At 36.5% G+C, this 72,089-nt stretch overlaps 1 protein-coding gene and 1 pseudogene across 3 annotated transcripts; one reads left to right on the top strand and one right to left on the bottom strand.

Annotated features, from left to right (window-relative positions):
• Positions 1–18,817: 18,817 nt before the first annotated feature.
• On the bottom strand, positions 18,818–28,807 carry SYT4 (synaptotagmin 4). Of its 2 annotated transcripts, none has more exons than XM_082699389.1 (4): positions 28,488–28,807; positions 24,736–25,550; positions 22,914–23,031; positions 18,818–21,565 (listed from the first exon to the last, which is right to left on the bottom strand). In XM_082699389.1, exons 1-4 carry the CDS (start codon positions 28,519–28,521, stop codon positions 21,258–21,260), a joined length of 1,275 nt encoding a protein of 424 aa, XP_082555515.1. In that variant the 5' UTR covers positions 28,522–28,807; the 3' UTR covers positions 18,818–21,257. The 2 variants fall into 2 exon arrangements, with proteins under 2 accessions (XP_082555515.1, XP_082555514.1); XM_082699388.1 differs by having other exon boundaries at positions 22,914–23,034; positions 28,488–28,805.
• Positions 28,808–70,178: 41,371 nt separating this feature from the next.
• LOC309848437 (large ribosomal subunit protein eL8 pseudogene) lies at positions 70,179–71,026 on the top strand (annotated as a pseudogene). The gene has a single exon. The product of its transcript is annotated as a large ribosomal subunit protein eL8 pseudogene (transcript).
• Positions 71,027–72,089: the final 1,063 nt, after the last annotated feature.

Here is a 72,089-nt window from a genome sequence, read left to right as displayed (position 1 = left end):
ATGAGGAATATATGTATATATGTTTTTAATTTAATTTAACTTTATTTTTTTCAGTGATCCATAATTCATTGTTTTTGCACTACACCCAATGCTCCATGCAATACATGCCCCCCTTAATACCCACCACTGGGCTCACCCAACTCCCCACCCCCGCCCCCTTCCAAAACCTTCAGTTTGTTTCTCAGTATCCACAGTCTCCCATGGTTTATCTCCCTTTCTGATTTCTCCCAACTCACTTCTCTCGATCTCCCAATGTCCTCCGTGTTATTCCTTATGCTCCACAAGTAAGGGAAATCATATGATAATTGACTTTCTCTGCTTGACTAATTTCACTCAGCATAATCTCCTCCTGTCCTGTCCATGTTGATACAAAAGCTGGGTATTCATCCTTTCTGATGGAGGCATAATACTCCATTGTATATATGGACCATATCTTCTTTATCCAATCATCTGTTGAAGGGCATCTTGGAATATATTTTTAGGGACACAAAGCCCAGCTCTCCACCTGCAGCTTTTTCTCACACTGTATAATTGCCATTGTTTTGACTATTGACTGTAACAATGGGAAGAGAAAAAACTACCCCATTGTCTGCATCTTAGTGATTCATCTGTCTTTCTTATAGACTATTGCTAATTTTTTTTTTTAATCTTAGTACTGCTTAGACTCTGTCAGCTCCCTGCTTACACTCTTAATATTTCCTGCAGAATGATGTCCACAGTTTTAGTCTTTGCAGGCAGGCCCTTCAGTGATCTAGCTGTAATCCACCTTTCTCTATCTCTCACTTCTCCCCAGATCTGTCCTGGATCTTAGCCTAATCTGATTTTGCTTTTACTAGAACACATTTGGTTTGAAGGCTTCACTTAGACTGTGTCTTTTATATCCAAGTCTTAAAAATTCCTCCAGTGACTTAACACTGACTTTGGTTTCATCTGCTCTGTTCTTTGGATAATCCAGATGGAAATAATGGCTCACTCTTCAATGTGCCTACAATTACTTATTGCATTGCTCCAAGATGTTAGCTTTGTATACTATATTCTAGCTAATTCTATATATCTTAGCTTCCCCTCTGGTTCAGGTGGGAAGCATATATCACAAATAGCCCAGGACCAAACATTTAGTTATTGCTCAGCAAATGGATGTGAATTGAACTGAATCAAATAGAATATATTATGCATGAGCAAATGTCATGGCCCGTGGGATCCATTTATCTGCAAAAGGAAATTTTGAGGATAATTGCTAATTTTACAGAAGAATTTTCCTTAACCCCAACAATGACTTGAAAATGCCCTTTAATATATTCTGCAATGAATTTCTCAAAAGACTGGAAAGGTAGAATATTATTACCCTATTTTACAGATAAGAAAACTGAAACTCAGAGAAGGTAAATGCTTTGTTGAAAGTCTTGCAATTAGGAAATTCCAAACCCAGGCTTAGAAATCAAAGTCTTCTCATTCAAGACTTTAGTTCCTAGTAAACCACTCTGACACATGCATATTAGATCATGATGAATAGGAGATACCTGTACAATGGGATGGCTACAATCTACCTCTTTACTTCTATAAACCAGTAAAATCGAACCCATGTATTCAACACATATTTATTAATTGCCACCCACGCATGTATGCACACAAATACACACGCATGGTCACTAGGATCTTCATAGTTCCTGGAGCTCCACAGTCCCTGTGGAGCCTCCCATGACTCTGTGGGATGGGAGAGAAATAGTGAAATAGAGAGAAATATCAGTCTTCTGGATGCTTCTCAAACATCAAAGAATTAGACTTCTTCAATTTCAAATTTACCTGCAAATGTTTGATGTCACATTAAACATAATCTCTGCTTACATGGAAATGAATCTAATGGCTTTAAATCATATAAATTCGGTGTCGGATTTGACTAAAAGAGAAGCACTCAATGAATGAGAGTTTAACACAAAGCCAGAGAATTTTCACTGAGGTCTCAGTAGAAATTAGATCCAATGTCTGTATGCTAGGCATTCCACCATTGTAGTGTCTTTTTTGACACTATGGATATTGATGAGCCCTCTAGGGTCAGGATCTCAACCTTGGAAAAATTGCTTATTCAAATGATCTGCAATCCTAAGCCTGCTGAGTGAGATATAACTCAGCCTCTCCATGAATATTGCCTGGGCTTCTCAGCCTGGTTGGAAAAGTGGGCCAATGTGCTCAGTTTGCAGAACCTACATGCCATTTAGGTCAGTTTCCAGATGGAAATAGGACCTAAGTTATGTTGAATGATGTAAATATATGAAGAATGGGAATGGTTATAGCATTGGTCTCTAAATAGATAAGGTAAAAGGAAATGAGGTCATGATTTAATTCACTGGGTCCATTTCTTGTGCTTACGTACTCGTGTGCTTATAATCAACAGTTGAGTGCCTGTGACTTTTAGCCCACATTTCATATTTCTCAGTATCAGCACTGCTACTGATAGCAATAAGCAAACAAATACAGGATGGACTAGATATGGCTCTATGGTGAGATATAGTGTACAAGGGCTTCTGGGAAGAGTTAGTTAAAAACAAAAAGAATGCATGTGAAGTTAACTTGACTTCAGTAGGTAAACACAAGGTAAGAGCTTAGGGCTGCTGATGAGACTAGAAAAAATAAATTTGACTCTGGAGAGTCTATGTGGATATCTTAGAAGGGCCAAGCAGGAGAAATGATAACATACAGTGTATGAGTAGGTATGCTGATGTTGAGTTAAGAGAAATATAATGCAATGCAAGGATGGTAAAAATGTCATCTATGTGTCCAAAATATGAAGAGGACAAAATTAGGAAAAGAAGAGTAAGACTGGGAGACTTGTTTGGGTATTGCTGATCCCAGGTGATTCACATGTGCAGGTGTATATAGAAGCATCACTGTGTCAGGGAAACATGACTCCAGCCAGGTGTTATCTCTTCTTGACCTTGGTGTCATGCATCCTTGCTATATGAGGGAAATGAAAGAGTAGCTGACAAGTGGGAATGTTCTGCAACGCAGCCAATATTCTCCCAGCCAGGCCTGATGATTGCAGTAGAGCAGAGAGAAGATTCAAATCTGGAGCTGAAATTTTAATTGCTTCCAACCATTGGTCATCTATAATTTGTCAAGCATTTTACATGCATTTCCTCATGAAGGCCTGCAAGGTAGATATTCATTGTACCATTTTCCAGCTTAAAATAACAGCAACAACAACAACAACAAACAAACAAAACTCTCAGAACAAGTTACTCAAAGTCACAGAGCCAATAATTTTCAAACCATGATCAGTTTATTGGCCTAGTCTATACCACTTGCAGCAATGCCAAGCTGCCTCTTAGTCAGTCAGCATCCTAGCTACAAGATCAGAGGCTATTTGCAGTCAGTGAGGACAGAGAGTAAGGAGGATAAAAGCTTTATAAGTTTATGACTTTATACATGCTTACATGTAATAAGGGGACTGCTAAAATGCAAGTTTAACCCCCTCAAAAGATAACAACATATGATAATAATAATAATAATAATAAATTTTAGAAAGTTGGGACGCTGATGACAGTGTCACATTAAGGATTAATAATAAGGAAATTTTGTTTTAAAATGCCAAGAAACAGCATCTTCTCAACAAACATAACCAGAAATATGTGAGTAAACATTTTAATAAATGCAACATAAATTTCCTCCCCCACTATGAGGAAATGATTGATTCATTCTCTTCTAGATTCCTTAGTATTTGAAGAGAATTATGCATATCTTTCTATTCTCTGGAATAAATTTCAATGAAATATGCATAATTGGAATAGCAAGCTATCTGATCTGAAAATAAATGGGCTTGGCAGAGGACTACCTGAGCTTTCTCGCCAGTTGTACTTTTAACATATGACTTCAGCACTGCCAGTTTTCCTTTCATCTCTCAAGTAAATTGTCCTAAATTCACAGTTTAAAAATAGTATTTGGGTCCTCCACTCATGTTGGAATGAGACACTCTTCAAACACTTCTATGGCGTGTTAAAATTAGGCTTGAAGGGAGCAAATTTAGTAGCATTAGAGGAAGGCCCTTCTAAAATGGCATTGGCCTTGAGAAAGGCTGAACGTAGGATGGTTCCAAAAGGACAAGCTAGATGAGCTGAGTTTTCAAGGAAAGGTTAGAATTGAAGTCTGGAAGAAGAACTGAGTGAGAAAATCACAAAAACTGATTGCAAGATTCTAGAGTTCTTTGTTTCAAACTAGTTGACCTTGGGGAAGTCATGTTCCTTCTTAGAGGAGCAGTTTTGAAAACTGGGGAGTAATCGTAGTAACACACAACTCCCAAATCTCAGTGGCTTTAATCACAGCAGAAAGGCCCTGAACTCAACTCTGTATCCTAGGAGCCAGGAAGAGCAGTAGCTCCATCTGAAATATCACTGAATATCAACCAGGGCAGAGGGGAAAAGAATCTTGCAGAGCATTCCTTCCTCTTCAAAATTCCGTGTTACATGACAACATAATTTTTGTATACATTTAATTGGCCCAAATAAATCATATGAACTCACCCATCTTCAGGTGTGTGCGATGAGTATAATCTTTTCATGTTGGCAAAAGAGTGGGAGATTGGAAGCTGGGAAGAGTTATCGGTTATCTTTTACCATGCCCTGGGAACCCTACTCCCGAGACTGCAGATGGAGAGTGAGGAGGCAATGGTCTACATGGGTCCCTCCCAGCCAAAAGGAGCTGTGGCACCAGCTATCATCACTGCCAGAAAGTAGAGTTCTCTCCTGGAAGCCTTCTGGAAATAGGTTGCTTTTCACTTAATCCTTCAGGACCCAAGCATGGCAGCACAAACAACCTGAACAACTGAGTGTGTTGGCTTACCTGATCAACTCATAACTACCTATTTCTCCCACACCAAAAACAGAGCCTGGTCATAATAAGAAATGGACAAAGTCTATTTTCATAAGGCGGGGTGGGGAGAGTTCCAGCCCTGGGAGGTAAGGTGTCGGGGGCTTCCAGATGGTAGAGGGCAGTGAAGAAATAGCCTGGAACTCTGGAGTCTGGGGAAAGAGGGATGAGGCAGGACAGTTACTGAAATTAATTCTTCTTATTATTGTTGGTGTTTGTAATCATGATGGTAATTATAATTTTATATCTAGAAGTTCTATACATTTACAGTGTTATCACCCTTGATCTGGTTAGAAACTATGAGAGACAGAAGTGACTTTCTTTGAAACTCTTAGAGAGGTTAAACCAGGCCCATTTGATTAACAGTCCCAAGAAACAATATACTTCATAGAGAAAGACAACCACGAACTGAGATGTCCACTTGGCAGGCAGAAGATGGAAGGAGGGGGATTCTCTGATTTCACAGCAGCCACTGATCAAGAAATACTGTCCTTGCAACACTCCAAATTGATAGACAATCCTGGGAGAAATAGATGACATGAAATTCAACGTTCAGTTTCAACTTTTGTGTCCATTTGCCTAGATACATATTTAAATAGAAAGATAATTTTTCAGCCATTTACTGAGATTATATTTTGTTGGGAAGAAATAAAAAGTAAATACATCAAAACACCTGGTAGGTGAAACTCTACATCTGTTTTCTTCATTTTTTGGTTAAAGTCCAAACCCCAAAGCATAGGGAAACAATAACAAACAACTTTCAATGTACTCAGTATATACAGAATAATATTAAAATGTCTTAACAGATCATTCACAGCCTTCCAAAATCTAGTCAAAACATATATTTTAACTTTCCTTCCCAAACACTTAACCCCTGAGCACAATGGATTACTTGATAATTTTTTTTTTAAAGATTTTATTTATTTGACAGATAGAGATCACAAGTAGGCAGAGAAGCAGGCAGAGACAGAGGAGGAAGCAGGCTCCTTGCTGAACAGAGAGCCCGATGCGGGGGCTTGATCCCAGGACCCTGGGATCATGACCTGAGCCGAAGGTGGAGGCTTTAACCCACTGAGCCACCCAGGCGCCCCAATTACTTGATAATTTTTGACGAGCCATGTACCATGTCCTTTCTTTTTGTTTTACCCTTATTGATATCAAACTTTAAAGTTTTAGCTTAAAGCTATTTCTGAAATGCCAGTAGTTTTGTGTTATAATGACCCTGTCCATTCCCTACAGTCCTGCCTTCCTTTATATCATTATTACAACATAGAACACATTCTCCCTCTACTTTAAGTCTTGTACATGTGTCTACTTTCTTTTTGTGGAGGCCTTGAGGGCAAGAACCGTGTTTTATTGATCTTTTAATCCCATCACTTACAATTCTACAAGCATTGGTGGGGCCTAATACTTTCCTTGATTTGAAAGAAATTCCCATTGCGTGTCCTGTATACTACTTGCCTCCAAAGTACCCTGCCACTCCACAAGTATCATTTGCTACTTTGGAAACATTCCTGTGTCTTTTTAAGATCAGACTTTTTAGATCTAGGTAGCTGAGCAATTTCAGCTTAGTTTAGTTTAGTTTAGTTTCTCAGAGATAAGAATTTGATGACTCCCGATATTACCATGATAATTTTGCCAAATACTTAACTTGAGGCCTGCACTTTAGTTCTGAGAGAACAATAGAGGTCATCTGACACAGTATCCCGATTTATAGGCAACAGGAATCTACCTAGCGCAAAGCTGACCTCTGCTTACCCTGGGATTCAGGGATGATTCGGAAACATGTAGGGTTCTTAAAAGGGTCCTGCCAGTGTTCTTTTTAGATGATGCTGTAGAATCCAAAGAGAGAAAAAAATCAGGCATAAAAATAAAATCCAAGGTAGTATGTCAGAAATGGGGGGCTTTGCAGAAAGGTTGTTAGAACCAGAAGAACTCATTCAGCTTCATTTCCACCACAGCGCTTCAGGATCATTTCTGGGCAACTGTACATACAAATTATGGCCACAGCTAAGTGGCAGACTGAAAACCAGAAGGCCTCAGGAAAGGACTATCTGAATTTGGCTATAGGAGAGGGAGAATCTCTAGGATTCACCTAATTTGATACAAAATTAAGAGGCGAGGAATTTTCCACATGTTCATGGAAGACAGGATTCCACTGTGACCTCCAGGCTCTGGAAAGTACCACGCTGCTCGCACTGACAGTAATGGCAGTCTGGGCCGATGCAACAGCTTCAAACAAGAGGTATTTGCTGCGTGAGCACTGCCAGCGGAGCTGAGGCCAAGGCAGGAGGGGGCTTGCTGTGACTTTTAGGGGAGAATCCCTGGGGAGCCTGATGCTTCCAGAACATCACCATGGGAAGAGCCCCTGTCTAGTGAGTGGGAGCAAATGGCCGGTGTGGAGAACAGAGTATTTGTGTGCATCTGGGGGATGTTCCCCGGGAGCCCTCACAAGCAGCAAATCGTGTGGGGCTGGGACGGAGAGGTGGGAGATGAGCCAAGGAGGCTGGGGACCAGAATCATTTGAGGGAGGATCTCAATGGCTACTGCTTCTGGCTGGGAGTGTGATCGTCCTTGTCATCCCTAACCCGTATGGCCAGGAAAATAAGAGCATCTTAGAGACGAGAAAACTCAGGCCAAGCAAAATGAATTTTTGCACAACGGGTGAGTGAAAGCTGACATTTCATTTCTTAGTCTTTCTGCAGTGGATTCCAGAGCTCGTATTCCCCGTCCTTTTCACAGAGAATCAAACACCCTTATGCTGCTCTTCATCTGGCCGGGGGATCGGACTTCCCATTCTCAATAATGCATTTATTTCCAAACCTCTGACTCCACGTCCAACTAAACTATCCACCAAGCCAGGCTCTTCCTTTGTGCAAAGGGCAATGCATAAGCTCTTCAGGAAGTCTGAAACATGAGGGACTGGAAAAGGACCATGCCTTGCCCGTGTGCACACCCAGTTCTGTGAAGTGGTATTTAATGCCCTGATCTTCATGGCCCTAGGTTTCCCCGGGGACGCTGCTGTTTACCAGGTTCCTGGTCTAAGTCTTATTATCTATTGATTGAGGATGTTAGGTTAACTAGATCTCTAGCATACCTAAAAGTCCTTAATTTCTATCACACATATTCTGATTCAAGCTTGAGATTTTGTAAGGGAGCCTTACGTGTTTGTTGCCCCTAGTGGAAATTTCAGGGCTGCAGGATGCGGTGGGGTGGGGCATCTCCCACAGGAGAGGGGAGCTGTCTGCCTTCAGCTACCTTTAGGCTCACAGACCTGAACTCCCTCTGTTGAGCTGTAAGACTTATGTAACATAGCTCGCTATCTGTAACATTTTCATCTCTTGGAAGTTATTTCAAATGGCAGTCCCACAGAGGGGCAGTCTCCTGTTGCCGGGTGGAATTGCATTGCCTCCCACTTTGCTTCTGGAATGCCTGGGACAGATTGAGCCTTTTCACCTTCATTGCAATGCGGGAGTTGTCAGGAGAAAGCAGATGACAGTCATGTTCCAAAGGTCAGGCACAATTTCTGAGACTATTTTGTGCTTAAGATTCAGGAGAGAAGGTCCCGCATACAGTTGCCTTTCAACTTTTTTTTTTTTTCTTTTGGGCCTTCCTAAATTAAGAAATTGAATGAAAGTAAAAATTAAGAAGTCCAAATTTTGTTTTCAGCTATTTGCTTACATTCCTTTACCAGTTTTGCAATGGTGAATAATTAGGGACTTAGGCTCTGAAGATGACCAACTCTTGTTAAATTGCAAATAGCTAAATACATTTAAAAAAATATTTTATTTATTTATTTGACAGAGAGATAGAGACAGTGAGAGGGAACACAAGCAGGGGGAGTGGGGGAGGGAGAAGCAGGTTTCCCGCTGAGCAGGGAGTGGGAAGCTGGGCTCAAACCAGGACCCTGGGATCCTGACCTGAACCAAAGGCAGATGCTTAATGACTGAGCCACACAGGCGCCCCAACTAAATACATTTTTTAAATGCATCCTAGAAGGAGGTGGGGAATAAAGTCAGGTATTGAGGAAACAATGGGGGGACTGGCTCTTCTCACCCACTATTACACATCAGAAAATGCAAATCACTTCCTGAAGAATCCCAGGGTATCCTAACCTCTGGGTCTGTTTCTTTGCAGCCAGACTCCAGAACTGCTGCACAAAGGAAGGGGTTTGGAGTAAGAAGCACAACTCATACATATTGAGTGTAAATTCAAAAAGGTTGTTTTTAACATTGGTAGGGCCTGGTTTCTCTTACGAATACATCTATTTAACAAATGCTGACCGGAGGGCTCAGAAGGCATAAGAAGTGGCAACAAAGAAACTGGGTCATTACTCTAAGCTGGAGCCTCCATTGTGGACGTTGGAGACAGAAAATCAACACATAAATACTTTCTCAGGAGGAAATAAGAGCTACGGAGTAAACTAGGGAAGGTGGAGGTGGGGCAGGAGAGGGAGCTCACAGCAAGTCTAACTGATGAAGTTTATCTCTGGAAGAAATGAAGGAACAAGGTGTGTTGCAATTTCCAGGCAGGGGCTGTGTGTGCACAGGTTCTGGGAGAACAGCTGTTTGATGGGCCTGCCAACACACCAAGTAGCACGGTGGCGGTGGAGAGATGTTTTCAGTGGTCAGATGTGCTACAAGCTGCATGCGTGGGTATGAGAGAAGGAAAGGAATTCACAGGACTCTAGGATTGAGGGCTGAGTAACTGGAAGAGAGGAAGGGCTATGTCCTGAGAAGTAGAAGGCTATGGTAAGAGGTTTGCAGCCACAGGGAGTAGACTCACTGTGAGTTTTGTTAGGGATGTGTTAAATTTGAGACACCAAATTTAAACATCCAGGTAGAATTTCTATATAAAGCAGACAGAAGGAAATGCCAATTGAAAAAAAAAAAAACCAAAAAACTGTACTCTGATTTTTATACATGAGAAGGAAATTCTTTACAGCTCAAAAGAACATACTTTTAAAATACTCTCTGTAGCATGATATTGAAGAAGGGATATCACACTTAAAAATAGAAGGCTTAAGCTCAAATCCTCCTCTCTTCCACTTTGGACAATAAGCTATATAATGCCTCTGAGCCTCAGTGTCCTCATCTGTAAAACGGGCTCAAAAAATAACTATCCTCAATTATTCACATGACATTTTTATTGCATTCTGATGAGTTAAAAGCATATCAAGGTACTTTATAAATCAATGTTGCTTAAAAGTTGCTGGCAGGGGTACCTGGGTGACTCAGTTGATTAAGTGACTGCCTTCGGTTTGGGTCACGATTCCAGGACCCTGGGATTGAGCCTCATGCCAGGCTCCCTGCTCAGCAGTGGAGTCTGCTTCTCCCTCTCCCCCTCCCCCTGCTCATGCTCTCTCTTTCAAACAAATAAATAAAATCTTTAAAAAATAATAATAAAAGATGCTGATAGTATGAAGTGCCTGCTGAGGTTTCGCTTGGTTTTGGTCTGTTGTTTATTTGTATATTTGTCTTTTTTTAAAAAAGATTTTTATTTACTTATTTGGTAGAGAAAGAGACAGCAAGCCCAAGCAGGGGGAGCAGCAGAGGAAGAGGGAGAAGAAGACTCCCCACTGAGCAGGGAGCCCCATGTGGGGCTTGATCCCAGGATCCTGGGATTGTGATCTGACCTGAGGGCAGATGCTTAACAAACTGAGCCACCCAGGCACCCCAGAATATTTGCTTTTAAGGCTTATTACATAACCCCACCTGAAGTCTACTGAGACAGAAACTTCAAGGGGTGGGGTGGGGGGCGTGTTAATCTTTCCAAAAAGTCAAGGTGCTCAGCTTTCCATTTCTCCTAGGTTTAAAAGTCCTTGCTCGAAATCTAGAAAATACACGTAGTATTTTTTAAAATTTTTATTCCTTTATGTAAATAAGTCAGTATTAAATAGGATTTGATACACAAAACTTTGTTGTGTTAAAAATTTTCCTATCAGTATGTTTTTTGGATAACACAAATCTGCAACAACTCTATGGCCAAACCCACACAACAGTTTTGAAGAGCCTCATGTTTACCTTCAGAATCTACCACTCTTTCACACATTCTTTCCCTTTTCATTTGCCATCTTTCCCTCACAGATAGGAGCCCAGGACCTCTTGTTCAGGTAAACTGAGTGATTTACACTCGTTCATTTCAGCTCTTAAGATCTTACATATCTTTTTTTTTTTTTTTTAAGATTTTATTTATTTATTTGACAGACAGAAATCACAACAGGCAGAGGCAGGCAGAGAGAGGAGGAAGCAGGCTCCCTGCTGAGCCGAGATCCTGATGTGGGGCTCGATCCCAGGACTCTGGGATCATGATCTGAGCTGAAGGCAGAGGCCTTAACCCACTGAGCCACCCAGATGCCCCAAGATCTTACATATATTAAGGGTGCCTGGGTAGCTCAGTTGCTGGGCGTCTGCCTTCGGCTTGGGTCATGACCCCAGAGTCCTGGAATCCAGCCCCACATTCAGCTTTGGGGTCCCTGCTTGGCGGTGAGACTGTTTCTCCTTTTCCTACTCCCCCTGCTTGTGTCCCCTCTCTCGCTGTCTCTCTATCTGTCAAATGAATAAATAAAATCTTAAAAAAAAAAAAAAAAGTTCTTATGTATCTTCCGTAATGTCAAGTAAAATGTCAGCAGATTCCACTGTGAGGATCTGCAAGAATTAATACTGAATCCTAAGGAAGACACAGAAACAGAGCAAAACAAACAAAAAAAAAAACCCCAAAGTATTTCCAATAAATATCTGTTTAAAGGAAGGCACTATTTTTTAACTTTTTATGCCCTACTGTTTGAGAAGTAGTCTCTATTACCTGCAGAGAAAACAGATCTCGGTCAGTCTGAAGGAAGATGCTGAGGGAACATGGCAGCTGCAGAGGTCCTAAGTCAGTCTCTGAAGTCACCGGATTCTTTTATTTCTCATCTGTCATGTCTGCGTGAGGGCAATGAAGGAGCAGCTGGGAAGAAACCACTACAGAAAGAGGAAAAAAAAAAAAAAAAGGCCCACATGGACCAAATGTAAGCCTTGGTTTCAACATTGTTGCTTGAAATTTCTCTATTGGTCTTTCATTTTGTTTTTGTTTTTTCTGGACTGTCCTTCCTAAAAATGTGGGAGAACTGGAGTGACCGGAGTTGCTAAGGAACTAAATGATATTACAATAGAACTAAGTTATCTTGGGTCATACGTAATCATAGGACCTTAAAGTATTAGCATGAAATTGATTCCCTATGTTAATAATAGAGATTGGATTAAAACAATATTAAAACTGCCAGTCTTATTTCAGTGCAGCACTGTTTCACATTACCTCTTTATGACTTTTTAATTTAATATACACATTTCTATGATAATTAACATGATAAAATTATGAAAATAATTTTTCAAATTTTATAGCAAATTCATTATTACTTTTAGCAAAAATTCTGGTCTGTGGTTCATGAAATGACTAGTTTTTCTCTCAGTGGAAAGCAAACCAGCATGACATCTGCCGCTTCTTTTTTATTTTACTTAAAATATTATTATAAGTATTAATAATAGTGAAATGCTTGTTCCTAGTTTATTCCCACAAAATATATCTTCAGAAAAGTTACAGTGCTTATACTAATTCTCTCTGGACAAACAGGACTGTCCTTGTGATTGGCTTTTGGGAATAATTAAACAGACCCTGTTGTCCACATACTTTAAGAGGAGGGCAAATAGAATAAGAAAACTCTTAATATCGATGTGGTATTTAGAAATTCTACAGTGAATATAAAATAATTTTTCAGTATACATTTGGGGGAATAAATTTCTCTCTCTCTCTTTCTCCCCCTAAATTATGCCCCCTCTCCAAATTCATATACGGAAATTCTAGCCCCCCGTACCTCAGAATGCATCTGTATTTGGAGATCGGGCCTTTAAAGAGGTAATTAAGGTAAATGAGGTCATATGGGTGAGCTCTAATTCAATATGACTGGTCTACTTATAAGAAGAAGAGATAAAGACTTAGAGCATACACAAAGACCAGGTGAAGACACTGGAAGAAGACAACCATCTACAAGCCAAGAGAGGCTTTTGAAGAAACCAGCACTGTGAACACCTTAATCTTGGACCTCTAGCCTCTACAACTGTAAGAAAGTAAGTATCTGTTGTTTAAGCCACTCAACCTGTGCTATTTGTTACAGCAGCCTTAGCAAACTAATACACATCTATATTTTACATTCCTCATAGTGCAAATCTATACACTGTCACTGTATAATTAAGTTGGATTGTTTGGTTCCATTATAATTATTTAAATAAAATTATTACATAAAACTAATGATACTTAATGATATTCATCTTTACAAATACTCCAGAAACATTTGCCTTAGTTTAATTCCTTTTACAGTGTTGGAAACTAAAGAAAATAAAAAAATTTTGTTTTTGCTCCTAGAAACCAGTTTGATACAAAGTCCCCAGTGTTCTGCATGTATATAGTAATATGCATGGATGAAGGCAGAGCTGCATTAACATAGCAATAAAGTAAGTTGACCAATAAACATGACATTTCAATTACTCCAAAATAAAACATTTTTCTAGTTTTACTTAAAATAAAATATTTTTTCCCCAGAAGTGGTATTCTCTCCTTATTCCCTTGACCTCATCTTTTCTCCCCATCATTCGTGCCATGTCCCCATCATCATGGTTTGGAATTTGTCTGAATCATAATTCTTTTTTTCTCTGTTTTCTGTTTTCTGTGTGCTTTGGCTCTGTCCTACCTTAAACCTAAACTCTGAAATGCCCTCTCCCTCCAGTCCCATGACTTTTTCTATCCCCTCAACTGCCTCCATTTGGTAAAATACAAAAGTTAATCTGCAAAAAAATCACCAAACTTGCAAACAATAGAAAAATAATATATTTCTTACCATCTTTATGATTTCATTGTAAGGATTAAATATTTAAATGGATGTAACAATATGTTGTAAAATAGAACTGTAAGCTTCTAGAAGCAGATGAACTACTAACAGATATCAATACCTATTTTAAAAGACTTGCAGTTTAATTTACTAGATTTTATTTTTTTGCTTCTTTGGATCCAAAGAAACTCAATACACATTTTCTGAAACCTGTCTCCACACAGAATTAATCATTCTCACCACTAGCCTGGACATTGTGTTATGATGCAATCTGGACATTGTGTTATGATGGAATTGTTATCAGCCCTTTTTTAGAGAGGGAAAAATTGAGACACACGAGTGTTTAATAACAAACAGTCCTCACACAGATAATAAGAAATGAAGTCAAGATTCAGACCAAGGGAAATTAAATTTGGAACTCGTGCTTTTTTTTTTTTTAATCCATTAAGACAAAGAGATAATGAAAATATTTCATATGAAGGAGAATTTGACCTAATAAAGCAATTTAACCAATTTAAATTTTACTAACATAAAATCAAGAACTGTGGAATTTTACTTACTAGAGTCTGAATGGAAATGTTTCCTTTAAAGTAAGAAAAACACTTCCCAGTACATAGATAATTGAGCCCATCAGGTTTCTGTTAAGATCTGATTTGACCTCATATTACACCTCAGCATGGTTTTCCACAAAAGCACGACTGCTGCATTAGCATTGGTATTTATGATGACCTTGAGCTGTCACCTCTGTGTCAAACTTTCAAACACAAATGTTCAGAGAAATAAACAGAAGTTCTTAAAAGCTTTTAGTGGAAAACCCACACATATTCAGTTTCATTTTCTATCACTGTTAAAGAGAAAATGGCTTGTTAAACATAGCAAGGCAGACTTTATTCAAGATTATTGTAATAAGGGAGAGAGATTGAATGCCAGTCAGAATACAGCAAAGATAACTGGGGGTTTATAATTAATGAGCAGAGTGCAGGGTTAGTGGATGTAAGATTACTAAGAGGAACTTTATTAGGTATCAAGAGTAGAGGGATTCTTAGTAAATTGGCTTGACAGAATTCTTGCTAAAGGTAGGTCAAGGACTTAAATATCAAAGATGGGTGTGATAAACATGAACAGATATCAAGTGTTGGGGCTGGGATTTTCAAAAAACTAGCTTAGCAGGATTCTTTGCTAAAACCTGGGCTTGTGGAAGCCTGACTAAAGTTTAGTCAGGGATAGAGTCTTTGTTGTATGATCTGTGTTAAGGAAGGAGGGAAGGAAGGAAGGAAAAGGGGGGAAGGGAGGGAAGAAGGAAGGGAGAGAAGTTGGAAGGAAGAATGAATGAACAAACCTAGGGAATTCATGCAACCGTAATTCACAGTATTTTCAGTGTTTTTCATGTGTCTGACATCAACATGGGAATTGGGAAAGAGGCAAAACACAAGATTCTGTGCCAGCTTAAAGGCAGGTCAGTGTGATGTTTGTATACACAATCAGGACTTTGTATTCAGGAGGCCCTAGATTCCATCTCACCTTTGCCACTATGAGGTTCAAAATTAGATACGATTCTGATATTTATCTTTTTCATCAGTACCTGAAGGAATATTAACTACATCTTGTGTTGTGCTGCACATTGAGCGAGAGGATATAAATTAGCAAATGCATTATATTATTGTTTTAAATTTCAATCCAATAAATGTTTGCATTACCTCCTACTATGAACAGATAAGGGAGATACAAGAATGCATATCACAGAGAGATTCCCTGTCAGGAAAGAATACAAACTTTAGACAAGTAATTCCAAGTGCAAGGTAGTGTTTGTTAGCAATAGAGGTAATATAGAAGCTTTACTAGAGTCCTCACTCTGCAACTTGGGTCAGGGGGCCAATTTGGGGTTGAGAACTAGATGTATTTCCCATCCAAAGGTGTGTCTCTATGGGTTCTCCTCTGAATGAATGAGTTACCACTGTAGCAGAGCCTGAGACAATACTTTCAGTGTGCTCCTGCCTTCTCCACAAGTGCCATGTGGACATTCAAGGTGTGGCCTGGGCATCTACTTGCTTGCTCGGATTTCCCAACTGCTCTCTGCATGACCTTGCATGGGCCACCTAAGTAGGTCCTTCAGGAACTCCCTGATCTTAAAATCTTTCGCTTAGATGAGCTTTGGTATTGCACTGGGCTATTTTTCATGTGTGCTATACAACCTCAATGTTGGAATCATCCACAGGAAATATTCTTTCTTCTTGTTCTTCTTCTTTTTCCCCTCATCCAAAGTAAATTTTCAAGTGAAATCCATATCCTACTTGATTTTAAATGGTCTTTCCTTGAGCTCAGATGATGTCCTATCAGGGAATAGAGAATCACTTTAGTACTAGCTTAATACTAGAAATTGTGAGCATAAATCCAGTTCTAAGAAATAAACAATAAAACATAGTTCATCCCAAAACTAATTTGAAAAAGTTTGGGATGTCTATTTTATTCATATTCATTCTCATATATAATAAATTATATTAGAAGGACAAAAAAATCCTTTTATATCTTAGAGTGACTTTTTTCTACTATTATTCCTTAACAATAGTGGTTTTTATAATTTTTCCCATACAATAATCAATTAAATTTGATTCAAATCTGATACAGTGTCTTATACCTTAATTAAATAAATATTCATTGAGCTTACTATATGCAACCTAGCTACTTCAGACATGTAATGAGAAATGAAATATATGAAGGTCTTATGTTAAAATGGGAGAATAAATACATGTTCCCAAATAGCCATTTAAAATTAATGTTGTAAAGATTATTATACAACTATAAAGAGGAATAAGGACTTGCTGTATATGCAGCCAGGGAATTATCTCCATGATATATTGTATAGCATGCTTTTGTTCAACTAACAAATAGAGAAATATGAATAAATGTACATATTTGTTTATATTAAAAATTGGAAGGATTAAATTATAACTTTTAAAAGTCATTGTGTATGAGAAAGGAGATATGGGTGACTATAAAAATAGAAGATAGGCTTCTGTTAATGTCCTTTGTTTTGTAAATGGATCTTTAGAAAATTGTAAATATGTAAATATTAAATAAGGAGGGCATGTGCTGTGATGAGCATTGGGTGTTATATGCAACTAATGAATCGTTGAACACCACATCAAGAACTTACGATGTACTATATGCTGGCTAACTGAACATAATAAAAATAAATAAATAAAATATGTAAATACTTCATAGAACATTAAAACAAAATTGGAATTAGAAATCAATTTCTTAAAAAGATAAATAAAAGCAAACAAATAATTTGCTTTAAAGAATGAGTTGGTGGCATACTTGCATAGGGATGCGGTCACCTAACTATATATTCTTGGGGAGATATATGTTAAGAAAAATGAATTGCTCCCAAAGTGTGCTACATATTACTAAAGTTTAGAAATCATACTCTTGGTAGTAATGTTAGTATATTTACCCCTTTCTTATTTAAAAAAATAATTGTTTTGGGGGACCTGGGTGGCTCAGTGGGTTAAAGCCTCTGCCTTCGGCTTGGGTCATGATCCCAGAGTCCTTGGATCGAGCCCCGCATCGGGCTTTCTGCTCAGTAGGGAGCCTGCTTCCTCCTCTCTTTCTGCCTGCCTCTCTGCCTACTTGTGATCTCTGTCTGTCAAACAAATGGATAAAATCTTTTAAAAAAAAATGGTTTTAAGGGGCTTTTATCTTATGCTTTTCTTTCTTAACAGTTCGATTTAGGTATAATTTATATATAATAAACTGCACATTGTAGGATTTGATAAATTTTGATTCATGTATATAACCATGTAACCATAATCACAATCAAGAAAATGAACATGCCCATCACCCCTAAATTTTTCTCCTGTTCCTTTTTAATGTCTCTTAGTTACACCTCTCTGTGCTCCCTTTCAATCCCAAGTAAACACTGATCTGCTTATCACTATAGATTAGTTTGCATTTTTCAAACATCTTCTATAACTGAAATCTACATCATATATTCTACATTGGAGGGACAGGGGAAATTATCTGCCTTCCTTAATGCAGCATAATTATTAAGACTCTTTATGTTGCTGCACCTATCAGTAGTTCAGTTATTTTCATTGTTCAGTAGAATTCCACTGTGTAGACAGACCAAAATTCATTTATCCATTCACCTGTTGATACAAACTGATGTTATAAACAGTGGCTGATCCTCCAATGGTGAGTCCCATAATTCCCATTTACCTTAGCTGGTGTTTGATGGGAATGCTGAAGATGTCCTGAGAGTTTTTCCTCCCCCTTTCTAAGAAGAAATAAGACTTCCATTTCCACACCAGTTTTCTAACCGTATCTATCTGGTGTAAGGACATGGGGAATATTAAAAAGAAAATAAAAGGCAGTAATATAAAATAAGTAATGAAAGAGACTAAAATGAGAAGTAAGATAGCCAAAGAGAGAAAAAAAGGGAGAATAAAGAATGGTGCTAGAAAATAGTGAAAAAGCAAATAAAATACGAAAAAGTGAATATACTGTAGAAAGGAAAAGTCTGAGGGTACCTGGGTGGCTCAGCTGGTTAAGCATCCAACTTTGGCTCAGGTCATGATCTTAGGGTCCTGGGATCAAGCCCCACTCAGCAGGGAGTTGTGCGTGTCCCTGTCCCTCTGCCCTTCCCCCCAACTCATGTTCTCTCTATCTCCCAAATAAATAACTAAATAAAATATTTTAAGAAAAGAAGAACGGGTAAGTCACAGAATTTGGGCATTATCCCCTTTAAGGGTCTAGCTGATTCATTGACGAGGACTTCTCCAGGAGAGTGGTTTGGCAGGAAGGGAAGAGCAGAGTCAGCCAAGAAATCCTTTTATTCACTATCCATATGCTCTTGAGTCAACTGCCTAAGCTCCTCAAGTCCTCTTGCTTCTGTAACACAGGGATAATCATAATTTTCCCTGACGATTGTTATGAGGATTAAGCAAAATAAAATAAAATATATGGAAGACCTTGGTGCTGAATCCCTAGTGATCCCTATTCTGCACCGGGAGATGCATTCAAGAAACTTGAAGCTTAGGAAGAAATAATAGAATTCTTAATACAGAGTCTATTGGCAAAAAGTTGGAGTTGAAATGGGTTGGGCAAAAGCAGCAATTTATTCATGTCTTACAAACATGGTCTTACAAACATCATACAGAGCTGGCACAAAAGAACAGACACCGTCTCATACACCATGCTTCCTTCCAAATCACTTCTATTGAGTCACAACATCAGAACAAGTCAGTTACTGAGTTACATGGTTCTTCAAACACAGAGACCTCCCCATGAGGGTGGTTGGATTGGCTAATCGGACAAACAGGTAATTTACATGTTTCATACAGTGCAGGATTTGCAACAGAATTCAAGATATTCACACTGATATTGTAATACATTATAAAACAGTTTAATTTTCAGAAGATGATGGGATCGCAGATGTCCCTGCCTGTTTCAATTCCTTTCTAGTTTTCCTTCTTTCTTTTCTTAAAAGCAGTTACAAAGAGTTTTACTCAACTTTTCACACTCAAAAACACTTTAAATTTTAAAAACTAAAAACTATTTACAAATTCTTCATTGTAATTTTGAAAGTATTCATTGTTGGTTTTGCTGTTCCAATTAGAAAAAAGAAAAATCACCCTCCAACAACCATACTTTACTTGGTACCACCATTACCTTCTGGCTGCTGTGAAGGATACTTCGAGTTGACTCCTCACAACTTTTCAGAACTCCAAAATAGATTCTACTCCATGGTCCATGATAACAAATATACATACAATAAAAAGGCCATCTGACCTCCCCAAAGCACACACTGACTACGATTCATTTTGTGTTGCTTTTATGGAAATGCTGTGAGGTGACCTTCTGTTGGATTAAAGACAATGATTAGGGAATACTCTTCTTTTTTTTTTTTTTTTTTTAATCCCAAAGTCATCTTAAAGCACAAAAAAGAGGCAGACTTCGATCTTTGTACATACAGAATGTAAAACATTTTCTTTACATTAGGCATAGTCATAAAAAGCATGTATGTTGTTGTGAAAATGCATTGTCATAGAATTTACAAACACTGAGATATCAAACACATTCTCAAAAACAGCTAAGGTACTGACACAAAACCTGACTCAAAATGTAAGTTTTTCAGTAGACTTTATCTCTAACTTGCATATTTAATAATTCAACTGTGTCCAGTTTCACTCATAGGCTCTAAAAACACAAATATGGTGACATTGGTCCTTTCAAGTAATCCCAGGGTGCTGCTTTTCTCCAGCAGGTTTTCACAATTTCAGAGCCCTGGCACTGGCAAACCACAAAAGACACAAGTCTATAAACTGCTCCACAGACAACAGCTCAAGACAAATTAGCCTAGGAAAGATAGTGAAACATACTTTGTTGTGCTAATTTGACAGCCTAAATAGATTTTGTGTGAAAACGTGTAAATTATATTAGGCTTTGCTGTATAGCTATTTTTCAGGCATTACTTAGTTTCTTGGTTTAAGTGATGCTTTCTATCTGGCAGTGGTTAAAACTTCAAGTCTGTCTGTGTCTTTCCAAATAGTAGCTTAGTCCTTTCTGGGGGAGGACAAGCTGCTAGAAGACTTAGTCATGTCCTTTCTGCAGACGAGGGATGGCCTCGAATGCACACTTATGTACCGTACATATTTCTTTTCAGAAAGCTGCATTTCTAACTGGATTTCTAGCTGAAGTTTATTTCTTTACCCACTAACTAATTCCACAATTTCACAAAGGTAATCAGGGCTTTCTTCAACTACACTGATGTTTGTGAAGGGCAGTGAATAATTCAAGGCCGCAGTTCTTATGTGAGATCATATTTTCTAACAATCTGACTCACATATAACCTTAGGAGGGAGAAAAATAATATTTCAGCCACAGTGTTCTCAACTCAGCCCTTTAATAAAATGATTTCTCAGCTTGTTCACTGTCCTTTTGAAACAAAACCAAGATACTCCTGGTATAATAAGTTGTATCAAATAATTACAAAGAGAAATGACCATATACTTTTATATGCAAGACAACCATTTGCACATGACATAATGAATAAAAACAAACTAGAGAACATTTCTTTAATATCTTTGGATTTAAATAAAAACTGATTTCCCCATCTGAAGAAAAATGGATGAATTTTCATAAGAGAAAACATGCTCTTCATTTGCAAATCCTAAAAATCACATCGCTCTCCCGTGACATGTTCCCACAAGATCATCACCTTCTAAACCACATCTATAGCTTGGGATTGCACTGCAGGATTCATAAAATGCTCAGCTACTCTGGTAACCTGCAGAAGAGACTGAGTAGCTCATGAAAATTTATCCAACTTCTCTAATATTGGGGAAAATATCATGATACACATTTACAGTTACTTTCTGGTCTGCTAATTCAATCCATTTCAAACAACAACAACAACAACAAAAGAGCAGCTTGCTGTCACAAGCTAGTAATCACGAATCAGGAGAAAAAAGGAAAGAAAATTGCTCCTTTCTTAGTAAAAATCATTAAGTTCCAACTTATCATGGCTAGGACACTACCCATCACAGAGCATATGCCACTTAGCAATTTGTCTCCTGGGATAGTCACAGATCTCTTTCCAGTGCTCTCCACCGGTGCCTTCTGCAGCTGCACCCAGGACCAACCGCCCTATCACCTCATTTCTGGACCCCCTTTCAGAATCCAAAACCAGAAATTCAACACTTATCTCTTCAAGACCCTCACAAGGAATATCAAAGACAAACAGTTCATTGAACACCGCATTGGGGGTGCATTTCTTCACATGAGTCTTCTTTTTTGAGATTCTCTTTTTGGCATGGTACAGGTTCACTTTCACGTAGGGATCTGCAATGGTAAATGACAGACATTATCCTGGCAGAACCTGGCTGGAGAGTTGATCTCAACGTAATGGTGCCCTTAGAGATTGATGCATGCCAATAAAATGAGATTGGAATGAAAAGGTGTCAGAACAAAGGGAAAATATGGATCAAGCTTGACCTATTGCCAACAAAATGAAAACAAGAATATGCAATGTGAAGAGAAAACCGTTATAAACCATAGGATGGGAAAGGGAGTTTAATGGCAAGAAGAAGAGATCATTAAAACAACAACAACAACAACAACAAAAACTTCTAATGGCTCATTCTGATTATGTATAACTCAGTCCAGAAAATAAGATAGAAGAAAAAAGCATTAGACAAGACCTAACCTGATTGAATTGTATGACTTTGGTAGAGTCTCTCTACCTCTCTACTTTTCTGTTGTACGGGCATTTAGAATTCACAATGGCAATGTCCTTTAGTGCTTTAAATTTTGTGTTTCTTTAATCCCCAGCTGGGTTTGCTTCCTGTTTTCCAAAGCTCACCTTCCCTGTGTCACCCTTAATGTATGGATTTTAGGATCATGCTACTTATCATATATTTAATTATATTATTTTTGTCTCTTTCTGGTTGAAGCATGTGAGTTCATTTGAGTGTCCTAATCCAAAACTTTAAGATCATGTCTTCAACCGCCATTAATAAACAATAGTAGTAATAATAACAGAAATAGAAGTTATTTAATGAGGTATATCTTTCTAGTCTTCACAATCCCCCTCAAGGTAAGCATTATTACAACTACTTTGTACAGAGATTATGAAAGACAGTCAAGATTATATACTAAAATGGAAGGGTTAGAATTTGAACTCAGATGATTTTACTCCATAGGTCAAGTATTCTTTTCACTGTGTGATACAACAAGGAATTTTTTTTCAATTAGTCACAAAACTAAAAGCTAATGTTTAAAGCAGATCCTTAAAGAATTATAGGAAAAATAATAAAAACAACAGAAGCATAAGTGTTTGGTGAGGCAGGCTCACCAAAAATACTAAAATTAAGAACTCTTCTCCCAAACCATTGAGAAATTTTTGGCTATGATCTCTTACCTCAGCATTTATTACTGTTTTCTGCTTCAAACCCATACAGTCAGATATCTACCATGTATTAGCAATGGCTTAAAACTTAGACTAGATAGTTTTCTTTTTCTCGCTAATGGCACTGGCTTACATTGTTATTTCATTAAATGAGAAACAGAAAAACAATCAGATCACTTGTGCTTGTGGGTAAAAGGTAAATCAAAGTCATGTAAGTTGCTACCTATTTTGCCCAATGTATTACTTATACACTGAGGCTGAATTTTTCAGAAGCATTCTTACCTGAAAGTCCAGACACATCAGATTTAGGCAGGTGTCGAGCTTTTAAAACAACCACAGTCAGAGTATTTGTCGTGGACTGATAGCAGAGAGAGATCAGTAACTCACCACGTCCTGAAGACTTCTAAACAAAGAGAGATGTGGTATAAATATTTTTATTATTTTTCTTGTTTTGAAATTCATACTTAAAAATATTTTAAAACAATATAATATTGTTATTTAAATATAGTTTTCCTACTTCTTTTTATTTTAATATGCTAAAGAATTCAACAGCAATCACAAGGTTTTGTTCCATACTATCACCTTCTAAAAACAATTGTCTGCCATCTTGTGGTGGTTTTCGGTACTACCGGATATTAAAATTTGTAATGAGTTAGCCACACCCATTACCAGAAATCTTTAAAAGGATATTGAGAATACAGCCTATACTGAGGTATTGTTGTTGTTGTTTGTTTATCTGTTTTTACTTTTTAACTAAATGATTTCTTTTTGAAGTTATTAATAAATGTCTAATCATTTGAATGGATCTATGTAGGGCAAATGACTCATGATAAGTTTGATTTGATTTTGATTTTTTAAAAAGCACTGACATTAGTGGAATTTAAATTCAGAGCAACTGACATTTATTCTAACTGCTACCATCTCCTGTCCCAGAGGACTGATGGAGTTAAAATTCTCTGTCCCTAGCCCCCACTCAAAGTCCTCTTTCAAATCCAAGAAATGAATTAGGTATTTGAAGGAATTGACCCAATTTTTTGATACTTTGTTTTTGGAGGGTATCATAAGATACTTCTTTGTATGCTACTTAGATTTTATTTGTACTTTAAAGACATTTGTTAAGAAGACCAAGAACTCAAATTACAAGTATTACCTGATATTAACAAATATGTAAACTCAGGGCTAGATTATAACTAAGAATGATGGCGGGCCAGAGCTCCTAGAACTTCAATCTATATACAAAAACTGACATGGGGTCATTATATGAATAAGTAGTTCAAGAAAAATCAGAGTAGGGAATAGATCTTTATTCCTACTCTGCCGCTAAACACCTTGGTGTCTCAAACAAGCTACTTAATTTTCTGAACCTTGACTGTTCATAATTTCAACAAAGAAACAAAGGTGATCTTTATGGTATTCTATAAAATCATGCCTTACAGAAACAAATTACTCTGAAGTACTACAGTTTAAATCAACTGAGTTCTGTTTTTAAAGGGGGAAATGGGATTAAATTTGGTATCTTATCATTGTCTAATAGTTTCAGAACTACTACAGCCATATAACTACAAAGGCAGAGTAACTCACTTCTTGTCATACAAAATAGTGATGAACATTTATAATTCAAATGATGTGATGGCTCATCTTTGAAAAGCCATTCCATAAAAAGTCAATACAACTTCCAAATCCTCAGGATAAACTGATTTAATTTTCAATTTCAATTTCAAATTCAATTATGCTGATGTTAAAACATTGTTGTTAACTTGTTTATGAATAAGAAATATTTACCTGCATTTTAGGTTAAGTGGAAGTCCTAGTCAAAATACTTATGATAAGCATTAATAGAAATATTTATATAAGTGCTATTTAAATACCCATAATGGATGCCTATTTATTTTATATAATTAAAATACTTTAAGCATTTCAGTTGTGGATTAAATTTTCTTTCATCTACTCTAGTCCCTTGTTCCCCATTTGATTATGATTAATAATAATTAAACATGGTAAAGATGATATGTATAAAACTTATAGTTTAGTGAAAATCCCCTAGATACACAAAAGCTACATAAGAGATTGTTTCTAAATACTTTAAGCACTAAAAGTGAATTACCCTAACATTTCTCTTGATAATCTCTCTGTTCATTAACATTTTTCCATCAGATAATTCAATTCCTGCAAGAGGAATAAGGACTTCTCCAATGATATCATCTCTTGAAAACCTGTCAAAACTCAAGATTGTGAAGTGCAAGGCCAACTCTTGGATCTGGGTGTACAGGATCCCATAGAACGTAAAGGTCTCATCAAAAGCCGGGTCCAAGGTCTTTCTCAGAACTCTGGTTTTCACTTTATGCTTCTTCTCTGGGAGGATCGTCATTTTGATATATGGGTCAGAGGTCATTGACTGCTCATCCATGGCTGGCAAGCCACGGGCTTCCTTGATATTCACCACAAATGCTTTCTTCTCAAAGTTGTACTCTAAGGAGAAGAAGAGGGTTCCCAGCTTCTCCTGTTTCTCTTCTGAAGTAATGGAAGTGCTGGACTTTAAGCTATCAGGGGAAACAGCCTCTTTCTCCCCTTCTGAAAAGAGCTTTGGGGTCACATTCTCCAGATCAGAAGGGCTACTAGCTTTGAGGTTTGTTTTGGGAAAATTGCCATTGAGATCTCTCTTCTCAAGGTCAAGATGTAATGAATTCTTTGGCACAGCTGGTTTATTCTTTACTTCATTTTTGTCATCTGCTCCAAACTTCTTCTTGCTACTTAGATTTTCAGGATAAATATCAACTCCTTTTAGTACGTGCACAAACTTATATGGAGGAGTCTTGTTAGACTTAGAGGATTTTCTCTGACAGCAGATCCAAGCAAACAGAGAGACTGTGAAGACCAAGCCAAATGCACTGAAGATCCCCACCACTGTGGGGATTTCATCTGAAAAATCAAATGACCAATAAAATACATTAAAGGAGTAGAGTTGGAGATATGAGCCTATTTGAAAAGCATGCTGGAGCTGGCAATTGCTGTAGGTTGCACAGATTGGATTACTTTCTGACTGTTCTGGGTATGAGTTATGTACACATTTCATATCACCTTCAGGAATAAACACATACACTCCGTGACATACAGAAAAGAAATACACTATGATAGAAACTTCTTCATTTCAGTAGGTTTTTTTTTTTTTTTCAAATAAAATAAAAAGGTGACCAGGCTTAGGTCAGGGATGAGGGATGCTGAATGACCCTGACCTACCTTTGTTTTCTCAGGTAATGTGAGTTAACTATAGCATGATAAATCAGTACTAATTTCATTATACTTTCTTGACATTTTGAAGCTTTCCAGAAGCATCAGTTTTTACTGACCATGAAACTCTAAATGCACATTCTTTAAATACTGAGAAATTTTGTATTCTTATTAGTTCGTCATTTATCCCGGATTCAATAAGGAAACACCTAAGGGCTAGCGGTTCCAGGAATTTGAAGAAATGAAGGAACATTATCTGCTATTATCACAAACTCATCAATAATTTCCATTTCAATTATGGAACACTGGTAAGAGAAATATTACATACATTAAGGAAAAAAGAACAAAAAAAGATGAACAGCAGGGTATTGTTATTATATAACTTCTATCACTGCAAACTCCTGGTATACAGACCAAAATTTCTCAAACACTGAATTATCTGAAGTACAAATCCCTAAGTGGGATAAAAATAAAACAATGGCTACAAATGAATCATCATTCTTTAGCATGTATTAAGAGTGAATATAGATAATTTAGAGTTCAATTTTATCCATAACTGATTTTTTTCTAACATTTTTCCACATGGCAAATGGTAATAAAATTGAACTTGGCATTCTTACCTTAATGAGGGCACATTAAATTACTGACATTAGGTAGCACTGATTATGCATGAAGCTTATCATGCCCCATATGTAAGCATATTCCTCCAACTAATGATTAGTAACACTGTTTAAGTAAAAGCAGTATTGTTATATCGGACACAGAGCAGCAATTGAGTCAATGTTTAATTTAATCATAGTGAATATAACTAATGTAGTATTATCTGGATTTAGTTTCATTCTTGTGCATTTTTATCCCAAATAGTGAATAGTAAAGTTAAAGGTCCCAGTCAGGAAAGGGTTAAGGCTTGTTGGAATAACCCCTGAAAGAACAATCTTTTGTTACTCCCGTTCCCCATCCCCCCAAATCTTTTGCCTATCTACTTCATAATTTCAAAACTGAACTCAAAGAATATAAGAATCAGTAATGACAAATAAGAGCAGACATATATAAGATTAAAAAAACAACAGTAAAAATATTCCATAGTTTAATTAGATTAAGGAACTGATCATGTAAAGATGAAAAACAAACCTTTGAATTCCCCAAGTAGAAAAAGCAGTAAATACTACAGAAAAAGAATGAGGCGAGAGCTAAAGATAATCAGTTAAACTTAGTATCAGCTTTGTGGTTTTTCCTCCTATTCAAGTCTCTGTGGGGGGGGGGGGAATCCACTCCTGGACTCTCCAATAATCCAAGGCCAAGAAGCAAAACCAAAGTCATTGCTAGGAGAACAATAAATGCAATAGAAAATGATCCTTTTTTTTTTTTTCCCTAAATAGACCAATGGCCCAAGCTAGAACATATTTTTCCCTAGCCCTATCTCTGAAAATGCCTCAGTATTAGAAAATTTCTTATTTTCAAATCAGAAATCAGGAATAAACATCACAACAATATAAACTCAATCACCCAAATGAAAGGCTATAAAGGAAACTCATCTCTGAATATAATGTCACAGATTGTCTCTATTCAATACTTATGTCATAAGGCAAAATATTCAATGTATCATGGAAAGACGCACATACTCCCTCTGTATTCTCCACTGATAAGGTCTTAAGCTTCTGAGAGTAAAGACCTCAGTCATTCCCTCAGTTTAATAACAATTGTGATTTATTCATAAATATCATTCCTTATTCACAAACTTCTATAAAATTTCCTGATTTTTTTGAATACTTGTAAAGTAAGTAAAACTTCATCTCCTGTCTTTGAAATATAATGGGACCTAAAAATATGACTTTTTAATTTGAAGTACATCTGATTTTATTTACTGAGAGAAGGAGAGCAATGGTGCCAAAAATTTGGTATAGGAAGAGGGAAATTGAATTGGAAAACCGGATTCCTAATTTTACTTTCCAGTAGCTTTTAGTTAACTGTTTGACGTGCCATACTTCTCTCACATCTCTGGGCTTTGGTTACCTCACCTGCGAAATGCAATGAAACAAGTCCGTTCATTTCAAATACCACTTTAACCCTAGCATCAGAGGATTCTCTGTCTTCCACTAGCAACATATTTCAAGGATACAAGAAAAACATAGCAGAGAAAAACAACCTTATGGTACACTGCAAAATGAAATATACACCCCAAACCCCCAACATTCAAGTTGTTTTATACTGAGATCAAACCCTTATGTAATCCCAGAAACATTGGCTTGTTCTGGTAAGTTAAAAACAGATTTACCTACAAATAAAAATCACCTACAGAATTAATGAAACCAAAAACACACAACAGACTCCCTTTCCTTTACTTAGCGCGTGCTGCGATTTACAGAGCTACATGAACGTTTAGGAACTTCTTGGATGTAAAATCTCCCCAGCAGAAGGCAATTTTGAGGAGAAAGATAGCAAAGAAGGGAGAAACAACAGAGATAAGCCACGACTGCCCCTTTCCAGTTCTCATTCTCTTTCAGATTAACTACCTAGGAAATCTATATCCAGCATCCCCTGAAAACACAACAAGAACAACACCAACATCACAGCCCACTCTGGAGTATTCAAGAACAACCACAGTTATAAGTTGAGTAACTTGCTTACCAAATTCTTCCCGGCTGGTAGTGATCGGAGCCATTTTTTGCTGCGTGCTCTGTCCGAGGTGCTGAACGGAAAACTCCCTGGCTTGATTCACTTGCCTGGATCTGAAGCGCTGGCTTTCCCGAGTGCTGAAAACAACAGCGCGAGCTCAGGGGACCTGCGCCTGGAACGGGAGGAGGCAAAGAGGGAGGTCCACTTGCTCTCGCACAGTGATTTGCCACCCCTGTTCCTGTTTTGGCTCTTCTGAGAAGCTCGTCTCTGAGACACTAGACGTGGCTGAAACCCGAATTGACGCAATCCTGACGCTACAGGGTTGAAATCAGCACCTGCCCTCCTCCCCTCCGCCCTCCAAGCCTCTCCTCTCCTTCTTTCTTCCTCCCTTCTCTCCTGAGGATTCAACACATTCTCATCAATTATTTTAACTGTTGGACTACTGGAGATTAGCTCTGCTACTCTGTGGGGGCTCAGAGGCACATGGAAATGAGCCCCCAAACTCATTCCTGTCAGTTTCTAATAGAAAATCTTCTGATCATCAAGATCAGTAAAAGCGTGTCTGTGAGTTATCAGAATAATGAAATTTACAGAGGTGATTTAGGGTAAGAATGAGAAGAGAAAAATTTCTGCATCAAATGAACATTGTGACATGCAGGAATATGTTTCTCCCTTTCTAATTTTTTCTTTGATACTTTATACCTATGTTAGAAAAGAATCCATTGCACATTGATCCATTTGAAATAAGACAACAGTTTTCCCACTATAATCACTTATTTTCTAATAAATAATCTAGACATTTTGCTAATGCTGTTGCTCCATCTGTCTATCAGCTCTCCTCCCTTTAATATCTGACATTTGACCAGTTAAAGTACTTAGGAACAGATGGGAATAATCCCTTCTATATTCAGACTCACTTTCAGTTATGACTTTTGCATATAATGAGACTGCTCCTGGAATGACGTTTCTGGTTAAAAGACCTGACTTCTAATAGGATTGTGCAAAAGAGTTACAAGAATCAGACCAAAATTGAAAATGAATGAAATTGATAATTATTGGTTATTTTCAAAGGAATATATTTTTTTCAAATATGTTGTTTTTCTGAACTGATGATATTTCTGGGGTTGAGGAACTGGAGAATATCTGGTGCCAAAATCTGATTAATTTTAATCTGAAGAGTGTGCCTTTTAAAACAAATATTTAGCAATTTTCCAAAGGGGAGAACTCAGGTTGTAACTCCAACTATCAATTATTGCTCCGCAAAGAATTCCCTTGCTCTGGAGCTCAGTGAGCAAATGGCATTAGGTATATGTTGGGATGGGGGAGGAGGGGGTACTGGGTGGCTCTCAGAAAGCTACTGTACAAGTGACAGTTTCCTCCACATTGGCAAACAGTTGCTCTGAGCGTCAGGACTGTGTCTGGGGAAAAATTAGCTTCAGTCTTTTGCATCATGGAAAATTTTATAAACCGAAGTCCTTTTCTTTCCCTTTCTACTTGCTCCCACATACTTGGCATTTTAACATTCTTCTAACAGATTTTTAAAAATCTTATATTGTCATGCTATGAAAGCACACAAATTAATTTACTGAATTCATTTTTTTTTCCATTGGCAGACCCTGTATTTTGTATCCTTATCTTTTCACTTCATTCACATTACTTGCTTCCTCAGTTATGCATGAACCTAGTGGGATTGTTCCTAGGAATAGACATTCATTAGATGAAAATGGCATTTATTTGTTATGCATATATCATAGGTAAACAAAATATATGGTGTGAGGTTTACCAGAGTGTGTATTTTCTGGCTAAGTTATTGCTACCATATGGTTAAACTCATTTGTTGTAAACATAAGTACCTTATTTGTATGTTTTATATAAATTAGTATTTCATTAATTTTACCTTCAGGTGGCAAAATGCTGTCATCTAAAACCTGTCTAGACTATTTAAACTCTGTTACTACAGAACTCCATCCCACCCTGGGCTGTCTCATTTCTAAGGACACATTGTGATAAAATTACCTCTTGCCCAGAGCTAATGCTATTGTGAATATAGTAACTGTTTCACTGCTTGTTTTAAAAGCAAACAGAAATAAATGTTATTAATTAAAACATCGGTTGTTTCTCTCATTGTCATTTGATGAACAGCATATTCTTTGTTATCCAATCTCTTCAAACAAGCTTCTACCAGCACCAGATAAGGAGTGGGAAGATGATCGAACACAGAGGAAAAACCTGTAAGTTTCTTACGTTTGAGATTTATACCCTACCACATTATTACATTGTTCTCTTTCGATTCAGCAAACAAGTAATCAATTTGCTGACGTGAACAATACCATTCTAGCAGTGGAGACTTGGAAGGAGGGGTTGTTGCTAGGTAACCACCTTTTTGCCACCCAAAACACACAGCCTCAAACAAGTTCCCTCCCTGGGAAACAGACCATTCTGTACAAGTGGCTGTGTTTACTTCAGAATGATTCTTTGACTATTGAAATGGTTCAGTATTTACCCTACTTAATTTTGCATTCCGGTTACAAATATCTATATACACTTTGAGAAACAATGAAAAGAACACTTGAGTTCTGTTTGTTTTTAAGAAATCCAGTTGAATTTAAGACTATTGGTGATTCATTATATGATTGTTTACATCCATTTTAATCATTTAAAAAATAGTTTAATATATAGTTTGATTGATAAAGCTTATACAATTTATTCAATATTATAGTTTAGTCTGTATTTTCTCTAGTCCCTTACTTAAAAATAGTATTATTAGATGTGTTTAGGATCTTCTACAAAATAATATCTCAAAAGGTTTTGAGAATGTTGTGATCTTCAGTAATCTTTAGTAATACCCAGATTAGTAATACAAAGGCATTTTACTGGTATGTGGGTGGAGTAGAAGGAAGTATCTGATAATGGAAAATGGATAATTGTTTTAATGTTCCATATCATTCTATTAAGAATGCTGGCTCTGATGTTAATGGAAAAGATTTATCTTACAAGCACACCCAACTCCAAATCTTGCAAGACAAATGCTTTCCCAATTAGTATCACAAGAAATCCTTTCACTATGAACCACTTGCACATTTGTTTTTCTTCAACATATTCAGTATTTACTCTGTAACAACCTAAATTAGGATTTGAGGGCTCATGAGTGAAAAACTCATTAACCCAAACCACGAAAAAGCTTATCATCTCTCTTCTTTTCTTCTTTCTTTCAATACACAATTATTAAACATGTACTAATTCTTAGGTTTTTGGTAAGTAGGGGATATATATTAGATGACAAAAATGATCCTTATCCTAATGGAGCTTACTGCCTAAAGGAAGAATAGACAGTTTTCCTTCAGAACTGGGAAAATAGATGATAATTACATTTATATTTCTTTTGCCTGGTATTTCCTATTGAGATTGATCAGCAGTACCATTTTCTTACACTGAATGCAAAAATAAATCCAAAATGAATTAAAGAACTTAAATGTGAGACCTGAAACCATAAAAATCCTAGAAGAGAGCATAGGCATTAACTTCTCTGACATCAGCGATAGCAACTTGTTTTCTGAGGCAAGGAAAATGAAAGCAAAAATAAAGTATTGGGAGTACATCAAAATAAAAAGTTTCTGTACAGTGAAAGAAACAATCAACAAAACTAAAAAGCAACCAATAGAATAGGAGGAGATATTTGCAAATGACATATCTGACAAAGAGTTATGCAAATGACATATCTGACAAAGAGTTACTAACCAAAATATATAAAGAATTTATAAAACTCAACACTGCAAAACCAAATAATCAAATTAAAAAATGGGTAGAATACATGAACATTTCTGCAGAGAAAACATACAGATGGCCAACAGATATATGAAAAGTTGCTCATCAACACTTACCATCAGGGAAATGCAAATCTAAACTACAATGCTATACCACCTCACATCTCTCAGAATGTCTAAAATCAAAAATACAAGAAACAACAGGTGTTGGTAAGGATATGGGGAAAAAGGAACCCTTTAGCACTGTTGGTGGGAAGGTAAACTGGTGCAGCCACATGGAAAACAACATGGAGATTCCTCAGAAAGTTAAATATAGAATACCCTATGATCCAACAATCACACCACTAGATATTTACCCAAAGAATACAAAAACTCTGAAGGGATACATGCACCCTTATGTTTATAACAGCATTATTTACAGTAGCCAAGATATGGAAGCAGCCCAAGATCAATGGATCGATGGATGGGTTGATGAATGGATAAAGAAGTGGCATGCATATATAAAAATATATATATTCAATGCAGTATTATTCAGCCATGGAAAAGAATGAAATCTTGCCATTTGCAATCACATGGATGGAGTAAGAGAGTATAATGATAAGCAAAATAAGTCAACCAGAGAAAGAAAAAAAATATCTGAGTGCATTCATATGTGGAATTTAGAAAGCAAAACAAATGAACAAAAGGAAAAAGAGAGAGAGAGAGAGAGAAACTGAGAAAGAGACTCTTAATTATAGAAAACAAATTGAAGATTGCCAAAGGGGATGTGGGTGAGGGGATGTTTTAAATAGATGATGGGGATTAAGAAGTGCACCTGTTACAATGAGCAAGCACCAGGTGATCTATGGAATTGCTGAATCACTATATTGTTCACCTGTAACTAATATAACGCTGTACGTTATCTAACTGGAATTAATGTAAAAACTTAAAAAAAGGAAAAAGCAAAGATTGGTCAGCAATATATCACAGCTATTCAGTCTGTCTTTATTGACCCTCTTCTTCATAATATTCATTATTATTGTTAGAGTCAGATTGCATTCTTCCAATTTCTGATTGTCTATATCTTCTCTCTCTTTTCAGAGTCAAAGTTTCACTACACTATGAAGTCTCTGACTTACCAGTACTCAAGGATTCATTCTGATTTAAATTCTTATAGCACTAGCTCTACTGAAATCCTTTAAAGCAGGTTGACATATTATTAGCTATATACCAACAATTTCCAAAAAGATAAATCAAAGGCCTCCATCAGTTCTCACGCCAAATAATTCACAAGGTTCCCATTTGTTCATGATCTTCCTCTCACAATTTTTTTTTCATGAGTCCTGACCTCATTTTACTTTTATATTCCAGGCCTATTTTTAAGTTGTGGTCTTTGAAGTGACTTCTCTAATTCTTGGGTCTTGGCTCTTTAACAAGCATTTGACCTAGAGCCATTTTAAAAGCTTATCCTGTTTCAGTTTACCTTGAAGATATTTCTTGTTAGCTCCCCAAAACACAAACATCCTCCTGTTTCCAATCTACTATTCTTTTTTTCTTAAGATTTATTCATTTTTATTTGAGAGAGAAAGATACGGTGAGTGAAGGGAAGTGTAGAGGAAAAGAATCTTCAGGCAGATTCTTCTCTGAGCATGGAACTGATGTGGAACTCTATCCCATGACCCATGAAATCATGACCTGAGCCACAACCAAGAGCTGGTTGCTCAACTGACTGAGCCACCCAGGAGCTCCTCCAATTTATTATTCTTTAGCCAGACTTCTTTTAGCCTTCCATTATCAATAAAAATTGGGATATTTTATATTTTGGGGAAGTGTGGGATCAGCAAAATTATACTAAAACTTTCAACCAAAATAGTGGAGATTTAACAAATGTTTTATTACTTAATAATTAATGAAATATATATATTTATTTTCAAAATATAAAAATAAGCACTGGTACTACTGATAAAGATTAATGCTTAATATGTCATTGAATAATATATATATTCTAGCATAAAACAGCTATGAAATACAACAGGCAGCAAGGACAAAATTAAAATGATTATCGACAATATGAAAATAGACAAAATAAGTAAACTATAATTATTTAATTAAGTATAGAAGATTTACAAATTCCAAAATAAATGGTTTCATAATAAGTTAAAAAATAAAATTTAACAATATACTGTTCACAGTAAAAGTACCAGACGTTGACTACAAAATTAAAATAATAGAATGTATCATGATTTTTTAATATATGGAGATGAGGGGGCACCTTGGAGGTTCAGTTGGTTAACTGGTTCTTGATTTTGGGTCATGTCATGATGTCAGGGTCTTGGGATCAAGCTCCACTTCAGCTTCATGTTCATTGGAGAGTCTGAGGATTCTTTCTCTCCTCTCGCTCTCCAACTCCCTCATGCACTCTTTCATAAATAAATAGATCTTTAAAAATATGGAGATGAAAAATTAAAGTTAAAAAGTCAAAAAAACTCAAAAGGAGGAAAATATGCAACTTACACCAATAAAAGTATATACTGACAATAAAAAGGCAACAGTTTTTAAGGTTTATGCTCCAAATAACTTATCATCAAACACATAAAGCAAAACAGTGATAAATGCTGAAGAAAAATAAGCAGAAACATACCTCTTTAGTAGACGTCATTTCTTTCCGCCACTTACAGATCATCGTAATTCCAGGTTTAGACCATTTATCTAAGGTGGATCGATTTTGCTGACAGTGCCTTTTTAAACCATAAACAAGTAATTTTTAAAGCATACAAAATCTTGGAAAGCAGGGAAAATTTCTCAAATGTGTAATGCAGGATCTTTAAGAATTTTTTAAAGAGTGTGACCATATTAAAATATATAGTATTTCATTAAAATGTATGGACTTAAACATCAATAAAAAGTAATTTTCAAGATGATATATTAGAACACCATTTAAAGAAGTAAATAATTATATGTGTATATATAAGCAATCATCCCCTCATTAGTACATGTACATCACAAAGAAATTCTCACACAGGACCATGAGGTGATATGTATGTTACACACTGATTGTGGTAGCAGGGAATTACAGGCAACATATGAATATCCATCACAATGTGAATGAATATGTAAGTTGTATTGAAAGCAAATTATATGATATTATCCTGCAGTTAAAAGCAACAAAATATGCTAGCTACATATACACATATATAACATATACGCACACATAACATATACACACACATACACACATATTCCTACATATATACAAGCTATATATATAATACACATCTTATAAAATATTGAATAGAGTTAAATAAAAATACCCTTTATGCAAAACAAACACACACACACAAATACCACTACACATTTTCATAAATAAAAAACAAACAGACTTTTCTTCAGGTTCTAGTGGATTCATCTGTGGCAGACCTGCCAGGAATAATTAGGAAATCCACATAAAATCTGTTTTAAAAAGTTTGTTTTAAAGCATTTATGAATTGATGAAGCAACTAGAGCTTCAAGGGCCAAGATATAAGTGAAACAGCAGAGAGATGAGCTGATATTCTGCAAATCACTTTTCCTCTCAGGAAATTGGCTGATTCTTAAAAATTGGTAAGAAACTGTGCTAAGAAATAGAAAAACAAACAGATTTTTTGGCAATCTCACAGGACTAGAGAGGCAATAATTATAGTTAGGGAAAGCCGAGACAGTGAGGAGAAAGTGGCTGGCATCCTAGAAAGGAAGGAGGTACAGAGAGAGCTCCTGCACTGAGTGATTTTATGCCCAAGACACATGCACAGTTCTTCAACTTTGCAGGGAAGAGGCTCAGAAGCTAAGCAGAAAACTGCTGAAAAGCAAAATTATGGTTTCAGTTGACTCATGAGGCAGAGAAGAGCAAAATTATGCCTTATTATCCATCAATGTGAAAGTTCTTTGGTAATCACCACAGGTTTCAGTTGGAAGCACTGAAGAACATCCAAAAGAAAGGACAAATCAGCTGTAGAATGAGCCCTACAAAACTAGAATCCAGACTCCACTTAGCTTAATTCCTAAAAAGATTAATGTGATGTATTCCCCCCAAAAGGTAGTTTATCAGAGGATCTTTGAACCCAAGCTGAAGAAAATCATATCATATAGAGCAGCTATAACTTTTCATATGCAATGCCCATCATGGAATAAAAAATATCAATCTAATGAGAAAGTAAACCAAGGATAAAATGCATAATTTTAAAAAGTCCATAGATTAGTGACATAGCTAATGGTCATTAATATCTTGATAAAAGAGATGATAAGATATTTTCTAGAGATTTAGAATTTATAAGACTCAGACTAACATTGTAGAACTGAAAAATAGAGCTTTTGAAATTAAGAAATGAATGGATATAATGAACAGATGACTAAATAAAGTACAGAGTATTAATGAACCAGAAGAACAGTCCATAGATAATATCCAGACTGAAGCATAGAGCACTAAAAGTATGGAAAACTCATAAAACTGAATCAGAGATAAATGGGGCATGATAAAAGGTAATAACAAAATTGTAATCTGGCAACTTAGGTACAAGCAATATTTGAAGAGAAAATAATGGAATTTCCTAACCCAAAGATAAGTAAGAAAAAGTACTGAGAAATCCAAGCAAAGGTATTAGGAAGAAAACCACAAAGTGCAACTTACTTAAATGACTACAAACAAAAAGAAAATTTGAAAGCATTCAGAAAATACAATATATTATCTTCAAAAAGCAGCAATAGGACTCATCTAAAACCTCATTAGAGATGACGTCTGAAGACAATAACTCTGAAAGGATGAAAGAAAACAGCTGTCAATCTAGAATTTTGTATCAGCAAAACTCAATGTGAATGAAAGAAATTTCTAGAAAAGCAGAAGCTGAAAGAATTCATTGACAGCAAATGTTAACTAAATGAAAGAAACTGATCACTGACCAAAACAGAAGTATCAAGAAAAATAAGAACATGGAAAAGTGTCAATAGAGTCTAAATGTAAATGAATATTAGTATCTTAAAACAGTACAAATGCATGGTGGTATCTAAAATATTATAGAACAGAAAGTAGGGCTAACAATGATTCAGAGGGTAAGAGGAAGTAAATTGAGTTCCATTGTTTTAAAATCTGGGAAATGGTAAAAGGAATAATTTGTTTCCAGGTAAACTCTGAACAAGTAGCAGGAAAAAAATGTGTATCTAAGAAGTTAGCAAATGCCAAAATACTAATAAAAGCTAAAGGAGGGACGCCTGGGTGGCTCAGTTGGTTAGGCAGCTGCCTTCGGCTCAGGTCATGATCCCAGAGTCCTGGGATCGAGTCCCACATCGGGCTCCTTGCTCGGCAGAGAGCCTGCTTCTCCCTCTGCCTCTGCCTACCTCTCTGTCTGCCTGTGCTTGCTCGCTCTCTCTCCCTCTGTCTCTGACAAATAGGTAAAATCTTAAAAAAAAAAAAAAAGCTAAAGGAAAAAAGAAAAGATAGAAAAAAGAAACAGGTGGTCTAATAGAATACAAATGATATTTTGGAGGATACTACCTCAAAGATACTGTAATTACATTAACTAAAATGAACTAAATGCTACTATTAAAAAGGGAATAAAAGATTGTCAGACTGTAGGAAAAGATATAAACCCAATGCACCAACTCTATGGCACTTAGCAAGAGACAAAAATCTTAAGACAGAAAGCATCAAAATAAAAGGGAAGTAAATATACCAATGGTACACCAGTCAAAAGAAAGCTATAACATTTATGTTTCTGATATACATATATTAGATATGTAGATTTTTAAGTTAGACAAAAAGACATTAGTAAAGATAAAGGATATTTTAAAATGAGAAATGTGAAATTATATTAGGAAGATATAAATTTGTATGTGTTCATTAATATAGCTTCAAATTGAAAGCACTAGATGAGAAATAGAAAAATCTACATCATCAAAGGAAATTTTTTCAAGTCTTTTTCATATAGTAGACACAGTAGACACAGATCAATATAGAAACAGTATCTAAATGCATTAATAAATTTGAGCTAATTATCAAATGCCATACAGAGTGTTCTTTACAAGTGAATATAAAACATTTAGTAAAATTGACTAGGAGGTGGCCATAAAAAACACCATAAAAAAACACCTCAAAGGACAGAAAGATTCAGTTTGTTCTCTAACGATAGAGGAATGAAGCAAGGAATTAGAAAAAAAACTATCTGGAGCAAGTTCTATCACTTGAAAACTATGCAAACCCCCTATAAATAACCCATGGGTCACAGGAGGAAATTTTAATAGAAATTAGGAAAAAAATGTGAACACAATGACAATGAGAACATTATAAAACAGACAAAAACTATTAAATACAGCTTAAAATGTGCTTAGAAAGTTCATGGACTTCTGTGTATGTCCTAGAATAGAAAAGAGAATAGAAAAGAATACAGAAAACAGTGATCTAACTATTCACAGCTAAATGTTAGAAAATGAAAAGGAAATTCAACCCAAAGAATGCTGACAAGGAAAAAAAATGACAGAAAAATAAATTAATACAATAAAAAGAACATTGCAGTAAGAAAACAAACTAACAAATCTAAAATAACTTACTTGATACAATTAATGTTACTGATAATTTCTGACAATTGACAAAAAAAAAAAAAGAAGAGCGGAAAATACAAATCACAAATGACTCAAGAGAGTAAAAAAGGCATGCCACAGAACAGGAGTTAGAGAATAATATAGTTGCAATACTTATTTCTGACAAAAAAATCGTATCCAGAAGTATGGAAAGAAAAATCAATTTCTAAAAGACACATTCCAATTTAAAATAGGCAAAAGGATTATAGAGATACTTCACTAAGAAAGATATAATATTTCAATGGTTAATGATCATATGAAAGGAGCTTAAGCGTAGCAGCAGTAGCCTTTTGAAAAAGGCAAATTAAAACTACCCACGAGAGAGTTCAATACACCCACTGAAAGGCTTAAATGGGTTGGGGTGGGGGATATAATACCATTTTTTTTTTTCTTTTTTACAATACCAAATGCAAGTAAGAATGTGGAGGCATTGCTTTTGGGCTTTTTTATTGGTACAAACATTTTGAAAAACTGTTTGACAGTATCTAATAAAGTAGGACATAGACAAAGGTATGGCCCTGCAATTCCAACCATTGCCTAATTTAAACTGAAGCAACTACATCCAGATACAAAAATGTTCATAGCAACATTATTTGCAGTAGCTCAAAATTGAAACAGCTAGATTCAATAAACAAAACTGTATGTTAGAATACAATGCAGAAATGAAAAAGAACAAAATGCTGCTGTATGCAACACAGATGAATCTCATAAACAAAATGATGAATGGGAGAAACCAGACAAGAAAGATTAAACACTATAAGATCCACTTATTTAAATTTCAAAAAAATTAAGAAAAACATATCAGTGTTAATAGAAGTCATTTGGTGATCATCTCTGCAGGAGCTAATAACTGAAATGGAACAGATTTCCGTGGGGTTAATATTCCTTATCTTGATCTGGACAGCAGTTACTACATTTTTGGATTTGGGTTTTGTTTTGTTTTTTTTTTTTTTAATTCACTGACTTGTTCGGTAATAGTTTGTGTACTCTTCTGTATATATATTATATGTGTGTGTCTTTACATTTAAGCTCACTACATATTTTACAAGGGTAAATGTATTTTCAAGGACATACACAAACACATTAGGGTAGATATTAAGGTAAATGCACATAAAGGAAGAAAATATCATTGGTAATGATCATAAGACAGAAAAATAAATTAGAGATGGACTGTGAATAACTTATTATGCAACTATGCTTTTTTTCCCCTTTGGGTATTCTTCCGAACTTTAACTTTCCAAGTATCTACTCAGTTTGGATCCTATCTCACAAAGATCTTCACTTCCCCTGTAGGTTGACAGTAATGTATCAGTTCTATAGATGTTATAAAAATAGATGGTATGAAAACTGAAAGTACTAGTAATCAGCTCTGCATAAAGATTATATAAAGAAAATGCATATAAAATCTGAATTTCTTGAACTTCTACATCAAATGTTCTTCCTATGGTCTCAGTATTACCAAGAGAAATGAACAAGATAAAAGTCACACATTTCATCTGGCAATCCTGGAAACCCCACAGCATATGAGAAGTTTGATTATGTATATAATTCAGTTAGGGGTAAAGTTCAGGGAGCTGGAACCATTATCTAGCATCAGACTGGAGGGATAGGAATGGGATGGTTTAGAATTCCGTGACCTTAAACTTCTTTCCAATTATTCAATGTTAAAAAACAATCCATTACCTCAGAGGTAATTGGTCCAATCCTCACATTATTGAACCCATTCTGCACTGAGTACTGCTTACAATGCCAAAAGACCAGAGAAAGCAATGCATATGTCCAGAATATAAAATGGAAGGTAAAATATGTCTTTGACATTGTCGTCCTTTCTTTACGCAAACTTTCTTTACCTTACAGCACTCACTTCTTCACCAGTTAGTATTTATTCATCTGCTTATTTATTTTTCCCCTCTCTCCTCACAAATGTATGCCTTCTTTCAGGTGAAAAATTAATAACTATTGCCCACAGCATACTTTGAAATAAAATACTTCTGTGACTTCTCTTGGGGAGATTGGTATTCTAAATACTTATATCTGTGAATAAAACCAAAATTAAGATCAAGTGTTAATGGTATTGACTTACTTGGCAAGGAAGAAAAAATACAAGAAATTGAAAAGTTTAACTTGGAAAATCATTCGAGGGGCACCTGGGTGGCTCAGTTTGTTAAGCATCTGCCTACAGCTCAGGTCATGATCCCAGGATCCTGGGATCGAGCCCCACATTAGACTCTATGCTAGGTGGGGAGCCCATTTCTCTCCCTCCCTCTCCCCTGTCCTTGCTTGTGTAGAACTTCAGTTGCTCTTTCTCTCACTTTCTCTCTCTCTCAAATAAATAAAATCTTGAAAAGAAAAAAAAAAAAAAAGAGAAAAGAATGTGATACCCAACAGGGTATCCATCATCTGGAAAAAGTTAATGTCAATGATAGTTTAGGAAGTCTTCAGGGTTCCTGGACTCAATTTCTTCATGGATGGTGTGAGGTTACACACACAAAATGAAGCAGTTCTCAGATACCAGCAAGGTGTATGAGACTTCAATTCTGACATTATCCACCTGGAGATGATAACAGATTCCAAAGGTTAAGGGAATAGTCCTACAAGACCGCCTTCCACCTCCCACTTCAGATGCCGGTCACTCCTGACACTGGCTGCAGACTGAAGTTTCCTCCTTAGAATCTTTTAATTTGCTAGAGAGCCTAAAAAAAACTCAGAGGAACACATTTACCAGTTTATTGAAGAATATGATAAAGAACACAAATCAATGGCCAGATAAAAAGACATGTAGGTTGAGGTATAGGGAAAGAACAAGGAGCTTCCACGCACTCTCCAGGCACTCCATGGTCTCAGATTTCCACATATTCACCCACCCAGAAGCTTTCCAAGCCCGGTCCTTTGGGTTTTTTAAGGTAGCTTCATTGCATAGTTAGCTTGATAGAGCTGTTGGCTACTGGCTGATTCAAGCCCCAGCTTGTCTTCCCTTCCCAGAGTTTCAATCCTCTAATCACATGATTGGTCCTCCTGGCAACCAGTCCCTGCCCATTATATCTCAAACCCTAACTACTAAAATGTTGTATTTTTAGAATACAGAGCACAATGACAGAGTCAGAAATTGCTAATATTCATTTAGTCTAATTTGTACATTTACTTGTCCCCCTCCCATCTTTTACTGGAATCATTTTTTTTTAATGGATGTATAACTTATTAATTAACTTTTGGCACCAAACCACATTTAGCCCCTTTGATGAGCAGTCATGGCTCTGAGAATTGCCAATTAGTTCCACTGAAGTTCTAGAAAATTATGAAATGTCATCAAAACATCTAAGGTTAAACTGTTGTTAATGCCCAGGATGTAGTATGGGCCGAGAAACAAATAAGGAAGAAAAGAGGAAAGGAAAGGAAAGGAAAGAAAAGAGAAAGAAGAGAAGGGAAAGAGAAGAGAAAAGAAGGGAAAGAGAAGAGAAAATAACAACACAGAGGAAACAGTAAAGGGGTTGAAAAAATGGGAGAAAGGATAGCAAGAGTATCGGAGAAAGAAAGAAGTTAGGCAGATACATGAGTAAGGAAGGAAGGAAGGAAGTGAGGTAAGGGAGAGGGGAGTTTGAAAAGAGAGAATTCCCTTTTGAATAGAGAAATTAAAATATATTTAATTTAGGAGTCGACTAGCAAATGGCTGCTAAGTAGCTGCAGCATACGCTTCTTTTTGACTCCTGCTATTATTCTGTTTCCTCTGTCTTCTCCTTTTGTCTGTGATCTTTTATATCCTGGCCTTTGCTTTTTTTTTAATGGCGATTTTTAAACTTAACATTGTATTACCAGACAGCAAAATTAACTTTTTTTATTGTTATGTTTCTATGAATTTTAACATACATGTAGATTCATATAACCACCACGACAATTAAGTTACAGTTCCATTACCCCAAAAAACGTCCTTGTGCTATTTTTTATTGTTCTATCCCCCACCAAGTATAAACCTTGGCAACCACTGGTATGTTCTTGATCACTATAGTTTTATCTTTTTGAGAATTTCATATAGATGGATTAAATAGGACGTATGATGGCCTTCTTTCACTCAGCACAGCACCTTTCAAGAATCATCCAAGCAACTGCATGCATTAACAGTTTGATCCTTTTTATTGCTGAGTGGGATTAAATGTTATGGATGAGCCACAGTTTGTCAGTAACCCAATGGAGGACATTTGGGTCGTTTTCAGTTCTCGTCTATTATAAAGAGCACTCATGTATTATAAGGACAGTCACGTTCAGGATTTTGTGTAAATATTTTTTATTTCTCTAGAGTAAATACCCAGGAGTTGGCTAGATTGGTCTTGTGGCAAGTTTGTTTCATTTGATAGAAAGTTGCCAAACCATCTTCCAAAGTTAAAATGTCCCATTTTTGCATTCCTGTCAGTAATAGTGTGTTCTAGCTGCTCCGCATCCTCACCAACAGGTGCCAGTATTAGCATTTTTAAAAAATTTTAGTTTTGCTATTAGGTGTACAAGGTATGCAGAGATACCACATATTGGTTTTAATTTACACTTCTTTGGTGGCTAATAATATTGAATATATTTTATAACCTTTTCAATGGAGCGTCTGTTGTTAAACGTCAACTGACACATTCAAATTTTCAAGGGTTTTTTTGAGCACACGTCGATTCAGATTGGGCAGCACCACACAAAAAGTGGTTAGGAATGTTCCATCAGCAGGAGCTAGAGGCAAATTTTATACAGAGAAGATTTGGAAGCAAAGCAATTATTTAATTGGCTATAGTTTAAGTGATTGCTTAATGTGGGAAAGCCAAATTGGCTGTTTGTGATTGGATGTTCTTAAGTTTCACTTTCTTGGATTCTAGTGCATTGACTCTGGCTTAGGTTTCTGTTTGCTTACATAGGTTACGAAGACATTAGGGACTCCCCAGCCTATTGGCCTCCTTTGGTTAATTACTTTAACACTATTCAAGTCCTTTACTTATTTTTTAAAATTGGTCTGTTAGTTTTGTTATTGCTGAGTCCTGAGATTTCTTTGTATATTTTGGTAGAATATATATTATTTGTAATGTGTATAATATAAATAATTGTAATATATACATAAATATATCTATATATTATTTATATGTTTATTTGTACTTATATTTTATAAGTATAAAATATATTTATATATTTAAATTTATATATTATATATATACATAAGTATTTATTTATACTTATATATATAATATATATATACTTACATATATATAAAATATATACATATATATATAAAACCTCCTGTGTGATTTACATGTATGTTCTATGAATCTGAAGCTTGTCTATGCACTCTACTAACAGTGCCTTTGGCAAAGCAAAAATTTTTAATTTTAATTTATTAATTTCTTTTATTTAATAGATTACAACAGTCATTTCTAAGAACTCTTGGACTAACCTGAGTCAGGAACACTATTTTTAAGGTGTTTTGTTTTGTTTTTGTTAATATAGTTGAGACACCATGTTACATTAGTTTCAGGTACACCACACAGTAATTAGACAGGTTTATACATTATGCTATGCTCACCACACGTGTAGCATCTGTCACCATGCCAGCTATTACAGTACCATAGTCTACATTCTTTATGTTGTGCCTTTTATTCTTGTGGCTTATTCATTCCATAACTGAAAGACTGTATTTCCCTTTCTCCTTAACCCATTTTGCCCATTCCTCCCCCTTCATTTTTTAATAGTTTATTTTCATTTCAATTTATAATCCACTTGCATTTATTTGTTTATTTATTTATTTTATTTCTTTTCAGTGTTCCAAAATTCATTGTTTATGCACCACACCCAGTGCTCCATGCAATACGTGCCCTCCTTAATACCCACCACCAGGCTCACCCAACCTCCCACACCCCTCCCCTCCAAAACCCTCAGTTTGTTTCTCAGAGTCCACAGTCTCTCATGGTTTGTCTCCCACTCCAATTTCCCTCAGTTCACTTCTCCTCTCCATCTCCCAATGTCCTCCGTGTTGTACTTCTTTTTTTAGTAAGAGATGAGGTTTATCTTGAGCTTCACTTTTATGTACATATGGATTATCAATTGTTCTAACACTATTTATTGAAAATATTTTTCTTCCTTGATTTACTTTTGCACTTTTTTGGTAAAGATCAAATGACCACATTTACATGGGTTTACTTTGAACACTCTTCTAGTCTAATACTCTATGTATCTATCCATTTGCCATTGTCTTTATAACTAGCTTTGTGGTAGTGTGGTTCTTCCAACAATGATTTTTTTTCCAAATTGCTTTTAGCTATTCTAGTTCCTTTACCCACTCATGTAAATTTTAGAAATGGGCTATCTACATCTGTATAACTCTGGCTGGGATTTGGTTTGGTATTGTATAAAATCCATAGATAACTTTGGGAAGAACTAACATGGTTGCTATGTTGATTCCAAATCATGATCTTGATGTCTCCATTTATTTAAGTCATCTTTGATTTCTTTTATCAATATTTTATAGTGTTCACCATATAGCTCCTGTACATTTTTTAAGCTATTTAGATGGTATTATGTTTTTAAATCTTTCTTTCCAATTGTTCATCATTTGTATATAGAAATATACAATTAAAATTTTTGTGTTGACTTTGTGTCTTACAACCTTATAAAACTCACTTATTAGTTCTTGAAGTGTTTTATTTTTATAATTATTCTCTGGGATTTTCTGCATAAAATTCGATGACATCTATATTATTTATGCAACCTGTATATAAATCTAAAATAAGTCCAAAATAAAAAAGTTTATTTAAAAAAATTAATAAGCGGTGCCTATACTACTGTCAACACCAGTTTCCGGGTTTTCCTGTAATAAGGTAGGACAAAAGTCCATTTTGGAATATTAGTTCCCAAATGTAAATGTCATCCTGTCATCTGGTTTAACCATGATACAGCAGAGGAATCATGTACCAATAACTGTAATATATATATATATATTTCTGTATCAACAAATGTTTCCCCCAAACAGAAGTGTTTCAACTGGCTTATTGTATATAGAAATGAGATCTTAGTAGTGTTTATACAGGACAGAAGTGGTTAAAATATTGGAAATGGCTTAAGGATGGTTTGGAATGGCTTTGTGGTACAGCTCTACCACTAAGTTAAGAGACTTGTACATTTTTGGGTTGTCCATTCAATAACCATTTATTGAGTATGTCTCTACTTTTGGGTCCTTGGAAGAACTGAAGTGAAAAAGATGAACTAAACTGAGTTTATACTAAAGAAGCAAATATTCCAGTGAGGAAGATAAGGTTATAAACATCAAAGAATAACAATATGCAATAAGCTTTAAATAAATGGACATGCACATTTACTCATTCTAACCCAGTGATTATTTGAAAATATTGTATGCTTTCAAGGGGTAAGGAGTTTCTATTTAAAATAACTTTAAATGACTCCAAGTCCTTCATAAGGGTAAGTGAATTTATTTTTAGTTTATTCCCCAAACTCAGTCATTCATGAATTATGCATTTCCTGCCCAGAGATTATCAACTTAAACAGATAGTCTTTAGGTTATTATTAGTAGCTCTTGGGGTGGTCTCAAATTTGGGTGAAGTCATCAACTGACCTTTAAGTTGTATGAATTTAGAATCCATGCTCACTTCTAGAATTGTAAGTCTTTGTCAGACACTTCTCATCTCCATTTATAGATTAACAAAGAGAACCAATATATATCTATTTGGCTTCCAGAGAAAAGATGTTTTAAGAAGTGTGGGATAATAGATGAGAAGCATAATGATGGTCCCTGCCTTTGAGGAACTGATAAACAGATCTTATACCACATTCTAACAAAATTGCTGCCAGAAAGAAACCTGTTCTGTAAGCTTCTCCTTCTGGTTTCGTACTTTGATCTTTAAATAGTTAGTATCATTTTCTACTAAATTTTTTGAAGTTTCTCTTTTGCTGCTGTCCTCAAAAAATGAATGACAGAGAGCTAAAAGGTATTAAGGGTAATTCTAACTCTGGGACCTGTTTTTGCAGCAACATCCTTCTGTAATCAGAGTAAGACAGTGATTACATAAGGGTGGTTCTTGGTGTAAAAATGAAGGAACAAAAATTCACCTTCAGTATTTTCCTTTTTACTTTCGACCTTTCCTCTTTCCTCTTCTGAAACTCTCAGAATTTACCACATAGCACTTACACTAAGAAAAGAATTTACCTACAACCTAAACTTGGCTTCCCTTTCACATTGCTCATCCTTGCTGGGACTTATCTGGATGATTAGAAATTATTCAATTCAGTACTGAATCATAACAACCTTTTGTATTTATTCCCCTTAGATACTATTTATAATTTGATAGCTACAGTATTTGCAAAACCACATAAGGTAAGAAACATGAACCTTGTAAGGAAAAGCTGGAAAAACCTTTGAGTGCTGTGGTGGGGGGACACTACGTACAACATCTCATTGGCAACTCTTAGCTATAAGGATTATTCATGTCTTGATAATTCCTGAATCTCCCTTTGAGTTGACTTTTCTCTGTGATCAGAGGAGAGGGTTTTCTCTGTCATGACATTTTGAAGTCACTGAGCAGCTAGGAAAAACTCAGAGGAATCTTGAAAACAAGGCTTTATTCAAGGAGGCAAGTATCAAAGTAATTCTTTGTTATTTTTGCAATATCTTCAATAACTCTGGATTGAAAACTAAAATCTGAGAACACCAAGGAAATAAAAACAATCATCAGAAATTATTATCAACATACCAATAATAACATACCAAATATTATATACCAATAAGTTAAGCAACCTAGACAAAATGGATGCATTCCCAGAAACCTATAAACTTCCAAAACTGAATCAGGAAGAAACTGAAAACCTGAATAGACCAAATATATAGTAATGAGATTGAAGCAGTGATCAAAAACCTCAAAAAACAAGAGCCCAGGACCTGATGGATTCCCTGGAGTATTCTACCAAACATTCAAAGAAGAAATAATACCTATTCTCCTGAAGCTGACTCAAAAAAATAGAAACAGAAGGAAAAGTTCCAGACTCTTTTTATGAAGCCAGCATTACCCTGATCCCCAAACCAGGCAAAGACCCCATGAAAAAGGAGAATTTCAGACCAATATCCCTGATGAATATGGATGCCAAGATTCTCAACAAGATCCTAGCTAATAGGATCCAACAGTACATAAAAAAGATTATCCACCATGACCAGGTGGGATTTATCCATGGGATGCAAGTGTGGTTCAACATTTGCAAATCAATCAATGTGATAGAATAAATCAATAAGAGAAGAGAGAACCACATGGTCCTCTCGATGCAGAAAAAGCATTTAACAAGATACAGCATCCGTTCCTGATTAAAATGCTTCGAAGTATAGGGATAGAGGAAACATTCCTCAACTTCACAAAATCTATCTATGAAAAACCACACAGTGAGTATCATCCTCAATGGGGAAAAGCTGACAGCCTTCTGTTTGAGATCAGGAACACGACAAGCATGTTCACTCTTGCCACTGTTCAACATAGTACTAGAAGTCCTAGCAACAGGAATCAGACAACAAAAAGAAATAAAATGTATTCAAATTGACAAAGAAGAAGTCAAACTCTCTCTCTTCATAGATGACATGATACTTTATTTGGAAAACCTAAAGACTCCACGCCCAAACTACTAGAACTCATACAGAAATTCAGTAATGTGGCAGGATACAAAATCAATGTACAGAAATCATTTGCTTTCTTATACACTAACAATGAAAATATAAAAAGGGAAATTAGAGAATTTATTCCGTTCACTATAGCACCAAAAACCATAAGATACCTGGGAATAAACCTAATCAAAGAGGTAAAGGATCTGTACTCAAGGAACTACACAACACTCATAAAAGAAATTGAAGAAGACACAAAAATGTGGAAGAGCATTCCATGCTCATGGATGGGAAGAGTAACATTGTTAAAATGTCTATACTGCCTAGAGCAATCTATAATTTCAGTTCCATCCTGATCAAAATTCCACCAGCATTTTTCAAAGAGCTGGAACAAACAATCCTAAAATTTGTATGGAACCAGAAGAGACCCCAAATTGCTAAGGAAATGTTGAAAAAGAAAAACAAAACTGGGGCATCATGTTGCCTGATTTCAAGTTTTACTACAAAGCTGTGATCACCAAGACAGCATGGTACTGGCACAAAAATAGACACATAGACCAGTGGAACAGAGTAGAGAGCCCAGATATGGACCCTTAACTCTATAGTCAAATAATCTTTGAAGAGCAGGGGGGAAAATCCAGTGGAAAAAAGACAGTCTCTTCAATAAATGGTGCTGGGAAAATTGGACAGCTATGTGTAGAAGAATGAAACTCGACAATTCTCTTACACCGTATACAAAGATAAACTCTAAATGGATAAAAGACCTCAACGTGAGGCAGGACTCTATCAGAATCCTAAAGCAGAAAATAAGCATAAGAACATAACCTCTTTGACATCAGCCACAGCAACTTCTTTCAAAGGCAAAGGAAACAAATGGGAAAATGAACTTTTGGGACTTCATCAAGATCAAAAGCTTCTGCACAGCAAAGGAAACAGTCAACAAAACAATGAGATAACCCACAGAATGGGAGAAGATATTCGCAAATGACACTACAGACAAAGGGCTGATATCCATGATCTATAAAGAACTCCTCAAATGCAACACACACAAAACAGATAATCATGTCAAAAATGGGCAGAAGACATGAACAGACACTTCTCCAAAGAAGACAGACAAATGGCTAATATAATAGACACATGAAAAGATGTTCATCATCATTAGCCATCAGGGAGATTCAAATCAAAACCACGTTGAGATACCACCTTACACCAGTTAGAATGGCCAAATTAACAAGACAGTAAACAACATGTGTTGGAGAGGATGTGGAGAAAGGAGAAGCCTCTTACACTGTTGGTGGGAATGCGAGTGGGTGCAGCCACTTTGGAAAACAATGTGGAGATTCCTTAAGAAATTAAAAATACAGCTACCTTATAACCCTGCAATTGCACTACTGGATATTTACCCCAAAGATACAGATGTAGTGAAAAGAAGGGCCATCTGTACCCCAATGGTCATAGCAGCAATGGCTACAGTCACCAAAACGTGAAAAGAACCAAGATGCCCTTCAATGGATGAATGGATAAAGATAAGGTCCATATATATATACAATGGAGTATTATGCATTCTTCAGAAAGGAAGAATACCCAACTTTTGTATCAACATGGATGGGACTAGAAGAGATTGTGCTGAGTGAAAGAAGTCAGGCAGAGAAAGTCAATTTCATATGGTTTCACTTACTTGTGGAGCATAAGAATAACATGGAGGACATTGGGAGATGGAAAGGAGAAGTGAATTGGTGGAAATTGGAGTGGGAGACAAACCATGAGAGACTGTGGACTGTGGGAAACAAACTGAGGGTTTTGGAGGGGAGGGGGATGGGAGGTTGGGTGAACCTGGTGGTGGGTATTAGAGAGGGCACGTATTGCATGGAGCACTGGGTGTGGTGCATAAACAATGAATTTTGGAACACTGAAAAGAAATAAAATATAATAAAATGAAAAAAAAAAAAAGAAAACCTGAGAACAGATAACTGATAATAAATGTTTCCTTATCTGCCTGGGCAGCAGCTTACATGTATAATGTGGTTCTTTGTCTCTGGGCATGTACCACAAGCTGCATTTTCTCTTCTCAGGTCTCTGTAGCTCATCCAATCTCTGTATTAAACTCATCCAATCTCTGTATTATTTATAGGGTTACTTGTGATGTTGTGAAGTTTGCTTTAGTTTACTTTGTTTCAGTATTTATTGGGGTTTCACTCTGAAGCACAGTGTTAGAAAAATAAAAATATGTTCTTTATTTTTCTACATCACCAAACTTGACATAAGTGGTACTTCCATACCATACTTGACCTCTTCTGTAACATATACAACCTACTATGTTTCTTGCCTATTCTTGTTATTTTGTTTTGTTTTTATAACTTATAAAACACACATCATTATATTAAAAATTTTACACTGTCAATGACTTGGCTACTTCAAAACCCTGGGCAATTAATCTAAAATGATCCTACACTTATGTTGAAACTTAACATGCTTATTTGTGATGACTTTATCAACCTCCTAAAATAACAAGTAATTAACATTATTTCATGAACCTTAGTGAAAATTTCCAAAAAACAAAACCCAAGCGTTGTCATTGTAACTCTTGGGTAGGAAGAGTTTGAAAACGCTATAGAGGACAGTGGGTATAATGCTTAACTCTAAATGGAGCAGGAAGGGGTTTAATACAATGGTTAGGGTGGGCTACAACATGAGTTGATGTAATTCCGTTTCTTGATAAACCTTACTATTGAATATATTTTATATTTTTGTGAGAATACTTATGTATCTGTTTTATAGATAAGGGTATTAAGGCACAGCAGGAAAACTACAGGGGTTTTCCCTTTTGTAGCCTACCTACCTTTCTAAATATACCCCTAGAAAATGAATCTCACAGATATTGATGGAACTAATAAGCCCCTAAAGCCATACTGGAAAAAACCTGGTAAAATTGGGTAAATAGGACTTTGTTTACAATGTGTAAATTTTTGTTCACTTTTTTGGCCTTGCTGAGACAATGTGTTTTGTTGTTGTACTGTTGGTCTCCTCTTCAACCTAGCACAGACACTCTGGTAGCAAACCAAAGTGATAGAGAAGAAGGGAAAATAAACCAACTGAGACATTTAAAACTTATTGCAAAGTGTTTGGAACCCCTTGACAAAATCTCTATGAAAGTGTCTGAGGCTCTAAGAAAGGATTATCTGGTCTTTATGTACCACATACACTGTAATTTCCCACAGATTTCTAATCACCTAAGTAACACTGGGACACAATAGTTTTCAAAGCAGTTAACGATTCAGCAATAAGAATATTGCTTCATTTGTCTATTTTTATAAAGAACAGTGTCCTTCCTCTTATAATATAAATGTTTTTTTTTATTTATTGTCTCTTCAAGTGAGTTGAACACATGACTCATAATTGAGAGATAGTTCTTTAGACATGTGGCATCATTTGATGGCTTTGACTGAGGATGATGATGCAGAATGTATAAAAGTATCTGCATTAGTCAATGGGAACTGCAGGAGAAATGACTGGAAATGAGTGAATCATCAAGTGCAACTTCTGGCTTCTATGAGCAACTTCAGTTTCCATTTGCATTAATGCAGCTTCCTCTCAAATAGCTGTGGATTTTATTAAGATAATAGAAGCATAATTTTAGAACTATAAGAGACTTCAGAGATCTTTATAATCTTGGTGAGGACAGGGGCACGTGGATGGCTCAGTTGGTTGAACAACCAACTCTTGCTGTTGGCTCGGGTGGTGATCTCCAGGTTGTGGGACTGAGCCCCATGTGGGGCTCCACACAGCAGGGGGTCTGCTCAAGATTCTTTCTCCCTGTTCCCTGTTACTCCTCTCTTTCTCTCTAAAATGAGTAAATTTTTAAAAAATAGAATAGAATAAAATAAAATCTTGGTGAGGACACAAACACTCAGGATTATAAAGAGTTAAGATGAAAGGTCCCACAGCATAGCATCCAGTTTGAACCACATTCTTTTTTTTTTTCTTTTTTAACCAACTCATGTTATCTCCTTTCAAAATAACTGTTAAGTTTCTGTGTTTGATAAATTCAATACAGTTCATCTGTCTCTTTTATTGATAAATATTCAAGGAAATGGAAACAAGTTTTAGTTACGTTATTCTATTTAAAGTTCTAAGAAAATGCTGAAAAAAACACAAATTATTTTTTCTCTTCAGTTTTAAGATACTCGAATCTACTTTTGCTTGCTATGTACTTCAGAAAAGTAGATATAGTCTATAATTAATGTTTAATATTACAAAAAGAAAAATAAAATCTATTTCCTACATGATGGAAGTCAACTGGAACCCAAACCTCTGCATGATGTTCTATTAAAAACTGTCCCCATTATCATCTAAAATTAAAATGCTCCTAGTTACAAGCATTATTCTCATTGCTTCTCTGTGAATTGATATTTATGGATCAATATGTAATTTAGTATCAGTATGTTTAATCATAATCAGCCAGAGTGCTGTGTTTAGCTGAACCTATAAAATGTACTATAATGATTCTAAAATGTTTAATTTAAGAATTACTGCCTCTGTGCATATGAATCAGAGACCTGTGTTTAATTATTGATAGCAATTAGTACACAGAAGCAGAAAAACACCATCTGGTGGTAGAAATGGTTCTACAGCAGTACCCCTTTTACTCTTGGTTTTAAAATAATGCACTGTTGACTGTGTTATGTTCTCCTAGATGAGAATTTTTTTTTCTTTTTATTACCCAACTACTGGAATTTCTAAGCATTTCAACCCCATGGTATCAACAGCCATTGATATCTGAGCTAACAGAAAACTATCATAACTATGGGGGTGGTCAACTGGGTTTGGTTTTTATACTCAGACCTCAGTGAAAATTTTCAGTAAGAAATCCTCATTCTGTATGCATCTCATGAATAATAATAAGAAATGTTAAAGAAGTTGAACCTCAAGGTCAAACATTCAGAATAAAAAGCAATGCTCAAATAAAACCACAGCAAGTACCACATTAACTAATTAGGTCTTATTTCACTTAGACAAGAACAGGTGTACATGTATGTGAGCATGTGTGTGAGCCTGTGTGTACCTGCTGCTGTATGGCTTGGATAGATGGACTTCTATCTAATGAAATTTAAGGAAGTATTTGACATAAGGGTGGAGGAAACTACAACGTCTGCTCTTAAAAGGGATCCACCATTGTCATCTCACCTTTTTTACTTTCTGATCCTTCAGCACAACTGCTTAAACTTCCTATGAGAAGATGCCACCAGAACCCTGGAGTTAACTCTTCTTTCTTCCCTTTTCTTACTGTTGAACCCAACCTGTGTAACCTGTTACATGCTGGGCAGAACTGATCTCCATGCGTGTGAAGATCTTAATCCTATCAGCCCCTAGGACAGCCATGTTGGATCTAAGGCAGTCCAATCTCCTGGGTAGCCCTCCAGCATGTGGAAGTCTCATCTAGGAATCCTTAGACCAGAGTTCATGGTTCACTACAAGGTCCCCACTGTAACAGGTATACTGAGTAAATAAGACTTGATATTCCATCTCACTGAGCAGAGTGCAGACAGGAGAAAGTGCTGCCACACAGACACCCACTTCAGGGGCCAGTGACAAAGCAACAATGTGTTTAACAGTGTTTCATGGGAAGGGTGGCCTAAGGAACTTCTGGAAGAACTTGTGGGTCAGGTGTAAAGAGAACTACCCCCAGGTCAAAGTGCAACTAGGATGGAAGATGAAGGATTAGGAAGAGTCCCAGGCTGAGATCTTAAATCTCTGACTATTACTAATTTGGATCTGTCTTCCCATATATTGGCTGCTTTTAGCCATTTGAAGCTTATATGTACTCAGCTGGAGTCCAAGCTGGAGGACCAAATCAGTAAAAGCAAACAGGAGTCACCTTCAGGGTCTAATGAGGTGGAGGAGAGTGTGGAAGCAGGAAGTTTCAAGCTATATTACAGTTCCAGGCAATTTGTGCATTCACAAGGAGACCCCAGTCTCATGGGAAGAGGGGCATGCAGGAGGTCCAAAAGCCTTACCCACATAATTAAGGGATCAGTGTAGGACACTAGTCTGAAAAGAGCTCTGGCACAGCAGGAGGAGTGCTTAAGAATTTTGAGAGAGGTCTAAGAAATCAGGCCCAGGCAGGTTTCTGGTCTAATCCAGCAGATTTAGACCACACACCACAAAGCCATGGATTCCTATGGCAATGTCTCAGGGGCCATTTATAAGGGTAGTAGTTAAGCAAGGAAAATCTAGGCACCCCAACCCAGCTATTATCTATTTTATCTACTGTGCATAGTAGGTACCTTTTACCTATAAGGCAGAGTACATGTCCATAAAAGATTTCATTTGAAGAAAGAGCACAGTCATTCAAAAAGCCTCTAAAAAATATTCGACTAGTCCACAAAAGTGATGGGGATGCAACATCTCAGAAGCTAGACCTGGATCCTGTTCTAGTGAGCCAGCATGATTCACCTCCAAACATGGACGGTGACATGAAGTTTTCTGCTGCTCTTGTGATAGATTCAGGAATGGAGGTAGCCTTTGCAGAGGTCGCTATATCTGGGAAAGAAAAGAGCAAAGGGGTAGGCAGGGGCTGCTGATACAAACATGAAGAATAATGAGTGTGTTGGGAACATGGGCTGTGTCTGCTGGGCTCTCGGGGACTGAGGTTGGGGACGTGATCAGACTGATTTTACAAGTAAAAAAACATAGGTTCTTTATGCAATCTACTGACTTAATTCAATTTCCATGAAGAGGTTAAAAGCATCACAGATCACTGTACTATTTTCTTTATACATCGTCCCTGAACTATAGATAATTGTAGCTGCAGCTGTTCATGAAATATTCATTTATTCAAACAGGGCTTAAGAAAAGTCAAGACCAATGACATATTTGCAATGGGGTAAATACGTTCAAAAGGTCACCCACATAGTGTCCCCCAAAAAATCCTGGCAGAGGATCTAAAGAGATAGTAATTTTTATCATTGAAAAATAACAAGTTGAGTCAGATCCTTGCTGCTAAGAAGAAATTCTAATTATGTTTTTCCAATAAGATGCCAAAAAACAGATGCATTCTTGTATTGTAAAAACAAGTCCTTTTTGGTAACTTTTTGGTAACCTTTGCATTTCATGGTAAAACCACTCTACTAAAATAATTTGCACAAATTCCTACTGCAATAACCATGTAGGTGTGGAGATTTGGAAGATTTGTTTTAATGTCCAGGAAATATCTTTTTAAGATTATATCAGGTTTCTCATTCAGTTCCTGGCCCTTTGCCCCCTGACTCAAGAGGGTTCCTTTGAAGTTCTAATTGCCCCAGGAAGGGGGTTCATAAGGCAGGTTGATGGAAAGTAAAAGGGTGATTTATCCAGTCAGAAGTATGGTAATTCATACAAGCAATTAAAGTTAGAAATTACAGGAAGAAGAATTCCACCTCCAGACAGTAATATAAAAAACGTGTGTGAGTTTCTAGACTGTCAGCATGCCTTATGGAATTGGGCTTTTCCAGCACCACAGTTGAACAAGGCAACCTCCTGCCTTTCCTGAATGGTACAATTTTGGAAATACTGTAAGTGGATTTTAGTAAACTACCAAGATGGCAACACAAGTTGTTCCTAACTTCACTCCCCCTCACATGAAAAGCAACTAACAACCTATTCAACAACAAGATACAAGTGAGAGAGTCCTAGAACACAAGGGTAAGCCTGAAGCACCCCACTGGACCACTGCCCCTCCCAGAGAGGTCTACACAGAGAGGCCTTTCCTGAGCTTCAGTTCTTCCAGTGGGAAAAAAAAGAACCCTAGAATGTGCACCCGGCATTGTGGGTTACAGACATGGCACACTCCATTCCCATCCTCCGAGCTCAGAGTTGCCTCACCCCACTAGTTGTTAGGGAAATGCACATTAAAACCACAACGAGATGTTACTCATGCCTGTTAGAATGTCTGTCAACTAAAGGACAAGAGATAACAAATGCTGTCACAGATGTGAAGAAAAAGGAAACTCTGTGCATTGTGTGAGATTCTAATTTGGTATAATCACTATGGAAAACAGTATGAAGGATTCTTAAAAAATTAAAAACAGAACTACCATGTTGCCCAGCAATTCCCTTCTGAGAATATATCCAAAGGTAATGAAATCACTTACTCAAAAAGGTATCTGCACCCCCATAGTCATAGAAACATTACTTAAAATAGATAAGGCATGGAAACAATCTATCTATGTATGAATGGGTAAAGGAGTTATGATACACACCTCACACACACATATACATACATATACAATATATACCACAACTTCTTTACCCATTTATATTATATTACATTAATTAAATTCACACCCAATGGAATATTATTCAGTCATAAAAAATGAGAAAATCCTACCATTTTTAACAACATGGATGGACTCTGCAGGTATTATGCTAAGTGAAATAAGTCAGAGAAAGATAATACTATATGATCTTACTTATATGTGGAAGTCAAAACAAACACACAAACAAAAACTGCAGAAAAAGAGACCATACTTGTGGTTACCAGATGTGGAGGTAGAGGAAGGGGGAATTGGAGAAAGACAGTCAAAAGGTACAAACTTCCAGTTAGAATATAAATAAATATTAGAGACTTAATGTACAACATGGTGACTAGCACTGCTGTATAGGAAAATTGTTAAAAGAGTAATTTTCTAAAAGAGTTTAATTTTTTGAGAGAGAGAGAACATGAGTGGAGGAGGAGGGGAAGAGGGAGAGAGAGAAGCAACTTCCTGCTGAGTGGGGAGCCTGAAGAGGGGCTACATCCTAGGACTCTGAGATCATGACCTGAGCTGAAATCAAGAGTTGGACACTTAACTGATTGAGCTACCTAGGTATCCCTAAAAGAGTAAATCTTAAGAATTCCTTCACAGGGAGAAAATTTATTTCTTCCTTTTGCTTTCTTTTTAAAAAAAAAATTTCATCTATATAAGATGGATAGAACCTATTTGTGGCAATCATTTCATAATATATGCAAATCAAACCATCATGCTCTATGCCTTGAACTTATACAGTGATGTATGCCAATTATTTCTCAGTAAAACTGGAAAAAAAAGGGAAGGGTAATCAAAAATGTTGCATTGGAAGAATTTCAGAACCCTCACATTTGAATGTTGAGGTCAACCTGAGTTCCTGAAAAGGGCCAACTAAATGTAATTCCTGACCATTGTTACTGACCCACCAGAGGGTTACCAGAGATATGAGATACGAATCAAAAGCAAACTATAGTCTGAAAAAATAAGATCAGTGGCATTCAATGAATGATAACAGTAAAATTTCTCTGGATTTTTGTAAAAGAGTCTTAGTAAAACAGTTTAAATTTAATGTTTTTACATTATAGTGGAAGGCAAAAGGATATTACAAAACAAATACATCAGAATGAAATCTAGTTAGAAGTTTTAAGAACTTAGAGAAAAATTCGTTAAAATTGTTAAAAATGTGGCCCCATAATGTATTAGAATTTGTACAACTAAGTTATCTCTTAAAATAATTGAATCTTAAGATTTGGAGTTATTTTAAAGGTCACAGAGGATAATGACTCAGTGTTTAAATATTCACAATTATTAGTGAGGACCACTGGTTCCTGAACACACCTAACAGACCATGAGATAAATAGCATAGTAATCAAAACTTGGCCTCGGCCAAGTGGACTTCACATCTGCCATTTACCGATGGTATGACTTTGGTAGATGACTTGACCTCTAAGAATGAAATGGCATAATAAAGGTAAAATTAATTCTCATTACTCAGATTCTGTATGTTGTCGATTTATCTACTCACTAAAATTTATTTGGAAGCCAACATGAATACCAGTGGTGCTTTCGTCGTCATTCACAGACAAGCACAGAGCAGTGAAATATTTGAGTGACCCAATGCTCATGTCCCCTGCTGATGCCAAACAAGGCATTCCTCTTGTTTCAACTCTCCTATAATAAGTGATTGTCCTTTTCATGATAGATTTAGTGCCATGTTTTACACATCTTTTTGCTTCTTCTTGGTGATTTTGCTGTTTAAAATGGCTCCCAATCATAGTGTTGAAATGCAATTTAGTGTTCCTAAACACAAGAAGAATATGATGAAACTTCTGGAGAAAATACATGTTCTAGATAAGCTGCATTCAGGCATGAGTTACAGTGCTCTTGTTCAAGTTCACTGCTAATGAATAAACATTATGTATTAAATAAGACATCTTTAAACTCAAAGATACATAAAACACGGATGTGTGTTGATTGGTTGATGAAAATATTATAAGCAGAGGCTCACAGGAATGTATCCTTGTGTTTCCCCTAGGAGCACTGGTTCAGTGTTCACTAATTTACTGCTCTTAGAAAGTTTATAGAACATAACTACCATGGGTAATAGGAATCTACTATACTTAGCTCACCCAGGAGATAATGCATTTGAAACTGCTTAGTACTAAAACTCAGTAACTGATGCATAAAAAATAGTTTAATAAACTGGACACTGTTATGAAACACAATATCATAAAGAAGTTCTCCCATTTTTAAACATTTTACATTAACTCATTAACTTGTAGCACCTACGAACTTGAGTCCTATCCCTGTACCTCCAGGGTGGACCGTGAGTTTAGTCACTAATGACCAGTGATTTAATCCATCATGCCTATGTAATGGAACCTCCGTCAAAACCCTAAACAAAGGGTTCAGATAGCTTCTGGAGGGGTGAACATGAATGCTAAAGGGTAACATACCCAGAGTGAGCAGGGATTCCTCTACCTCTTCCTCTATAGCTTGCCACAAGCATCTCTTACTCTGGGTAGTTAGTGCCAGAATTGAATTGAATTATAGCTCCTCCAGCTGGTGTCCAGAGAGTAGTAGAACTTGGTGTGGAAAAAATTCTTTTGTGTGTGTCAGAAGTGTTTTAAGTAGAAATAGATCAATATGTTATCTATATCTTCATTCAAGTCTCTATTGCAATGTTAACCAAGAAAACCCCGTGTCTCCTTATTAGAGAATTCCTTTTGGAACTGTGTCAACAAACATGTTCATGACACTCATTGAACAGGTTAACTCACTTAACCTTTTACAGATTCTAATAAGGAATAACTTCTTTTTGTGACTTTGCAAGCGTTGGGAAATGGATATACCTTAACCTTTGTAGTAACTTGGTACAGTAAAGAGTTCTTGGCTAGTACTAGTACGGCAGAAAGAGATTAAGTGTCTACCATATTTGTGAGCAGTTTCTTCTTCCAGGAAACAACTAGATAACTGACTTTCCCTAGCTTTGCTTGACATCGAACAGAGTTTTATGAATGTAATGTGAGTAGAAGTGAGGCATGCTGCTGCTGGGCCTGACCTTGTAAAAATCTTCCATATTTTTTCTTCCTACACCAGCTTGATACAAATAGAGACAGTGGCATTGGAAGCTACTGGTGAAGTCTGTATCCTTTATTCACACTTTGAAAAAGCTGTCAAGGAGCACCTACTTTGTACTTTACCTGAATGGGAAACTTCTATCATTTATTAGCTGTTATACATTTTGGTATTTGTTTCAAAAAACATTACTTTAATTGATACAGGAAGGATTCTGAAGACTTGAATTATGGTAGAGTTCTGTCATCAGATGGTGATGAGTTTCAACTGAGATGAGGTATTTACTCTTGCCATATTTGGGTATCCTCATCTGTAGAATGGCATTCATTATGCTTCTTCAACCCATCATACAGGATCACAGGAGAGTCCTAATAAGAAAATGGACTGGGGAGAACACTGAAAAGCATGACATATGATATGTGTGCAGGGAATTATAAACTAATTTAGGGTGTCCAGGTCTCTTAAGTGACCAATAAATTGAATTAATACTTCCACTCTGTGACCAACTGATCTTGCCTCTTCTACATATGAATTATTTCCTGCTCAGCTTCTGAAATTCTAATTAGTATAGATGAAGCATCAGGATGTTCTGAAGAGAGAGTTAGCACATGGTTCTATATATCCCTGCCTTTCATACCACAGTATCGAGATATTCCCCTGTGTATGCTTGCTCAAAGGTAAAACACTAAATTAAAAACTAAAATCAATCATAATCTAATCTACAACTTCAGTCAGGCCTAAATAAGATTAATCTCACTGTAGTAGACATGCAAATGAGAAAAACACCAACATGTGAGATAATGACTCAGTAAGATGATGCTGATGGCATGACTCTGAAAACACAGAGCTGTGCTTTCAAATTTACTAATCCACTTTTCTGCTTCTTTCATTATAATTGTTTGCACATATAGAGTTTTATAGGTAAAAATGAATGTATGCATTCTTTACTTTTTTATCCAAAAAGCAGCATTATTGTTCTAAAGTTTTTGGTAGGTCGTAGGAAATTTTTCTGATCACAAATAACCAGTGGATTTAAGATCCACACTTAAAAATTTGCTGATGGAGTAAGATAAACTAAGTTGTACCTGAGGGCATCACTGTAGATGTCCCAAAATGTCACCTCCTTCAGCCCAGTCCCCACTCACCATCTGTCTCATTGGGCAATGCTTTTCAAGTACATACCTTTTAAAAATTATTATTATTTACTTTATTAAAAAGGACACATTGCTGTATATAATATTTTGAGAATGACTGTTTCCACTTAATATTATATTGCTAGGGTTCATTCTGTGATGTTATATCACTGTAGCTTATTTATTTTGATAGTTACATATGGAGCAGGCAGAACAGTGGCAAAAAAAAAAAAAAATGTCCCTGTCCTAATCCCAGAAACTGGGAATATGTTAAATTATGTGACAAAGGAGAATTATTATTTTAGATGAAAATAGGGTTGCTAAAGGTCTTGAGATTTTGAGATTATTCCGGACTATTAGGAGGGGTTCAATGTAATCACATGCTGAACAAGGCTGGAGAAGGCATATCAGAATTATATCATGTGGGAAAGATACTACCAGGTATTGATGGCTTTAAGAGGGAAGGGAGCAAGGAGTCAAAGAATGTAGGAAACCTCCAGAAGCTAGAAAAGGCAAGAAAATGGATTTTCCCCCCTAGGAAAAAACAGCACTGCTGCCATCTTGATGTTAGCCCAGTAAGACTGTTTCAGACTTTTGACCTCCAGAACAGTAAGATAATACATTTGTATTATTTCAAGTCAAAGTTTTTGGTAATTTCTTATATCAGCAGTGGGAAACTAACTCATATAATATTTAATGGAGTGAATATAGTATTGTTTCTCTCCTACTGTCCCATGGAGGGGTGCTTATGTTGTCTCTATGCTGTTGCTCCTGTGAACAGTGATTCTGAGAACATTCTTGTACACATCTTTTTTGCATACATGGACATTTTTCTCTTAGTTATTTACTTAGAAATAAAATTGCTGCATCAGTAGATGTAAGAATGGTCAAATGTAAAAGGCATATTCAAACTATTATCTAACTGGTTGCAAAACATTATCATTCTTACCAATAATGCATAACAAATTATGTAGTTCTACATCCTCTTGGCATTTGTTAAATCTTTTTTTTTTTCCTTATTGAGTAGGTTTAAAATTCTATCTCATTGTAATCTTGATTTGCAATTCCCTGATTATAGAGGTATCGATCATGTATTTGTTTACTGGTCATGTGTGTTCTATCTTCTAGAAATGTTGTTTTGCTTATTTTAAAATAGGCAAAAAAGTTTACTTTTTTATAAAGTAAAGGTTGCTGGTACTTTTGTGTTTGTTAGAATTTATATACATTTTTATACTAATCTTTTGTCACTGATGTGGACTGAAATTTCTAAGGACTTATATGACAGACTATTTTAGTACGACAGTATTGTTGGATAAAAATTCTACATTCTAAGATCTTTTCTTGCTTGAAAGTATACTCCATGCTACATTTAGTGCAATCTTAAAAATGTCTTTCCCTTTGAATACAATCTGTTATTTCTATAAGCTCCTGGAATGTTTTTGGCATCTACAGTATTCTTACATTTTATGATGCCTAAGTGCCTCTCCTCATTGGCACTTTATAGGCACTTTGAATCTGACATTTGTGATCTTTTTTTTTTTTTTTTTTTTTTTTAAATTTCAGAAATGGACTTCCATTATTTGGTCAAGGGTTTCTTCCTCTTAATTTTAGTTTTCACCCTTTCTTGGACCTCCTGTTTGCCATCACATTTATGTCTATTTTCTGTTTATCATTGCCATATATATATATTTTTTACCTCTTTCTTTTTTTCCTCTCTGTTTTTGGTGGGGAGGGTGATGCATTTTTTTCAAATATACTCTTCTAGTTTGTTATTTCATTCCTCAGGTGTATTTCATCTCTTCTTTTTAAAAATTTATTTTCGTTGTTATATTTTTCATGTATGTGGTTCTTCTATAATTTATTGAGTTTATTTTGCATCGCTAAACTTCACACCAGCAAATTCCCCAAGTCCTAGGTGAAATAAAATTGTTTGATTGAATCAAAACATTCCAGGTTGTGTTCCAAGTTTAGTCTTTTTTTTTTTTTTTAAAGATTTTATTTATTTATTTGACAGAGAGAGATCACAAGTAGGAAGAGAGGCAGGCAGAGAGAGAGAGGAGGAAGCAGGCTCCCTGCTGAGCAGAGAGCCCGATGCGGAACTCGATCCCAGAACCCTGAGATCATGACCCGAGCTGAAGGCAGCGGCTTAATCCACTGAGCCACCCAGGCGCCCCCCAAGTTTAGTCTTAATTCTACAGAGATATATCTGCAATTTGAAAGTAAGACACAAATTAACTTCTAATCTGTAGACTATGTGGGCTAGTAGATTTTGGCAAAGGGTACTTTATAATTTCTTGACTAATCTCATAGCCATCAAAGCTATTTTCAAGAGGCAGAGCATAGCAGGCTATATTTGGCACCAGCTTCTCAAAGGCTGGGAATGAAGGGCCTGATTTACAGACCTAGAACAGTGCCTAACTCCCACACAGCAGTCAATAAATATTTGCTTAATAAATCAATGGATAGGTGCTGTGTAAGAATAAGCCAGTTTAGTTCTCTCCACTTCTTTATTAATCAGAGTAGAAACCCCACCCCCACCCAGATGAAAGAAGAAACACACATGTCCCATTAGCCTGCTATTTCTAAAGCTGTGTGGATAGGTCATAGAGAATAATGCTCACCTCACTCTGAGATTCTGCAGACTGTGATGCTTTTAAGGAGGTGATAAGGTCCAGAGTGTCTCTTTTATATTGTTTAACTGAGAATGTTCCACTATGGACTTTTAACCACTTTGACAAAAAAAGTTGCTCTTTTTTTCTGAAGTAGTGGAGGGGAAGATTGAAATGAGGAAAGGTGGGGAAATTAAAATAAAGACCAGCTCTGTGGAGAAGGGAAAAGAGTTTAGGTCCCTTGAGCAAAAGATACTAAAAGAGAGTGAAGATGCAAGTATTCTTTACTTATTTATTTAAAGATTTTATTTATTTTGAGAGAGAGCTTGAGCAAGAGTGGGGGACAGAGGCAAAGGGAGAGAGAGAAGCAGACTCCCTGCTGAGCAGGGAGCCTGAAGCGGGGCTCCATCCCAGGACCCTGGGATCATGACCTAAACCAAAGGCAGAGGCTTAACCAACTGAGCCACTCAGGCACACCAAGATGCAAGTATTTAGCAGGAAAAGACCCATGAGAGAAAAATGGAGCGGGAACCATGGAAGGTAGGCAGACCTATGAGGTAGTGATGCAAATCTGTCTCTGAGTGAAGGAAAAGGGAAGACTGAGTATAAGCATCTTAGACCACCACGCGAGGCAAGGAATGTTTGACAAGCCTTCTAAGATGTTCTCAGGCCAAAGCCAGCATCAAAGGAGCATGTGTTTTCCAGGAACAGGTCTCCCTTAGAGTCGATACTGAACTCATGATTAGCAACAGACCAGGGGAGGCATGGCTCCAGTGTAAAAGCAGGCATGGATAGCAGAGCTCAATGCCTTCAGCCCTCAGTCAACTATGTTGCCTATGATTGGAGGTCTTTTGAAGCATTTCCCTATAGCTGCCACAAGCCTGGAAGTTTTTAATTTCAGATTTCTGGCCACTAATGAATATAGTACTGTGGTCAGAATGGAATGGAGAATTGGAAGATGACATAAGAATCTCAGTTCTTGTGTAGAAAGAGGACAAAATAAACATATGTTCTACCTGTAATAAATGAGAACCAAAGTGTTTTTGTTGTTGTTTTAAACTTATGCACTTGTATGAAGTTGATGAAGAGTTCCCTGCCAAAACAACATTCCTTGACTTCTGAAATCCTGTTTTGGATCAAGTTTCCTCAGTATTTATGACATCAGCTAACCAAGTTAGGAAAGGGTTTTTTTGTTTTGTTTTGTTTTGTACAAGGCCAGGGAGTAAGCACTGTAGATTTGGGGAGCCAGATAATGTCTATCACAATTACTCAACTCTGTGAGAGAGCATCTATAGATAACACATAAATAAAGAGGCATGGATAAATTCCAAGAAAACTTGAGTTATAAAAGCAGATGCCAATCTGGATTTGGCCCATAGGCCATAGTTGATGACCACTGATTTAGATGTTTCAAGCAAACAAGTACATGTGCATGATCAGTTAGATCATTCTGAAATTCAAAACAGCATGGTATGTATATTAGGGGTTTCACACTTACAAAATTGTGAAAGGTAAAGCTCAACAGCCGAGGCTCAAAGTATCATTATATCCAATTCAAAGGAATTTGAATTTTACTCACAGTACATCAATACTATGTGGGGAAATGACATAAACAGTCATGGGGGCAGTGCAGGAGATGAAGTCACAGAACACACGATTAAGAAACTGCACAGTAACCAGATTAACAAAATATGAAAGAATCACTCAAAGGGGAGTTACTATGGATAGTACGAGCAAGGAGTGGGTAAGAAAGCTTGAAAGGATATAGAATTCTTTAAGTAAACTTAAATGTAGAAAATACGGAAGGATAAGTTCCACAGAATGATCCAGAGCACTGTTCAGACTTGAGCCACAAGGTGAATGGTAACGCCTTTCACTAAAAGAAGAGTAATAAAAGGAGTTTTCCGATTCAACAGCGTCAGATGGGGGGCCCTGTGGGGAAGCTTGAATTGCCTGAGGGATGTTGAAATGGCAATGTCTAGTAGGCAGTTGGCTCTTTGGGTTCTGAGGTGAAGAGATAGGTGTATATGTTAAAGGACAGGGGCTGAGCATGGAACCCTGGGAACATCAATATATAAGGAAAGGAGGAAGAAAGAGATCATGGAAGGGAGACTTCGAGATCTTTCCTATCACATTACTTTTTCAACTTCCTTTTGAATGTTGAAGGTTTCCAGGGTTCTGCTATTGTTCCCCTCTTTTAGTTGCTTCATGTGCTTCTTTTTCTCTTAGTGATTTTACCCATTTTTGCCTTTGGCTCCAGGTTGATGAAATTTCTAAACACATTCTTTTCAGAAATTCTAACATATTTCCAATTGCTCATAAATACTACCAGCTCCAGACAACATAAATTTAATATGCCTTTCAATTATTTTGCCCAAGCAACCGCCTCAACTTCTGTTCTCTCAAGGAAAATGAACACTCTCCATATCTACCCAATATACTTCTCTCATCCTCACAGGCTGTCAACAAACCTGGAACATTGTCTGTCCTCATTCCTCTCCCTCTCTGTTGACATGGTCTCTAACTTCACCATTTCTTGCCTTGCACTATTGAGCATGTATCTGGACTACTTAGTCCCAGCGCTTTCCAATTTCAGACCATGATTCACACTGTTTCAGAGTGACCTTAGCTAAAAAGGGATCTATTTGCTTTGAATATTTAGAACTACTTATCTCTCAACACCCCACCCCTACCAGTCACATGTAGCATAATATTTAACAGCAAGGGGTTAAGACCTATTTGAAGAAGTTTGTTGTCTGCCATTCCAAGAGAGTTATTTAAGATGGAAACTGACAAAAAGAGGCTTTCACAAAGATTTCCTCATGTAAATTTCCCAAATCTTCTCCCTTCAGTGTCATTCTCCTCTTAGCATATATTATAATCCCCTTCACCTATTTGATAGGAGGAAATAAAAAGGACTTTTAGGAGAAATTGCTACGGTAAGGTCACGTCTTCTTGTCCATTCCAAATCTCAGTTATCTGAATTCCAGATTTATATTCCAGTCACATTTCTTTCTAACACCTTTGTTTAACAAGACTTAATGTCTGATCCTAGTCTGACCAGAAGAGAAGAGAGAAGGAGTAAATATAATAACATAACTCGTAATTATTCAAAGTCATTTTCTTTAAGGTGAAATCTTGCTTCTCTAAATACTTTCCCCACTCCCAACTATGGAACTCATTATTAATTCTATTTTAATATTATTTCATCATCATCATCATCATTACCATCTTGGCATATACGTTGCTTCAGTATGCTTGGCATTGTCTTAAGTGCCTTACATTTATTAACTCATCAATGCCCCAAAGCACCCAGGGAAGTAGTTATAATTATTGTCCTTGTTTGGGGATGAGGAAAGTGATAAGCTTTGAAACTTGCTAAAGGTCATACAGTTTATAAGAAGTAGAGCTGGATAGGTACCCACATAATCTGACTTTAGCGCTCATGATCTTATCTACTATCCAATGAAAGTTTTCATAACCATGTACTATACTGAAAATCATACAAACCATATAAACTGATATTATTCCTGCCACTCCACAATTTCTTGAATAAAATCCAAGCTTGTCATCTCAGAATATAAATAAAGTCCAAATACTTCTGCATAATATTTTCTCTCTAGTCCTTCTAAAGGTTCTGCCTGTGCTTAGTACATGCTGCTCCCATGGCCCTAGAGAATCTCTACATGAGTTGATTCATAACCAGATGATAACGTGGATTGTAACCAAATACAAGAAATTTTACTGCATTTGTGTCCTTTATAAAACACAAATAACTCAACTTTTTAGGTCTCAATTACATTTTCATTTACCATTAACTGATAGGCACTCTGGAAATGCACAGATAAATAAAAACAAAGAGCACATTATAAACTTTAGTTATTTAAAATCTTAGCTTTTAAATAGAATATATTAGGTTGTGTTGTTAAGTTGTAAATGCTTAATTAAAGAAAATACCACACATTTAGTCTTTTTGCACAACTCATGATGTCTAACTATAGAAGCACATGTCACTTTTGGTTATATTTTGTAAACCTTTAATTATATCCTACCTTGTTCCACATACACTCCACATACACATACACATGAACAGCATAGTCCCTTTGGTTACATGAAGAACACATGGATGCCTGTTATTCTCCATTTTGCTGTGAGCATTTAGTGAAACAATCCCTGAGGCAACTTTCCAAAACAGGCTGTTTTTTAGACCAAAAAAAAAAAAAAATCTCCTTAAGGAATCCCATCTCCTGTTAACTCTTTCTGAATAATCAGTTCTCTTACAGAAAATAAAAAAGGTGTTTCAAACATGTATTTTTATGGCCTTTCCCTATAGGGTAGCAAGAGAGAATAGAAAAAAAAAATTACTGGGTTGGTTCTAGCACTTTATGGTTTATTCTGTATGTTTATTCGTGGTTTATTCCAAACTATACAGTTTATTCCATGCATTCCTTTACTTAATGTACATGTTTTGAGCACCTTCTGTGCATCAAACTTGTCTTCAGGAAGTTTACAATGTAATGGAACACAGAGATATACTCCTTCATTCAATAGTGTATCCAGTCCACCCACAAGTATTTATTGTATGCCTATAGTATACCTTGCCTTTTCTACTCACATAAATAATGGACTGTCTTAAGTACTATAAGTCTTCTGAGGAGGTCATGTATTATGAGAGATGATGAGTTTGGTATAGTGTGTTGTAAGAGCAGTGGTGCAGAAAAGTGGCAGGAAAACCAAGAGACTACCTCGCAAAGGAGGTTAGAACTTAAAAGGTGACTCCTTAGTCATATGACTTTGGAGAACTAAATCAATCTTCTTGAGTCCAGATAAATTCATCTGAAAAGGGATAAGATTTTGCCAGGGACCATATAATTTATCTTGTGGATTTAAAAATATCAGCTGTACTAATTTATGAAAACAAAAGTGATATAGCTAAAGGAAATCAAGAATAATATTTTTCCTGAGGCTTAAGATCTGATCAAAGATAGATTATAGAGTGCCTCTAATGCTAACCTGGGTAATTTTTAAAAATTATTTATTTTTTATTAACATATAATGTATTATTAGCCCCAGGGGTACAGGTCTGTGAATCACCACGTTTACACACTTCACAGCACTCACCATAGCACATACCTTCCCCAATGTCCATAATCCAACCACCCTCTCCCTACCCCCCTCCCCCAGCAACCCCCAGTTTGTTTTGTGAGATTAAGAGTCTCTTATTAACCTAGGTAATTTATACCTTTTATATGTATCACTGGTTACCAAACAGTTTTAACATCCCTTCATCATTAAAAAAGCTTAATACAACCCCACTATGTGACTATTTATTCATTTATGAATTATACAAACATGGAATACATTCAGTCTTATATACATACTTCTCTAGGGTCTAGACACACAGAGAATACTCTCCAGATCATTTTATAATCTTGATTCTTAAAACTTTCAAGGAAAATATGAGTAAGGAAAACTATAGACCAATCTTCATCAAGACTATAAATGACAAAAATTTAAAAAGAATGTTAATGAACTGAATCCAGAATTACATTTTAAAGGATAGTAAAGTTAAAGGAAACCTAGATATGTAAGTTTTTTTAAAACAGAAAAATCAAGTAATAATCAAGTAATGGAGTTACCATATTAAAAAATTAAAAGAGGAATAGTTGAAAATAGAGATACCCTATGATCCAGCAATTGCTCTACTGGGTATTTACCCTAAAGATACAACTGTAGTGATCTCGGGCACGTGTACCCCAGTGTTCATAGCAGCAATGTCCACAACAGCCAAACTATGGAAAGAGCCCCAGATGTCCATCAACAGATGAATGGATAAAGATGTGGTATATATATATATATATATGTGTGTGTGTGTGTGTGTGTGTGTGTGTGTGTGTGTATAGGAATATCATGCAGCCATCAAAAAACCCTCAAATCTTGCTATTTGGAATGATGTGGATAGAACTAGAGGGTATTATGACAAGTGAAATAAGTCAATCAGAGAAAGATAATTATCATATGCTTTCACTGACATGAGGAATTTGAGAAACAAGACAGAGGATGATAGGGAAGGGAGGAAAACATGAAACAAGCCAAAACCAGAGATGGAGACAAACCATAAGAGACTTAATCTCAGGAAACAAAACTGAAGGTTGCTGGAGTGGAGGAGGTTGGGAGGGATGGGGTGGCAGGTGATGGCCACTGGGGCGCGCATGTGCTATGGTGAGCGCTGGGAACTGTGTAAGACTGATGAATCAAAGAATAGTACCCCTCGGGGCGCCTGGGTGGCTCAGCGGGTTAAGCCGCTGCCTTAGGCTCAGGTCATGAACTCAGAGTCCTGGGATAGAGCCCCGCATAGGGCTCTCTGCTCAGCAGGGAGCCTGCTTCCCCCTCTCTCTCTGCCTGCCTCTCTGCCTGCTTGTGATCTCTCTCAATAAATCTCTCTCAAATAAATAAATAAAATCTTAAAAAAAAAAATAGAATCGTACCCCTGAAACAAATATTACATTATGTTAATAAAAAATACCCAAAAAAACCCCCCAAAGTCTAAAAGAGGGAAAACTGTACCTGCAGGTCAATAGATGTAGAAAAATCATTTGATAAAATTCAACAACCCACTGACGATTTAAAAAAAAAAAAACTGGCTCTCTCTCCAGTCACCCAAGATGCCTGAAGGAAAGAAGACCAAGGGGAAGAAGGTGGCCCTGGCCCCTGTTGTCATCAAGAAGCAGGAGACTAAGAAGGTGACCAGTCCCTGTTTGAGAAAAGGCCCAAGAATTCTGGCATCATACAAGATATCCAGCCCAAAGGAGACCTTGCCAGCTTTGTCAAATGGCTCTTCTGCCTCTGGCTGCAGTAGCAAAGGACTATTCTCTATAAGCATCTAAAAGTGCCTCCCCTAATTCTCCAGTTCACCTAGGCTTTGGACTGCCAAAAAACTCCTCAAATGCTTAAGCTGGACTGCAAACACAGCAAGAGAAGCAGAGATTGTTGGCCCTAGCTGAGAAGAAACCTGCTGGGAAAGAGGATGTACCCACTAAGATGCTGCCTATTCTCTGAGCTGGAGCTTTTTCTGTCACCACCTTGGTGGAAAACAAAAAGGCTCAGCTGGTAGTGATTGCACATGATGTGGATCCCATTGAGCTGGGTGTCTTCCTGCCTGTTCTGTGTCACAAGATGAAGGTTCCCTACTGTATTATCGGGGGAAAGACCAGGCTGAGAGGTATCCTTCACAGGAAGACCTGCACCACTGTTGCTTTCACACACGTTAACTCAGAAGACAAAGGAACTCTGGCTAAGCTGGAGGAATGTACTGGGACCAATTACAATGACGGATATGATGAGACCTGCCATTCCTGGGGAGGCAACATCTTGGGTCCAAAGTTGGTGGCTCACATTGCCAAACTGGAAAAGGCAAAGGCTAAAGAACTGGCCACTAAATTGGGCTAAGTGTATGCTGTTGAATATTCTGTACATAAAAGTAATAAAAATTCTCTTTCAAAAAATTTTTAAAAATCTAAACTTTTTTTTTTTTTTTTTTTTTTTTAGCAAACTAGGAGTGGAAGAGAAAATTATTTTCTTCTTATAGTATCAACAAAATTTCTCAAGGTAAACCACATAGTAAATGGTATTTTCTTTGTGATTAGGAACAAGTCCAGTGTGTGTACCATATGCTTACTCTTAACAGTAATAAAGTGCAGGTTTTGGTTACTGCTCTATGGCAAGAAAAACCTATAAAATATGGTTAATTAAAAGGAAGACATAAAATTATTATTCTCGAGAGATAAATTATTTATTTAAAACTTTAGTAGTAGGATTATAGTAGTTTGGAGGGACTAGATTATTCTGTGATAATAAAAAGCCACAAAATTTCAGAAGCTTAAAAAACAAGAACTTCTATTTTATTCACACTACATGTCTAACAAGGGAGAGCAGAGAAGTGCTCACTGCATTCTCTCAAAGACCCCAGCTGACAATAACCCAAATGAGACATGAACAGAGGGAGAGGAGAGAATCACCAAACTTGTGAATGTTGGCTGCTGGTAGACTCAACCCATTAGTGATGCCAAATCAGATCAAAGGTAGTCATAAAGGGAATTAGGTTTAGTAGTAAAGGTGTTGCTAAGTGAGAGAGCCGTGCTAACTACAAACAGAAACATCCAACAATCCTTTAGAAAGGAAGGGTTGAAGCCCAGAGTTGAACTTGGGATTCAAGATGAAAACCCATGAGGAAGTAGTAATTTATTTAATTCAATATGCTCAATAAACACTGTTTAATTCCAGGAATATACATTTCCCAAGACTACTGATTGAAAGTGTCAGACTAACAAATCCTATGGTTTTTTTTTTTTTTTAAAGATTTTATTTATTTATTTGACAGAGAGAAATCACAAGTAGGTAGAGAGGCAGGCAGAGAGAGAGAGAGGAGGAAGCAGGCTTCCTGCTGAGCAGAGAGCCCGATGCGGGACTCGATCCCAGGACCCTGAGATCATGACCTGAGCCGAAGGCAGCGGCTTAACCACTGAGCCACCCAGGCGCCCCACAAATCCTATGGTTTTATGGAATCTT

This window comes from Mustela nivalis, assembly GCF_964662115.1.
Source record: "Mustela nivalis genome assembly, chromosome: 14".
NCBI lineage: Eukaryota > Metazoa > Chordata > Mammalia > Carnivora > Mustelidae > Mustela > Mustela nivalis.
The sequence above is the reverse complement of the archived record's forward strand: the minus strand, read 5'-3'. Positions and strand labels throughout refer to the sequence as shown.

What these genes read in the sequence shown, in the direction of transcription:
- SYT4 (XM_082699388.1), bottom strand. Translation starts at nt 28,521, where the DNA reads ATGGCTCCGATCACTACCAGCCGGGAAGAATTTG. An exon ending in TTATCAAGAGAAATGTTAGG is followed by an intron (nt 23,035 to 24,735) that starts GTAATTCACTTT and finishes CTCTTTGTTTAG; the next exon opens with AAGTCTTCAGGACGTGGTGA. An exon ending in TGATGTGTCTGGACTTTCAG is followed by an intron (nt 21,566 to 22,913) that starts GTAAGAATGCTT and finishes TTACCATTGCAG; the next exon opens with ATCCCTACGTGAAAGTGAAC.